The 72,089-nt window shown below is 35.2% G+C and overlaps 5 protein-coding genes across 11 annotated transcripts in view; 2 read left to right on the top strand and 3 right to left on the bottom strand.

The window, feature by feature from the left end:
* Nucleotides 1–13,881, top strand: part of LOC144964485 (poly(U)-binding-splicing factor PUF60-like) — a 23,120-nt gene extending 9,239 nt beyond the window's left edge. For 2 of the 3 annotated variants that reach the window (XM_078898850.1, XM_078898849.1), the window contains exons 3-12: nt 1–73; nt 490–691; nt 3,890–3,948; nt 4,883–5,096; nt 5,860–5,987; nt 7,493–7,667; nt 8,640–8,768; nt 9,248–9,745; nt 10,379–10,568; nt 11,113–13,881. The exon at nt 1–73 is cut by the window's left edge. In XM_078898850.1, the coding sequence (XP_078754976.1) occupies nt 1–73; nt 490–691; nt 3,890–3,948; nt 4,883–5,096; nt 5,860–5,987; nt 7,493–7,667; nt 8,640–8,768; nt 9,248–9,745; nt 10,379–10,568; nt 11,113–11,222 (1,778 nt within the window). In that variant the 3' untranslated portion in view covers nt 11,223–13,881. The remainder of the gene's footprint in view (nt 74–489; nt 692–3,889; nt 3,949–4,882; nt 5,097–5,859; nt 5,988–7,492; nt 7,668–8,639; nt 8,769–9,247; nt 9,746–10,378; nt 10,569–11,112) is intronic. The other variant, XM_078898851.1, reaches the window with a different exon arrangement.
* Nucleotides 13,882–19,229: 5,348 nt separating this feature from the next.
* On the bottom strand, nt 19,230–39,577 carry LOC144964483 (cytoplasmic dynein 2 intermediate chain 2-like). The gene is made up of 12 exons (XM_078898847.1): nt 39,397–39,577; nt 36,354–36,438; nt 33,792–33,933; nt 29,724–29,800; nt 28,562–28,612; nt 27,427–27,610; nt 26,493–26,632; nt 25,302–25,381; nt 24,404–24,585; nt 23,185–23,342; nt 21,882–22,090; nt 19,230–20,722 (listed from the first exon to the last, which is right to left on the bottom strand). Exons 1-12 carry the CDS (start codon nt 39,462–39,464, stop codon nt 20,593–20,595), a joined length of 1,506 nt encoding a protein of 501 aa, XP_078754973.1. The 5' UTR covers nt 39,465–39,577; the 3' UTR covers nt 19,230–20,592.
* Nucleotides 39,578–39,778: 201 nt separating this feature from the next.
* LOC144964484 (protein FAM136A-like) lies at nt 39,779–46,344 on the top strand. Its single transcript, XM_078898848.1, has 3 exons — nt 39,779–39,998; nt 41,610–41,750; nt 43,966–46,344. Exons 1-3 carry the CDS (start codon nt 39,915–39,917, stop codon nt 44,161–44,163), a joined length of 423 nt encoding a protein of 140 aa, XP_078754974.1. The 5' UTR covers nt 39,779–39,914; the 3' UTR covers nt 44,164–46,344.
* Nucleotides 46,345–47,869: 1,525 nt separating this feature from the next.
* LOC144964482 (uncharacterized) lies at nt 47,870–57,529 on the bottom strand. Its single transcript, XM_078898846.1, has 5 exons — nt 57,310–57,529; nt 55,942–56,209; nt 54,900–55,103; nt 53,137–53,375; nt 47,870–52,070 (listed from the first exon to the last, which is right to left on the bottom strand). Exons 1-5 carry the CDS (start codon nt 57,453–57,455, stop codon nt 51,764–51,766), a joined length of 1,164 nt encoding a protein of 387 aa, XP_078754972.1. The 5' UTR covers nt 57,456–57,529; the 3' UTR covers nt 47,870–51,763.
* A 7,743-nt stretch (nt 57,530–65,272) lies between these two features.
* The window catches only part of LOC144964486 (sterol O-acyltransferase 1-like), a 51,198-nt gene continuing 44,381 nt past the window's right edge, over nt 65,273–72,089 (bottom strand). For 3 of the 5 annotated variants that reach the window (XM_078898854.1, XM_078898853.1, XM_078898852.1), the window contains one exon: nt 65,273–65,870. In XM_078898854.1, coding sequence (XP_078754980.1) covers nt 65,811–65,870 — 60 coding nt within the window. In that variant the 3' untranslated portion in view covers nt 65,273–65,810. The remainder of the gene's footprint in view (nt 65,871–72,089) is intronic. The other 2 variants (XM_078898856.1, XM_078898855.1) reach the window with 1 other exon arrangement.

Here is a 72,089-nt window from a genome sequence, read left to right as displayed (position 1 = left end):
TCTACTGTGTCTTCAGCCCTACAACAAAACACAATCGGGGTGTACTACTGCGGATTATAGCTCAGTGGAATTGGTAAACCTTGTTTAATGTGGAATATCTTTTTAAAATTTTTTTTTAAAGATGATGACATATCCTTTTTTTTTTACATTCATGTGTTCTGATCCTATTGACATGCCATTATGCATGCATAAAGTCGCCTCCCTTTGCCTATCTTATTGGAGTTTGATTTTTTTGGGTCTGATTCTGATGAATAGGCAACTGTGCAGTCTTGTAGTGTGAGTGAGCACAGCGACTCCTTTTGAGAGTGATTGGTTTCCAATCGGTGACATTTATTCAGTATTTGGCCGATTTCCAAAAAACTTGTCTGTACTCACTGGACTGTCATTTCACCCGATATCTTTTGCATCATGTTTTACAAAGCATGTCTTCTAGATGGTAAAATTTATTATGATTGGTTTTTCATAAGTTTCTGATTTTCCTACCGATAGGTTCTGGAGATGGTGGGTCAACCAGTTCACCCAGTATGGGGCTGTGTTGGAGGGACCCGGTGCGAAGAGGGATGTCAAACCGTTTACCACACCAAAGTTGAATGCAGTCCAGGCAGAAGACATTCAGAAAGCCAAGAAATATGCCATGGAGCAGAGTATCAAGAGTGTCCTTGTCAGGCAGACCATTGCTCATCAACAACAAGTAGGCACAATACAGCTTTATAGTTAAAATTAACCTTTTTTTGGATATATAGATGATTATTGTATGGCTAGAATAGCTCTATGACAGGAATTAACCTGTAGATATTTGACTAATCAAAACATGGAATTTGTGGCACACCTTCACACCCGCTCGGACAAACATAGTTGGTTGTTTATAATAGACATGTAAATTCTCAGTCAATTCGTCAAATTCAAATATTTTTAAAAAGGAAGGAAAGAAATGAAGAAGAAAGAAAGAATTCATGAATCGTAGTCGAATGACCGTGAAGTAATTAGGAATGTTCCACAGCGCTACGCATAGCTCAAGGGTCGTTTATATTTACGATGGACATATTGCCAAGGCTAAGTAACGCTTCTTAGAATTGCGGTGTCTGAACACACCCCAGTGTATTTTCACACAGCCTTCGTGAAATTATCTTTTCGCTTTCCAAACCTGTCGTGATCCCAATGGTAGCCAATTTTAACTGAGTCGCCGAGCGATAAATTTCACTGTTTCTTCCAAGCCAAAATTGACCACATTTACTAGAAGCTAAAAGTATGAAAAAATTTAATGCGAAAGCCGGAAGTGCGTTATGAAGACACCTGCCTTCAAATCGAAAGTTATATGATTGCTACAAGCACATATCGATTGCCTCACGTTGTAAACCAACTGGTTGACCGTTTCTTCACTGATGTGGGTACCTAATTATAAGAAACAATTGTAAGTAGCCGAATTAATTCCCACGTAAATTATTTTTCTGCCATTGTTTCGCTCAAGTGAGCTTGCTGTTCACTATTCATCTCGATTCTTTAGATTTTTCTGATACGATACGAAGAGTTTCAGTGAGGTTCAGACTCAGTCAATTTTTATAGAGCTGATTTACATAGACCTGCATGTGTGCCGACAATTGTCGGTTTTCCGACAATCACGGTCGTTGCGATCTCCCAGATCACATTTTTTTAATTGCTAAAGTAATCTGATTGCGAGTGATGTCAATTGTCGGAGTGTCTGCGATCCCCAACTCGACAGACGGCGAGCAGTCAAGTGCCGACGAATGGGCATCGGGTTGCCGACAATATTGTCGGCACTCTCAAGCGCTCATTCGGCAATTATCGGGAAACTTCGCTAGTCTCCGATTTGACCGCAACTCTTCACAACTCTTCACTGTCTGAAAAACGAGAAGTGTGTCGATATAATCGAGTTTGCGCAGTTCGTTAACTTTCGTTTTCATACTTTCGGTATTCCATTCAAGTAACTTTTGTTTGTTCAATTGAACGTTGCTACATTTCAATTTTATTCGCTCTATCAATCAACTTTCTGGATTTGTCGTTGTATATTTTACATTATTTTTTTGTTATCATGCCTGAACAATTCTTTGACCGTTCGTCAGATCTGAAGTCAGTTGAGAATGGTGTTCGAAATCTATTCAAATGGGATCTGGAAGAGAAAGGCTGCACCAATAATTTTCTTTCGGAGTACGTGAGAAAGCCGGCACAGCCGGGTGCTGCATTTAAAATCTTTTTTTTGCCAGTGGATTAAAGTCAAATGATTGGGATGGTTATTGCTCTTTAGTAAGATCAATTATTCCAGGTTAAAAACTACTGTGGGGGGTCCGATTACGGTGGCAAAGGAAAATCATTCATGTCATAAAGAGGCATTCTCAAAGTCAAAGTGAGTAACACAAGAGAAAAAAAAAGAAGAAAAAAACAACTCAGTCGTTGCGGCTGTTTTCACTGCTGAGACAGAGACTCGTCCTCTCTCCAAGCTTCACAAGATTTCTTAACTCACTCAACCCTAGCCCTAACTGAAACTGATTCCAGTCTGTAGGTAGACAGGTGCCGATTAGCCATTTGGACAAGTGAAGCGCAACTTTGGGTTAAAATTTGAATAACACAATTTCACATAATCACTGTTGCAATATTTTTCACAGTATATGAACGGCTCTGGTATCATTTTAAAGGGCAGAGATCAAGATTTCTTTTGATGTGATAGAAACCAATGTTGACATATTGTATCAAAAATTATAATTTGATAAAAATAACGTCATTTTAAAACTTTTGAAATCTTTTTCAAAATTGACATAGCAAAAAAATAAAAGTGAAGGCATCTAGATAATTCATTTGTCTATGTCTATATCAAATTTCATAAAGATTGAAGACAGTGCAATATGTTTAATGTTGACCACAAGTGACCAACCCTCTTTTTTTCTATGATAAAATCCCGTTTTAATCAGTAGTCACCTTATCGAGAGGCTGTCCAGTGGGGGAATTCTCAATCAATTTTGAGCTTTTTGTAAGAGTAAATTTAGAGTAGTAAAATCACCATAACTTTGGAACCGTTTATCCTAGATCCAAAAGTAAGGTATCTTGTTAAATGGTTTTTGAAGGCCTATCTGTCTATGTAAAAAAATAATTATAAATGTTTATTTTTGAAAAAATATCAAACTACCACTCTACCTCCATGCTGTCTCTTTTCCCTATACTATAAATTTTTGGTACTTTTTTAACATTTTAAAATAAATATATTCGGTAGGACAATCCAAAAGAAAATGTATATGACTAAGTACTGAGTTACAAAATACAAGATCCGGTAAGGCGATATGTGTGAAAAAGTTCAGACAATTTGGTCAGGACTCACATGCAGGTCTATTTACAGGTCTATTATAAACAATAATGTGAATGAATTCGACCTTTCTCTGATCATTGTTATTGTTTTCATAACGCTAAATGGGTTATCAAACGATTTTTTCGATCATATTATAAACATTTAAGTCTACACATAGATTTCTGTGTTGGTTTTATTGATCAATTGGTAGAACAGTGTATATTTTACTAAAGACACATTCACATACTATTAATAGTAAAAGCTGTGTAGTTTGCTATGTGTCACTGTCATTGTTTACATTATGATGACTGTCCTAGAGGCGTGGTTATCTAAGTGTCTATTTAATGAACTACTGAGAGCTGATTTTTTTATAACATCCGAGTCCAATGGTTTTATCTCTCTTCAACATAAAAGGGAAATTTTTTTTCCCCATCTACAATACGCAATGCTTTCTTGAATTCTCGAAAAACAAATCAATAAACGTTTTTCACCTATGGATAAAATCAATTTTGTACTTGACACATGGTTTCCTATATATTACATAGATCATTTTCAATCGCAAACATGTATATATTGGTATCTTTTCTATTTCAGCAAATGCAACAGTTCCAAAATACAGTACAACGGCAGCAGGCAATGGCTTTAATGTGCAGGTAATTTTTGATTTCTTTTATGATCCAAATTTTTTTAGGGAATATGTATGTCCAACAGCGCTGAAAGAGTTAAGATGAGGTTAGAGATACTTCCTATCACCAAATTTGCACACTATCTGATATGCCGTGTCAGGATTTCTCTGACATCCTGGTTTAACTAGCATTGATTGGGTAGCTGGGTCTAATATTAACTCTTTCGAGTTCACCCTCATTGAAATACGAACAAATATGTTAAATTTTCCATGCATATGAACGAGAGAGAGAGAGAGAGAGAGAGAGAGAGAGAGAGAGAGAGAGAGAGAGAGAGAGAGAGAGAGAGAGATCAATAAGTACATTTACTCCTCGCACACAAGCATGAGAGAGAGAGAGTTAAAATGTGATCTGGCAGAGATTTGTTTATGAGAGACACTTTTCTTTGGGGGGGGGGGGGGGGGGGTAGCAAGCAAGTGTTATTCTAGAATCTGAGATTAACTGGATTGTCGTCATTAAGGCTTTAAAATGGACTATTTGTGTTTGCTGCCAATTTTTCTTATGTTGTTCCCATAGTGGGCAGGAGACGCTTACTGTCTTCTATCCCTCTATAGCTGCTTTCCAATTTGCCCTTTGTCTTTGTCTTGGAATGAGATTACTTGGTTTTGACTTGGCCCTGGCCGGGTGATCTCAAACTATTGCACAATGATAGTATGCTCTTGGAATCTACATCTATTCCCTATTTGTACCATTCCCCTTTTGTCTTACGTTTTCTAGGGTGCTTTAATGGTAATTCTAGAACTTATATACTATCCCATTTTCTTCCTTTTTACTGGCGCTGTTATGACCTAAATGCTTTTGTTTTTGTGTCTTTGTTAATTTTGTTAGTTTTTGCAATTTATATCACTTAACATATCATGAGAATCATGCTATCTTTTTATTTTTATTATGATTTAAATTCCAGGATATATGTAGGCAGCATTAACTTTGAAATCAAAGAGGACACAATCAAACAGGCATTCCTCCCATTTGGTCCTATCAAAAGTGTCAACCTGTCCTGGGACCCTGTCACCAATAAACACAAAGGCTTTGCTTTCATAGAGTATGAAGTGCCAGAGTCTGCACAGCTCGCATTGGAACAAATGAATGGAGTCATGATTGGGGGCAGGAATATCAAGGTATGGTTTTCTTTTCATTTTAAGCATTTTATCAATAATAATAATAATAATACTTTATTGCATCCCAAAAAGGAAATTTTTTGTACAGTCGTGTTATAATTTACACAATAAGATAAAAATACAATGGAAATAGGTTGTATATATAAAAGAGGAGCAGCTCCACAACCAGAGCCGCGCTTTATAATATGAATAATTTCAACACTGTAAAATAATTAAAACTGTCAGTATAAATTGAAAAGATTGCAAAACAAATAAATTAATAAATTATTGTTTACAGTATTTGAAAGTGAAAATGCGAAATAATTGTATAAAATTATTATTACTTGTTGTTATAGAGCCTAATGCTGGACTGCAGAAAATATTTTCAAAGCACATCTTTTACTTAAGCATATTTTATTTTGAATAATCAATTTCAACAATTAAAAAAACAACTTTGAATCTTCTTTCTTTCTTTTCCTTATTCTTTTTCTTTTTTTTTTCTCTTATTCTTTTCTACACTTTTTGAACATTTTATTATCATTGATAGGTCCATAAATCATTTAAATGTACAAGTTCATATTCTATTTGAAAGATGTTCCTTATTACTTGATTTCCTATGAGAAATCTATTTATGAACTCCTCTGACCTTGTCTCCCCTGTTAAATTTTGTTTTGTTGTTTTAAGTGCTTGATAGCAACATCTAAATATTTCTGTGCTGTCTAAGCAATGTCTTTAAAGAAGCCAAAATGTATACGTCTCATAAATACTTCTTTCTCTATGACAGGTTGGTAGACCAAGCAATATGCCACAAGCACAGCCCATCATTGAGCAGCTTGGAACAGAAGCTTTAAATCATAATCGTATCTTTATTACTTCAATCCATCAAGATCTTACAGAAACTGACATTAAAAGGTTAGTTTTTCTCTGTTATCTCTTTAAAAGATCTGTTATTTAAAGACCTGGATATCGCCCCCTACACGCCTACACGCGAGAATATCCAAAGCTAAACAAATTTTAAGGAGTGCATTGTAATGCTTAACAAATTGGACCATTTGTCTAATATTCACCTTTCAATCCTCACTGTTACAGATTTAAAATTTCAGTTCTCTACTAGGAACACAAGATTACTCGATTAGGTCATCATGCACATCAAATCTATGAATCATTGATTGTAAAAGTTCATCTGAACAAGTTGGCGTTTTAAAACTAAAGTAAATGGAATATTCAATATGAATTTATGTTTGTGTTGGAATAGCAGACCTGCCAACTGTCCTGGTAAAACTGGGATCCATCCAGCTTTAAGGGGTCAAATCCTACTGTCCTGAGTTCAAGTCTAAAGTCCCGATATATGTATGGGTACTGTATATAATATACTGAATTTATGTAATCAATGAGAGGCCCTATCATCGTTGATTGTGATGAAAACAAGACTAGAAGCATTTCTCAATCGACTTGGCAGATACACTTTTCTAAAAGTGCTACTTCTGACTCCTTGCAGAATTAACATTGCGTTGTTGATGCGACTTGTAAATATTTACATAGGATTCTTAATGTTTTGATGAGTATAATTTATAAAATAAATTTTGTCATAAAATGTAACTATTTTGGTTGAAAAAAATCCCGGGTTTGTTTGCAAAACCCCAGTTTGTTTTTTTTATTTACCTCACAGATCCCAGATTGGCTGGTGAGGAGGTTGGCAGGTCTGGAATAGCTTTAATTTTGTCTTGTTTTAGATATATATGGGGGTCCCGATAGCTCAGTTACTAGAGCAGTCGCTTCACACGCAATTGCTTGCTACCCTTTGGATAGGATGCTAGTCTATAGCAAAGTACTTTCCACCAAATCTTAACAGACTCAGCTATCCATCACTTCTGGGTGAACAAGAGTGTCAGGAAAAAAAAAAAAGATTCAACTGCACCCGGGTGCTTGAATCTTTTTTTTTTTTTTCCTGACACTCTTGTTCACCCGGGTGCTTGAATCTTTTTTTTTTTTCCTGACACTCTTGTTCACCCGGGTGCTTGAATCTTTTTTTTTTTTTCCTGACACTCTTGTTCACCCGGGTGCAGTTGAATCTTTTTTTTTTCCTGACACTCTTGTTCACCCGGGTGCAGTTGAATCTTTTTTTTTTTTCCTGACACTCTTGTTCACCCAGAAGTGATGGATAGCTGAGTCTGTTAAGATTTGGTGGAAAGTACTTTGCTATAGACTAGCATCCTATCCAAAGGGTAGCAAGCAATTGCTATTGTCCATTTCACGATATAGAAACCGGGATAAACTCAGGCCCCATGGGCCAAATCGCTCTGAAGAACGAATATTTTGTTTTTTTAAGATATGCATATCATACATTGACAAGCAATGAAAAGGTAAGAGTAATCATGTCAAATCCTTGATTTGGTGCTTTAATTTTTACTCCGCAGTGTCTTTGAGGCATTTGGAAAGATCATGACTTGTGAACTGGCAAGAGATCCAAGTAAACCAGAAACACACAGAGGCTTTGGTTTTATAGAATATGAAACCAATCAGGCATCCGTCGACGCTGTCACATCCATGAATCTGTTTGATTTAGGTGGCCAGTACCTTAGAGTTGGAAGGGTGAGCATTTCTAGTGTATATTTTGCATGTGTGTGTGTGAGAGAGAGAGAGATTTGATGCATATTATTTCTCTCTTGTCTTTGTCTTGTGTGTCATTCTATGAGATATTTAGGACAATTGACTGGATAAACTGGGGCCAAGTGGCTGAGAGGTTAAAGCATTGCACTGTGACCAGGAAGGTCACAGGTTCCAGGCCTGCTTCAGGTGCTTTTGTTTTTTTTCCTTGGGCAAGATTATTAACCCCCAATTTGCTCACTTTGGACAACACGGGTGATTCTTGTTGACATCAGACATCCTGTTTGATGGATTATTTATATTCCTTCATGGAATGCCTAGGTGACGGGACATAATGGTGTCGTTGCGAAAGTGCATAATTTTTTATTTTTTTTACTGGATAACCTAGCTCTATAGACTAACTAGGTCTAAAGGACATCGGTGACAGTTATCCAGATAACATTGGAACTATCTATCCCAATTTGGCAATATGGAGCAGTGGGGAAGAGGAGAAAAAAAAAAAAACAAACTTAAAAGGAGACACAGGCCTTCACAATTCAACAATGGTTTTCACTGAGCAAAAATGGTTTACTCGCTTTGTATCAAGTAGTATGAAAGACAGGTTTATTTTTGTGTTAGAACTCCACTCCATTCCTCATTCCAATTGTAAATGTTGCTGCTCGAAGCTCGAAGAAATAAATAATATGAAATGGAATGTAAGCTTCAATTTTATTACAAGAACAGATCAAATGAACGTTTAGGGTTTCCCCTTTGTCAACAAAACAGGATGAATTAAACCTTACAGATGAAAGAGATGTGGTAGTGGTGTTGTTATGATGAATAAATAAAACATTGGTTGGCAGGAAATAGTATACTCTTTTGTAAGGAAGCACAAGTTAAAATAGAATAATAGATATTTCAATATATAATTTTCTGTACTTCTCCAAAATCTAAAATATTTTCCCACTGTTATTCTAGGCCATTACTCCACCTGACGTGGCAGCAACACCCTCCATCCCTCCAGCAGCCATGCCCACAGCATCAGCTGTAGCAGCAGCGGCCATCACAGCCAAACTCACAGCCATGGATGCACAGCAACAAGCTTTGGTAAGTCTTTGTTCGACAATAACAATCAATTATGAGGCAGGGATGGATCTGGAAAATTTTGTTTCACATAATGTCTTCGAACCTACCTACAATTATGAAAGATTTGTAGAATTAAAAAAAATTTTGGCTCCAATTTCTGAACTTCATGAGCATCTCTAAGTCATTATAACTTATTGAAAATAAAGTCGATGACAGTCAACCGTATTTTAAGGATTTTGAATTATTTATTCTTTGTAAGGGTAAATTTTTTAGTTCTATAGCAACTACAATCTTTATCTCCCAAGAATTACGAATTTGTGTTAATTTATATCAGGGATTTTATGTAGCATAATGATATAATAATGCGTTACTATTTTATTTCATTTCTTATCTCTCACGTGACGAATTCTATAATTTCGCTTATAGAACTCTTTTTCATAATGCACAGACCTCATAATCAAAACTGTTATTATAATTTTATTTTTCTTCTTTCTATTCAGGCTCCCCCAGGACTAGCCCTACCAACTCTGGGTGGCAATACAGTTATGAAAACCACGGCCACCTCTATAGCCATCCCACCCACTGTCCCAGCCCATCCATCCATGCCCAAACCTCCCATAGCACCCCCTGTCCCCCTTATGTCCTTGCAAACATCCCCAGTCCTTCCCACGCTCCCTGCAGCCAACCCACCCGCCATCGGGCTCAACGCTCTCCCACCCACACTTGGACTCGGTCAAGGGGCCAACCCAGCACTGGCCGCTGCTATGGTTAATGCCATGGCCATTAAGAAAGATCCTACCACTGGTCAGCTGACCATGACCACGACAGATCCTGGAATTGGAGTGGCGGGCTTGATTGCCCCGCTACCCCCGGCAGAACCAGAAGAAAAACAGAGCACAGACGAATTGCCACAGACGTTGGAACAGCAAGAGAGTATGGAGATCAGTGGCAGCAATGCAAGGCACATGGTTATGCAGAAGTTGATGAGGAAATCAGACGTGAGTTTGTCGTGTGCAAATTGACAAGCAGTAGATCCAGATTTGTTGTTGTAGTTGATGCAGACTCGACACTCTGTATAAAATTGCATTTTGTTCAAAATATGCCGAATATATGAATATGAAATAATGTAATAAGTGATACAGATTTTTAGAGGCAAGACTGATCTTTATGTGATTCTTCCTTATGTTGTGACATTTATTGGTGAAGAGAAAACATTAATAAAATAGGCTCTGTTCTTTTGTAAAGTATTAATAACAAAAGACTCAATTTTCTGCTATTTAGCGGAAATACGCTATCCCTGGGCTGTTCCGAATAATTTTGACCCCCCCGGCCCTATTTAAAACCCCAAAAGAATACATAGTGACAGTTTTAACTATTCAACAGTGTTGAAATTATTCATATTATAAAGCGCAGCTCTGGTTATGGAGCTGCTCCTTTTTTATATATACATCCTATTTCCATCGTATTTTTATCTTATTGTGTAAATTATAACACGTCTGTACAAAAAATGTCCTTTTTGGGATGCAATAAAGTATTATTATTATTATTATTATTATTATTATTATTATTATTATTATTATTATTATTATTATTATTATTATTATTATGATATTTTTCTATTTCCATCACAGTGTCGAGTGATGGTGTTGAGAAACATGGTTGGTCCAGAGGACTTGGATGACGACCTGGAGAGTGAAGTGACAGACGAGTGTGGTAAATTTGGAAGCGTGATTCGAGTCATCATATATCAAGAAAGGCAGAGTGAGGAAGATGATGCCGAAGTCATTGTTAAAATATTTGTGGAATTTTCATCACAAGACGGTAAGTGGATGGTGGCTCGTGTGAGAAAGAATCAAATTAAATTCTATGTCCTCATTGTGTCAAATTGAAGTAGTGAAATTTTTAAAATACACGGTTAAATTCCATCTTTTTTTTTTTCTTTCTAATGTTCATATTCAAACTCACTGAATTTAAAGATGACAATTAGAAATTTCCTAGCCTTATTTATTTATTAATTTTTTAATTATTTTTTTTTTGTAGTTTTTATTTCTGATTTAAAATCTCTCCTTATTTTCTTTTTAAAATTACTTTGGATTAAGTTGCAGCTTTAGTAACAGAAAATTAGACACTGACTCTACCAGTTATGTGAATAAATAGGGTCTCAGTGGTGTTTTTTTAACTTTTTCTTTTAACTTTAGAATAAACTGAAACTAAAGAAAAGATCAGCACCAAAATTATAGATTTTAAAAATTAAAGTTTTAATAAAATGATATAAATTGGTATAACATTTTTGCCTCTCAGTACAAAATCATTTTACAATAACAATTTACCACTCTTTTTTCTCTTTCTTTTTCATTTTTAACAGAAGTTGAAAAAGCCTGCAATTCTCTCAACGCCCGTTTCTTTGGAGGTAGAGTGGTGACAGCAGAGAAATATGACCAGGATATGTACGATGGCAATGACTTGTCTGGATGATTCTGACACAGTCTTTGTTGGTTGTTGTATGTTTTCATTACTGTGTACACACCTTGTCTACTCATTACAAAAACTGTGTATTCAGTAGACATTGCCAAACGATGATGGTCCATTGATGGTAAAAAAAAAAAAAATCCTCTTTTTTTGGTGTCATAAAGCATAACAGCCAACTGGCCAGATAAAATTGGGGCTGTCCCGATTTGGCAATCTGGAGAAAATGTTAAAACGACAAAACTGTTACTGTTCTATGTATGGAAATGACGCTTGCGTGTCCCAGAATTGTGCTTTCTTGACATGCAAATTAAAACGAGGAACAGAGAAAGCTCTAAATTTAAATAATGTTATATAATAGTCCGAACATACTGCTGTTTTGGGACATGACGGTATTGTGTGTTACGGTGTCCCAAAGTCGCTCTTTGAAAAGTTGGCCGCTATGATAAAGCGCTTTTTCATGCTTTTCAAGGTGTATTTTATCATCATGAAATTAGGATATTATAAAGATGTGTGTATGACTTGTGTGCTTTGGTAGGGACAACTGGAGTTAATTCCATGTGTTGATGGTAGTGAAGGAATGTAACCACAGTGAGAGAAAGTAGAAAAGACCCCATTGTGAGTCCAGATCCACATTTTTGTTAGATGTTATGAGTGTCTTCGGTCTGCAATGGCTTGGATTTGCAAAAGGCCCCACGGGCCCATCACTGCAAATGTTCTATTACGATTACAGTCCAATCAAAACAGGGAACAGTCACAGATTACTTTGACGAGCAAATGCTTTCAACACTGTTTTGAACGTTTCCGAGCATTCAACATTCGTTATGTCCGGTGGCAGGACTTTCCAATCATTTATTGTTAGTCTACTACCATCATACCCAAATAGCATCTTTGTAGAATGGCTTGCTTTAATGATGTTGAAGAGATCTTTTTTTTTTTTTTTTTTAAAGAATTCATTTATATATTTTGTGTATTCATTGTAAGATGTGATAAACACAAAATGATGCTAAGGCAAACTTTACTTATTGAAAGAATGATTACTAATTACTCACATATTATTGTCACAGGTTGGTCTTAGTACCCAGGTCTTTATTTGATTATTGGCACTGCAGTTTTTCCACGAGAAAGCTGTGGAATTTATGAAACGTCCATTATCATATAGAGGGAAACCAGAGTGTTTACTCATAGACAGTAAAATAAAGCCTGGAATGCAGTAATTAAAATTTAAAAAATTGATATTAAAATGAATGTCTTTATCTTATTCCCCAAAAATTTATTTTTGGATACCAAATTTCCCTTCCTCTACTAATTTTCAATTTTCATGTATGACATCTACCTGAATGTCAATTTAATGGTAGTCTCGTCGTTTAGTTCCTAAAGTTCCCCATGGATTGAGTGGTAAAGAAATGGCTGTCCACTCTAGTTCAGGTCCTCAGATTTGTGGCAAAAACATCCGTGTATTCCAAGGACTCATTGCAAGGAGGGGAGGGTCTATTTTGTTGCCAAAGTGTAAATGTTTCATGAAGAAGTACATGTCATTTTATATATTTATAAACGTAAATTTTTTTCTTCTTCTGAGATTGCCATTGAATCATTGAATCCATTAGATGTTGTTTTATCAGCTGTGATATGATGGAATAATCATGGTCTCGGCTTTTATTAAATATTATAGATAAATTGATCCAGTATTAGGTTTTAAGTCAAATACTCTCTGCCTGGCATAACAATACATTCATAAACGTGTATCAATTTAACGGTGTTAACATTGGCAGCAATAATGTTATTGGGACTTGTGGATGTCACACATCTACCGCAGTAATCTTAGACTGGCTTTCAGTAAGGAATTCGGGATCTCCAATTTCTTCCTTGGACTGGCTCACTAGCCTATAGTGTCTAATTGATACAAAGCTGCTAGAAGCTGTGGACTGTAAAAAGTAATTAACAAAAATGAATATAACAGCTTCAAAAAAAGTACTAAACACAGTACATCTCGGGCTCAAATATTCTCTGCTTCACTGTCATCAATCTGTTTTTTTAAAAGTAATAAATTCATGTTTTTATTGGGGTTTTTTTGTTGTTGGCTGAAGAATGGTTTTGAGCCTGAAACATTTTGTGTTTGGTATTTTGTTCTTTTTTTCAAGCTGTTGTATTCATTTTCGTTAACTAACTTAGAATAATGCTGTGGATAGATGAATGCTGATTGATTTTAACACAGTATTGACAACCCTGTACATTTTACTTCAGACATCAAATCAATGTTAACCGTCTCTTTGCCACTCTCTGGTTAAGACGCTTGTCTATCGCAAACTCCTTCCTTCTTTGTCATCTAGTCACAAATGATGGCACTTTGATTAGAATGATGATGTTAAAAAATGACATTTATGTACACCCCATTCCTAGTATAAATAATGTTGAAATCTAAACAAAATTTTGTGATTGAATGATTGTTGAACGAGTGTGTGGACGTGTTGAAATTAGATTGATGTTGATGATTGATATTATAGACTTCAGGTCTCAGAACTTTCATTTCATGTAAATATGTACATCTATCACCTTCCATTTTGTACAAATTCATTTGGGTTTTCAATAAATCCAGTTCTGATAGATTTAAGCCTATTTTGTCCGTTGTCCATCTTTTACTGGTTGAAATAAATACTTTTTAAATGTCTTTATGGATGCTTTTTTAAAATTTCAGTTTGTCATTTGTATACATAATTACTTGGCTTTTACTTCTATACCTTCTTGGTAAATTAGATGTGCTAGATTGGGGTGCTCAACTTCGTATGGCAGGGAGGTCTTTGTTATATCTCCTGGGGTTCCTGACCTATCACAGTGGGCAGCTGGGTGGGGTTCCTGACCTCCCAAAGTGGGCAGAGAGGTACATACCGTGTCTTCTATTCCCTTGTACCTGTTTTCCAACATGCTTTCTGTCTTTGTCTTGGAATGAGACCACTTGGTTTTGTCCTGGTCCTGGCCGGAGTCCTAGCTGGGAGGGAAACAGTCAAATGCATAGTTATTGTTTTGGGAGATGATATTTTTTTTCCTTGTAAATCATCTCTCTGTTATGTATTATTATTTTTATTTTGAATGTATAATGTAAGAGTGTATTCCTCTTTGTTGGATTTTGTGCTTGTGTCTGGATGAGACTTGTAGAACTAAGTACATTGGTGGTATGCTCTTGGAATCTACATCTGATCCCTATTTGTTTCCAGTTCCCCTTTGTCTTACTTTTTCTTGGGTGCTTTAATTGTAATTCTAGAACTTTTGACTATCCCATTTTCTTCCTTTTTACTGGCGCTGATATAACCTAAATGTGTTGCAGGCGCTGTAAAAGTAAAACCCTTAAAAACGTGAACAGTGGGCAGGGAGGTACTTGCTGTGTCTTCTATCCCCCTGTATCTGTTTTCCAATTCTCTGTCTTTGTATTGGAATGAGATTACTTAGTTTTTTCCTGACCCTGGCCAGTCCTTGGCTGGTAGGGAAACAGTCGAATGTATGGTTATGGTTTTGGGAGATAACATTTTTTTCCCTTGTAAATCATCTCTGTTATGTAGTTATTTTTTTTTATTCTTAACATATTTGAGTGTATTCCTCTTAGTGGGGACTTGTGCTGGTGTCAGGGTGAGACATTTAGGTGATCTCAAACGAAGTACACTGATAGTGTGCTCTTGGAATCTGCACCTGTTCCCTATTCGTCTTACTTTTTCCTCAAGTCCTTTTAATTGTAAATCTAGAATGTTTTTACTATCCAATTTTCTTCCTTTTTCCTGGCACTGATATGACCTAAATGTGTTGCAAGCGCCGTAAAACCCTTAAAAGCAAACAAAAAAACATCCATAGCATTAGTATATTGGTGATGGGTGGAATTTCCTGCTGGTCGGATGAATGTTTGCCGTCTGCTGTCCCTGGGTAGGTGAATTCTTCAATAGTTCACGGCTTAGCCATCTCTTCTATCCCATTTTATAATTTATCAGTTCTATGCTGCTTTGTGCCCTTGTTCTGGCTGGATGGGGTTCCAGACCTCCTATAGAGGCAGGGAGGTCGTTTACTGTGTCTTCTATACCCCTATACATCTGTTTTCTAATTGCTTTTTGTCCTTCCTTGTCTTGGAATGAGATTACTTGGTCTTGTCCTTACCCTTGCCAGAGTCCTTTGCTGAGGGGGAAACAATCAAATGTGTCCCGTGAGTTTTGGGAGACGATATTTATTTTGTCTTGTTAATCTGTAATGCAGTTTTATACACAATAATTTGTAAACATTTGAGTGTATTCCTCTTAGTGGGGACCTGTGCTTGTGTTAGGATTAGACTATTAGGTGATCTCAGGTTAAGTACACTGATAGTGTGCTCTTGGAATCTACATGTTCCCTATTTAAACCATTCCCCTTTGTCTTACTTTTTCTTGTCAATTGTAAATCTATAATTTATTTTGACTATCTCATTTTCTTACTTTTTAATGATGCTGAAATGATATAAATGTGTCGCAAGTGTCGTAAAACCCTTAAAAACAAAACCCTTGTTCCGGAACGAGACCATTTATGTGGTTTCACTTGGATCCTGTCAAAGTCACATGGCAGGAAATTTGTCAGAGATGATGTTTTTCTCTACTTTGTTAATCATCCCTCCATTAACATCTTTTCAGTGATGCCAAAACTCCGGTTTCACCGGAAAAAACTCCGGTCTGGAGCAAAAAATTCCGGGCTCCGGGCAACTTCTGTCAAATTCCGGTGAGGTCAATTTGTTACAAGGATACCTTCCCCCCCCCCCCCCCCCCCCCCCCCCAATCACACAAATCTTCATCACTTGCCTCTAGTATTACAACCATCATCACTACCACTACTACTGCAACCACCACCACCACCACATCATCATCAGTACTACAACCACCACCACCTCTACATCATCATCACTACCACTACCACAACTACTATCACTATTACAACCACCACCACCACATCATCATCACTACAACTACTACAACCAAATCGTCATCACTACCACTACTACTGCAACCACCACTACCACATCATCATCAATACCACTACTACTACAACCACCAGCATCACATCATCACCACCACTACTACTACAATCACCACTACCACATCATCACGACCTCTAATACTACAACCACCACCACCACATCATCATCACTGCCACTACTACTACAACCACCACCAACACCATTACATCGTCATTACCACTACTACTACAACCACCAACACCACATCATCATTACCACTACTACAACCACCACCACCACATCATCACTACCACTACTACTGCAACCACCACCACTATATCATCATCACTGCAACTACCACTACTACTACAACCACCACCACCACATCATCACTAGCACTACTACTACAACCACCACGCCACATCATCATTACCACTACTACTACTACTGCAACCACCACCACCACATCATCACTAGCACTACTACTACAACCACCACACCATTACATCATCACTACCACTACTATTGCAACCACCACACCACCACATCATCATCACTGCAACTATACTACTACTACTACAACCACCACCACCACATCATCACTACCACTACTACTATAAGTACCACCACCACTTCATCTTCATCACTACCACCACCACTTTACTACAACCACCACCACCACATCATCATCACTACCACTACTACTACAAACCACCATCACCACCGCATCATCATCACTACAACTACTACTACTACTACAACAACCACCACTTCATCATCATCATCACTACCACTACTACTACAACACATCAGCACCACATCATTATCATGAGCACTACTACTACAACCACACCACCACCACATCACTACCACTACAACCACCACATCATCATTACCACTACTACTACTACTACAACCACCACCACCACCACATTATCATCACTACCATTTGTACTACAACCACCATCAACAACACTACCACCACTACTACAACCACCACCACATCACAACTACTAATTCAACCACCACCACCACCATATCATCATCACTACCACTACAACTACAACCACTATCAGATCTTCATCATCACTACTACTATTACTACAACCACCAACACCACATTACCACCAGTAGTACAATCTCTACCATTAGGTTTAGGCCCTTTACTTCATTTGAAATAAGGAAACTTTGGGATTGTATTTGGCATTGTGTTTATGTATCATTATGTAATTCTAATGTTATCTATTTAGAACTATATAATATGTAAACACAATATCAAATACCATTCGAATTTCTTTTTCTTGTGTGCGGAAATTCCTCTTTCGGCATTGAAATTCCTACGAGTGGTGTCTGAAACTCCTGTGAGCCAAATTTAAAGTTGGCGTCTCTGTCTTTTATTTTGGGATTGGTAGGATCTTAGATGTTTCTTGTGTAGCATTTGAATGTGTCCCTTGGGTCAATTAGAAATTAGAGTTGTTTAGGAATTGGTTCACAGGAGTCTTGCGAGCAGCAGCTCTGTTTTCGGGAGGGTCTTGCGAGTATTGAGCCGCTTGATTTGGTTTTCTGCCATGGCACAAACAAGACCTAGAAAATGAATGGATTAGAATAGAAAACGTGGCACGACAACGACAGCAAGCAAAACCAGACCTAGAAAATGAATGGATTAGAATAGAAAATGTGGCACCACAACGACAGCAAGCAAATCCAGACCTAGAAAATGAATGGATTAGAATAGAAAATGTGGCACCACAACGACAGCAAGCAAATCCAGACCTAGAAAATGAATGGATTAGAATAGAAAATGTGGCACGACAACGACAGCAAGCAAAACCAGACCTAGAAAATGAATGGATTAGAATAGAAAATGTGGCACGACAACGACAGCAAGCAAAACCAGACCTAGAAAATGAATGGATTTGAATAGAAAATGTGGCACGACAACGACAGCAAGCAAATCTAGAGGATCTGGATTGACATCAAGCTAAACATTTGAACAGAGAACACGGGTGTCATGTTTAAAAAACTGGTTCCACTCTCAATGGAAATGTAAAACAAGTCTTTCGGAAGACTGGATACATACCTTGTGTGATGAAGGATGTCTTATTTTCTAGTTTAAATATATTGTCCCAGTTGTCATAGATAATCCAACTTTCCTCGTCCCGTAATGTTAAGAATCTGCCTATACATCCTGATACTAAAATAATTATGCGATCACGTGGGTCAATATGTAACTTAACCACGGGCTGGTTACATACATACTTCCAATGAATTTGGAATTGGAAGAATAGAAGATGTGACGTCATGGCTTTACTGCTCTCTTAAACAAAACAAAGACAAACTTTTATATAGCGCAATATTCACTAAACGGGGGGGGGGGGGTTCCTAGCCAACAGCAACACTTTACATGATGCCTGTAAGCCAATAATTACAATTATTTTCCAGACAGACAAAGATGTTAACTGCCAGATACTCATTTTACACCTGAATACGTTTAGAGAATGTGAGGAAAGAGCCTTGACCCAGGACTCAATTATTCACCACTCAGAGCAGGACTCGAAACTAAGACCTTCCAATCCGAAGTTGTGTCATACCACTAGACCACAAAGCCCACATCCAATCAGGTTCCTTTTTACTGGTGCAGAACAACTTAGAGATCACAACAACAACGACAAAATGAGAATAGCCTTTTTTTGTTGTTTCACATTAATGAATTTCTATTTAGATAATCATAATATTATGATTATCAAATTAATTTCTATTTAGATAATCATAATATTGTGCTTTCTCTTGTGATCTTATCATTGTAAAGGAAATGTTCTCACAAAGCACAATTATTCGTTTATTCCATTACAACAAAGTTAAAACAACCCCATAAATTATGCATTCGGTTCTCAGACCTGCAAAAATATGCACTTAGTCTTAGAACCAAAAGCATTTTTTTTCTTATGAAAAATCCACGGAAGCCTCTGACAAGACCAGCCTTTAATTTATTGGACGAAATATTTTTTTTTTAAACCAACAAAAAAAAAACCAAACAAACCTAAAACAAAATAACGTTAAAATTTTAAGTAAACGTTTATTTACAGGATTTAGTATTAAATTAATAACGTTTTTTTTGTCATATAAAATATTAAATGTGACATTGCAATACCAATACTGATATGTTTTCATTCATCGGTTTCTAAAACAAGCTCTCATCCCAAATAAACAAAACAAACAAACCCTTTTTTTTTAATTTAAAAAAAAAAGATGCTGGTTTAAACGAAAAGTATTATATTTTAATTTTTTTTTTTTACATGAATACCCATTCCAGATAAGCTTTTTCAAAATTGTTTTTTTTTTATTTTTTTTTACATTCACAGCCTTCAGATTAAATGGACATTAAAAAAAAATAACAACAATAATCTTGATGATAGTGATAATAATAATAATAATAATAATAATAATAATAATAATAATAATAATGGTTGCTCCCATAAAATTGCAGTCTCAAAATAATCAAAAGTTTTCAAACAGGAAAACTCTAGAGATTCGGGCTTGATCAACGTAAATGTTAGAGTAGGCCACTTTTACCTCAATCTCTTTTCTCTGATTCACCTTTATTTTTCTAAATGTTTATTTTAGAAATACAAAGATAAAAACAGAGTTCCATCTCACTCCATTGCATATTTTAGTAGACTTAGATAAATTTTACTATCTAATATCAGATTATCATTCCTTTAATAGCATTCTCTTTGAATTCATTTCGATTGAGTGAATACTTTTCTTTCAACCTTGTCACCTCCTAGCCGCTTTAAATAAGCTGATTGATTTGATATTCATTACTCACTTCTGTCAAAAACCTTGGCGGCCAAGATATAATATTCCTTCATATCATTTATGTGTTCAAAATTTGTATCTTACTCTCTGGACCTTGTCGATCACTTCATTTGATTGATTTCCACCATCAAGACGTTGCAGCTCCCTTTACAATCTATAACGATGTCAGATTGACCAGTGGTAACACCATCAAGAAACTATAGAACCTGGAATTGTAACTCTCAGCTTGGAAGTGGCAATCCACAAATCCAAATATAACCCAAGATCCTTTTACCATTTGAAAGACTCATCATCTCATCACGATCACACAAGTTACGTAAAAATCCTCATCTATTCATTTGTAATTGAGATCATCATTCATTTTTTAAACTCATTCCATTAAAATTCAGCATTCTATACACATCATCTAAAAACAATTTGTCATTGTTCTTTTAAAGTATCTGATAAATTTTATGGGCCCTTGTACATCATAAGTTATAAATGTAGTCGAACTAGGTCTTGAGCACTCATCAGACCACGACAATCCCGTTCCTCCAACCACTTCAACATTACGAAATTGAAATAAACAATATAACTATCTTCACCAAAACTGAATGTTTATCAGTCGGTTCCTGTGCTGACGATGTTTTCCAGAGCCTCCGTTTCTCCACTTGCAATGGACGTCAGGGCCTCTCCAAGGCTGAATACACTGATGTGACCCTTGCCATCTCCTGTGGCCAAAATGCGTTTTCTGGAAAAGAAATCGTCTCCTTAGGGTCATGTACTGTCAAAATCTCATCACAATCATATAAGTTATGTATAATCATCATATACTCAGTTGTAACTGTGATAATCATTCATTTATATGGAAAACCCATTTAATGCTTGTCATTTTAAAAAGTAATTAGTAAATTCTTAGGGGCCTTGTATATATTTCATAAACGTGGTCGTGTTAGCTCTCAAGCACTCATTATCAAACCATGACACATACTTTAAGAAATCAAAGAGCAGGTACCGGTATAAGATAGAGAACTGAACAAGTGCATATGACCTTGAGGTCGACTGATTATTTGGGATGGTTTTTAAAATATTTTCTTTCTTGCTTTGTCTGGCACTTTTCATACACACTTGTTCAATTCTTTATGTGACACATACTTTGGTTGTTTCAAAACATATCTTAATCTTAGATTTTGTAAAACAATTCCACTGATACTTAAACCCCTCATGTCAGCCATCTGAGGTAGGAAAATTAAAACAATGCCACCCGTTATAGGAGTTTACAGGTCAAAAATAGTAACTTGCTGGATGCACGACAAATATCACAAACTCTGGCCCAAAAGGTGTGTCTTTGGGTAAGACACAGTACCTCCACTTCGAGGGTGTTAATATCAGAAGATTAACTAACACTTCAAAATCCTTAACATTATGTAGTCTGGCATCAACTTTCACTTTTAATGAGTTTTAATGACTTAGAGATGCTCATTAAGTTCTGAAATAGGAGACAAAATTTCGTAATTTTATTAATTTTTTGTAGTAGTAGACAGGTCTGCATATTTTTGTGCAGCTATGTGATCTAGTGGAATGACACTCGCTTTCAGATCGGAAGGTCCTGTCGCTCGGCGCATTGTTGAGTCCTTGGAAAAGGCTCTTTACTCACATTCTCTCACCGTACTCAGGTATAAAATGAGTACCTGGCCGTTAACAGTGTTGTCTCTGTCCCAAAAAATTGTAATATCACCTAACAGATGTCATGTCTCGTCCTACATGTTATGTGTTGCTGTTGGCTAGGGACGCCTTGTAAAGCGCTTTGAGCATGTTTAGTGGATATTGCGTGATAAAAAAGCTCAATTTAAAATTTTAAATATTTTATTCCATACATCCTGACACTGAGAACTATTTTATTGACTCACTGTTGTGGGTTAAACTGCAAGCTGTAGACGGCCGTCTTGTCAGGACTGGCCTCTAGTTTGTGTAACGGTACCAGCTGGCCATTGCGTAAATCATAAATGAGCAGATGGCCATTCTCTGATACGGCCCCGAGGACGGATGGCCTGGATGGGGACCATTTGGCCGAGTAGATGTAGCCATCGCTGGGCTCAATGGTCAGAACTGGCTGATCCTAATATTTGAAGAGAATGAAATGGATAAAGCAATAAAATACAACATAATTTGAATAAAAGATAATGCTTTTGAATAGATGCAAGAATTACCAAGTATCATTGTGAATTAAAAATTTTAATAAAATCATGCCCTTCCGCCACGACATCATAAGATATCGTCGCCTAGGCACCACGAAGGAATATAGATAATTCATTAAACAATATGTCTGATGTCAACAGGAATCACTCATGTTGTCTAAGTGAGCAAATTGGGGGTTAATAATATTGCTCAAGGAAAAAAAAAACGAAAGTGCCTGAATCGGGGCTCGAACCACGGACATATCCGGGTCACGGTGCAATGCCTTGACCACTCGGCCACTTCACTCCCTTTTTCACCCTATAATTTTGAATTGCTTGAGCTAAAGTGACAGGATCAAAATAAAGTGTAAACCCCCAATTATTCATAACTCAATATTCAATTCAAGTTATCCATTGCAAATGAGACAATTCTAACTCCTTCTGTGCAATCTCATTTGGCATTCAACTTGACATCTTTACAGGGATAATTCAACAAACATTCAAAAAATATAATTTCATGAACTGATATTAGGCTGCTAGAAGCTGTGGAGTGGACTGTAAAAAATAATAAACAAAAATGAATGCAACAGCTTCAGAAAAGAACAAAATACCAAACACGGAACGTTTTGGGCTCAAAATCCTTCTTCAGCCAACAACAAAAAACATTAGAGACATAAATACATTACTAAATTCCAGATAGATCACAGAGATATTTTGTAGGTCCTCTCTGTAGAAAAATCTTGGAAAGTAAACCTTTGGTTGTTGGCTGAAGAAGGGTTTTGAGCCCGAAACATTACATATTTGGTATTTTGTTGTCTCTGAAGCTGTTATAATCATTATTGTTTATTACTTTCATCAACTGTTTAGTTTACTGAGTATGGGCTTGAACTGAGACATTTTTTCTTTTGTATGCAGTTTTATTTTAAGCACTTCACTTTTACCACACTATACTACTAGTACTATTACATTATTATTACATCAACACTACATCAATGTTAGCCTTAATTTAGGAATTAGAAATGTATAACCTACATACTTGCAACATGTTATAGATACGTAGACACTGATCCATCCCTGCACTTAAAAAAGCATGACGGTGAAATCTAGAACATTCAACAGAATGGACAGGGCCGTGATGAGGCTGATATGTGAAGGTCACAGGGGAACATAAAGGAACAGACGACTCAATATGACCTGTGGAGGCAAAAAACAAAAAAACTAAATTTTAAAAACCTTGTTAGCTCCCATTATTGTCTTCACTTTTGTTGTTATGATTATCATCAGCAAAAGTGACTGGAGTAGCTAGGATTGTTAGATCTAATGGAAGCACTTTGCCATCCAAAGGTTAGCAAGCATTTGTTAGTGTCGAGTATTCTCTAGTAAATTTAACAGACCCAGCTACTTAGTCACTGTTGCTGAGAGGAAAGAAGGATGAGAAAAGTAACTAACCCAAGCCAGGGATGTCCTTTGCTAAAATAAAAAAATCCTGAAAATATTTCTCATAAACAACAAATATGAAAATATTCCATGCAAAGCTTCTCTTCATCAAATGGTATCACCCTTATATCACAGAAAAGGACCCAAATCCATCTAGCTTACCCTTAACTATAACTTTTTAAACAATTAATGCTTTCCAATCAACCCACCAGCACCAAACAAGGCTAGCCCTAAAATTTCAATTTTCAAGCTAAAGGTCATCCATGTCTTTTCTGACTGAAAACTAGTTTGTTTGGTTGTAGTTAAGTTCTGCCAATGAGCTTCAGTCTTAGTGACTGATATTATCTTTAAAATATAAATAAATAAATAAATAATTTTCTTTTAGTAGAGAAGCTATATGGTCTTGTGATATGACACTTGCTTTTGGATCGGAAGGTCCTGGGTTCGAGCCTCGCTCTGTGCATAGTTGAGTCTTTGGAAAAGGCTCTTTACTCACATTCTTTCACTATACTCAGGTGTTAAATAAATACCTGATCGTTAACAGCGATATCTTTGTTGGAAAAAAATTGTAACAGGCGTCATGTCTGGTTCTACATGTTAAGTGTTGCTGTTGGCCAGAGACCCCTTGTAAAGCACATTGAACACGTTTAGTGGACTTTATAAAAGTTGACGTTTTTTATTTTTAATGTTAAATATGGAGTTAGTAACCACGTTTATTTAATTTTTTTTTCTTAACAAAAGCAAACATTTCTATTTCCTATACTCATTTATCATAACTAGAATTTTCCTCATTAAATCTGGGGTCCATTTGTACTTACTGCCTGCAGGATTTCCTTTAGCGTGAATGTTGCACTTGAACAGGCAGCCACTCTCGGATCCCAGGATAAATAGGTCTGGATCTTCATGACTGAATGATATACTCGTTACCCCGACCTCTTTGTCACTTCTTACGCCCCGGACTTTCATTGATCTCGGTAAACTCTGAGACATTAATACAAACCTGGCAAAAAAAAAAAAGAAAAGAAATAAAAGAAATAAATAAAAGAAAAAACATCAAAAAGAAAAAAAAGAAAAAAAAAAAGTAATCTGAAGCAAATATTATTTCTGTTTAAAAAACTATAAAAACTAAAATGGTTTGTAATGAGAAGATACATATTCGGTAAACAACCTTTATTAAAGAAAGTAATTAAAATAATTTTAATACTTCGATACCTAACTATTCTTTTATTTCATTTGTTTGAAGATAGTAAAAACAAATTTTGTAAGGGGTATATTTTACAAAGACAGACAAAAGAGGCTGATAATTTTTTTAAAAACCAACAAATACACCAACAAAAAAAATAATTAAAAATTACAGTCTTAGCCAAAACCCATTCTCCTGGCTCAGAAAGAAATGATTATTTTGACTGTTTTTTTTTTAACCTCAAGTTTTCTGTCTGCTACGTCTGATAATGCGCCACACAACTTTTCAAATGATATTTTAATGCATGAAATACCTGATATGCGTAGATCTAAGTCTAAGCTATAATACCTTATATAAAAATCTTAAAGTTCTAAAACATTATTCTTTGATAAGTTTAACATTATAAAAAGGATTCACTTTTTTTTAAATGGCGCAATACTCAAAACTATTGATTGCATTTTTTTCCATTTTAAATAATGTGTATATTATTTGGTGTGACATTAGTATCATAAAATTGACGAATGTTTACGTACCCAGCAGACAGTTTCAATTTCCCCTTCTTTGTGTCCAATTTCCATATCAGGACTTTGCCATCGCTACTTACACTAACAATCTGATTTAAATGACATGAAAGGAACAAATAATAATAAACATTTTTTTTCTTTTTTCGATGACTACTATGTTACTAGTGTGCATCTGTGTGAGTGTGTCTATGTCAATATTGTATTGTTATAAATGTGTAACCAAATGACAAATTGCCACTTTTTTGGGGACAATAAAGATATATTATTATTATTATTATTATTATTATTATTATTATTATTATTATTATTATTATTATTATTATTATTATTATTATTATTATTATTATTATTATTATCATTATTATAAGCACACCTACGAACATAATGAATCTATTCACACATTGTTGTAATTTAAAGCAGATCAATTCAAATATAAAAGTCAAAGGGATCCAGTGGACGTTGGTCTATTCATGTTGCTTTGTTGTCTGGTATTTTGACACTTGCATCAAATCTGTATGTCACTGGTTCGAGTTCAGTTTAGAGTTCTTGGAAAAGACTCTTCACTCACATTATCTCACTATACTCAGGTGAAGAATGACAGATATGATGTCATCTCTGAAACATTAAGTGATGTTGATATGGTGCTTTGAGCATAGTTTAATGGATATTGTGCTATACATGTGCTCAATCTTTAAAAAAAAAAAGAAGATAATTAATGGGTTTTTTTTTAAATTAAAAAAAATAACAAACAAGTAACCCCCCCCCCCCCCCCCAAAAAAAAAAAAAAAAAGATTTGCATAAATGAAAATGATAATAAAAATCTTAATAATGATATTAAATATCTCCAAGAATGCGGTTTTATATTTAACAAACTGTGGGGGGATGGGGGGGGGGGGGGGGGGGGAGGAGGAGGAGAAATGCGATGCAGTATTTTATTGTCCAGCAATGTACACACCATCCAAGTCAATGGGTTATCTTCGAAAAAAACCCCAAACAATTGGGATTTCTAAAAATAGAATTTTTTTTCTGGTCTTTTTATCCAACAGCAAAGAGAAAAAAATTGTCAGTGCATGAATATTTCATCTGTTTATATTTTTTTACAAGTGAAATAAGTATATTTATGTAACCCTTTGTCTTACGAAGTGGTATGGGATAAATAGAAATATTTCCGCTGCAGTAGTCTGATCACATAAAACTTACATTGTATTCTCGTTTCTTTGACGTCTGACTTTTTAACCAATGGACTTTACTGACAGGTTCTCTGTGGGCATCATCACCGATGCCAGAGGTCGCCAAGACAAGGTCGTCTTCTTTGCTTAAATCCCATAAAATTACCTCACCTGAGGATACACAATTTTACTCTTAGCATTGCAAAATAAATAATTTAAAACATTTGTAACATATAGTTCAATTATGATTTCAAACTCTTGATTAAAAAAAAAAATAAAAAAAAAATAAAATAAAATAATAATAATAATAATAATAATAATAATAATAATAATAATAATAATAATAATAATAATAATAATAATAATAATAATAATAATAATAATAATGATAATAATAATAATAATAATAATAATAATAATAATAATAATAATAATAATAATAATAATAACAATAATACCGTTGATATTTGCTGGGAAATAAAAGTTATTGCGAACAGGTACTCATCTTTCTCAATTATTATAGATACCACTGTATTTTGGAAAATAACAGAGATCTGTCGGTGATCTCAAATGAGCCGTGAAATAGGGTGACCAGATGGCGATTCCCAAAGTCAAATGACTTATTATTAAGTGCTTTTAGCAAGGTAATATATGAAGAAAATGTACGGCAATATGAATATATAGTCAATAATTTAAAGAATAATATACAAACGGAAAAACAAAATAAAATCTAAATTAAAATCTTTTACAATTTTTTACATTTATAATTCTAAATGCCTAATCACCATACTTTTTGTAGTTCAAGGCTTACAAACCTCTCTTAGATTACATTGAGAAAGCACAACATGACTATTGGTTCTTTTCTCAACTGGTAACCAATGCAATTCATTTAGTAAAGGTAGGTAATCAAATTTGCTTTACCCAAATTTCAAGCTCAGCCTTCAATTGCTGTAAAAATAATTTACCATTGAAATTTCCACCAGCAATCCAAGCTGGGTTTACAGGATGGAACTCCAAACACATGATACAACACGGCGAATCAATAACTGTGTCAGGCTTGTCCTCCTTCACTGTCCTTCTGTCGAGATTCCATGTACACAACACAGCTCTGTGTGTACACCAGTCCTCATGGTCAAACCTCCCATACGTTACAAGGTTAAGGGAAATGATTGTATCATTCTTATACATTAACCCTCTCCTTACCAACTATAGGAAAATCGTCGAATTCGTTTCAATACAACCAACATTTTTTCTTACTCAAATTTCTTTTAAACAGCATAAAATTTTAAGAAAATGAACAGTGTGTTGTAGAGCATGTTTTTCTAAAGAAATTATGTATCACAAGAATTATACTGCTATTATGTCTAGGTGATAAAAAATCTATTTTGTGTTAGTTGGGTGTGAAGTTTTGGGGAAAAGAACCCCATGAATCATACATCTTGGAATTTTATCAATTGCACCTATTGTTACTATTAAAAGATAAATGAGTAAAATTAAAGGGGGGGGGGGGGGGGGGGGGAGAAGAAGAAGAAAAAAAGACTGAAAAGAAAGGCAGACATTGATATAGGAATAGGAGTACAAAAATTATATAATGATAAACAGCATCATATTATATGACTAGTGATGCCACTTGGTATATTTTTAAAAGTCTCAAAAATTGTGTGAATGCTATAGTACAGCATAGTAGGTATTTGTCATTTCATTTGAGAGTAAATAATAAACAAAGTCATAAAAGTGGACAGATTTTAAACTAAATGGATAAAATAAAAAGCAGAAATTTACTTTTAAAAGTTTTGGCTTGTGTCAGACCATCACAACTGGAGAAGCCGGAGAATTTGGTCAATTGCAAAAAGGGCAGATTTCAGGCTAAAGCTGGAAGAGTGGCACGTTGAGAATGAATGAGCTGATATGTGTGATACATAGTGCAAATAGTGTGTTGAGTGGACTCACAATATAAAATACAAACCCACTTCCTGAAATTAATTTAAACTGGAAGTGAAAATAATAAAAGCTCAGAATCTATCTATGAGTTAAATATAAAGTATTCGAATTATTTAAAATTACTGTCACCAATACTAATATTAGCCTGAAAGGATATGTAGCAGCTAAAGTTGAACCCGTGGCATTCCATGACAGGCCAGTAATTTGAAGCTGTGGACAGATAAAGAAATAAGGAAATACATTGTAAGTCTGGATATTTAACTTTTAATAAAACTATGCACTTAAACTATTCATTTTATAAACTTTACTATAACTGGATTATTACTATGCGCCCAGAGCCCTCCAGATGAAGGGAATCTACACCATTATTATTATTATTATTATTATTATTATTATTATTATTATTATTATTATTATTATTATTATTATTATTATTATTATTATTATTATTATCAATATTATTATTATTATTATTATTATTATCAATATTATTATTATTATTATTATTATTATTATTATTATTATTATTATTATTATTATTATTATTATTATTATTATTATTATTATTATTATTATGGGAACAATTATAAGTGGGTTAAATGGAATTGTGAAAACGATAAGAAACAATATGTGAAATTTATATATGTATATATGCCTCTGTCTGCTAACTAACTGTGTACCTTGAGCAAGTCACTTTGCTATAGTTCATGGGAGAACTTTTCTTACAGTGCAAAAGAATGGTGCTAATCACTAGTTTCACTCATGAAAAAAAAAACCCAACAAATAAATGACAAACATTGCCCAGAAATGAAATTTAAAAAAACAAACTTGAGCTTTTATAAAGGAAAACATCCACTAAATGTGCTCAAAGCACTTTACAAGGGGTCCGTACCAACAGTAACACTTAACATATAGGACTAGACATGACACCTGTTACTGTTAAGTGATATTATCATTTTTATTTAATACAGAGACAACGCTGTAAACAGCCAGGTACTAATTTTATCATCATCATCATCATTGCCTTTTTCACCCTGGGTCAGGGTATAGGCCACAGACAAACGGTTTCCATCCTCTATCCTGAGCTAACTTTTTTATCTCATTCCAGGTCTTACCACTTCTCTGTATATCAGCTTCTTTAATTCTTCTCCATGTTCCTCGTGGCCTTCCCCTTGATCTTCTGCCCACTAATTTTATACCTGAGTTTAATGAGCTCAGCTATGCGCTGCTTGGGACTCAAACCCAGGACCTTCTGATCAGAAGGCAAGTGTTATACTACTAGATCATATAGCCGCACAATTAGATAATGATAACACACTACCTGTTCAGTGAGATCTGGATAGCACAACTTATGGACGCAGGAAACATTTTCTGATGTTTCCCTCTGATCCCTGGAATCTGAAAAGTGGCAAAACGGTTCAGAATTACGAGTAACCTCAGGAAGCTTGATATTGATATCAGTAAAATGACAGCAGACTTGGACAATTATCAATTAGCACATTATTCTTTAAAGAGACTCCGTTGAGATTTATTGTTTTTTATCATCATCTGAGACTCCTTGTTGGTATCTGTGGCTAATCAGGTTCATGCATGGGGCCATAGGTATGTGAATTCTAATGGGGCTATTGGTATGTTCCCCGTGTGGTGTCCGGGGTCCCTCAACTGAGAGGGTCAAGAATAGCCCAACGCCAAGCCAGCGTGTCGTAAAAGGCGACTAATGGTGTGTGATTCCCCCATCTTTGAGTCACCTGGTCCTCCAGGTTGGGGGTTGGCAAAGGGTTAACACCCCTTTCCGTTAAACTCAAACCGTTACAGAAACACAGACAGACAAACCAAATCCTTTTTTTAGCTTGGGCGACCGAAGAGTTTCTGGAATTACAGAATTTATGAAGGACAACAGACAAAGCCGAAAGGACTCTGCTGACCCGATGACGTCTTCGCCAAACAAGCAGCTTCGAATTGCGTCGTGGAACGTTCGCACCATGTATGAAGCAGGAAAAAGCTCTCAAGTTGTGACTGAGATGAGAAGATACAGGCTGCATATACTTGGAGTAAGCGAAACCCACTGGATACAATCCGGACAGAAACACCTCAAGTCTGGGGAGAAGATTTTATATTCAGGGAGAGGGGACGGGATTCATACACAGGGAGTAGGAATAATTCTAAGCAAGTTTGCCCAGAAGTCACTGAGAGGATGGGAACAATGCGGAGAAAGGATCATCATGGCGTCCTTTACAACACGGAGTAAGAAGATCAGCATGAACATTGTACAGATCTATGCCCCAACAAATGATGCAACAGATGAGGACAAAGATACATTTTATGGTCTGCTACAACAAGTCATTGACAAGTTGCCAAGGAAAGACATCAACATATTGATGGGAGATGCTAATGCAAAAGTGGGACAGGATAACGTAGGCTATGAAGGTATCATGGGACGTCATGGCATGGGAGAAATGAATGATAATGGTGAGAGATTTGCAAATTTCTGTGCATTCAACAGTTTGGTGATTGGAGGATCAGTGTTCCCCCATAAGAGGATCCACAAAGCAACTTGGGTCTCACCAGATGGTGTGACAGAGAATCAGATTGATCATTTTTGTATCTCTCGTAGATTCAGACGTTCATTGGAAGATGTGACAGTACGGAGAGGGGCAGATGTTGGATCAGACCACCACCTGCTATTGGCAAAGCTTAAGCTCCGACTCAGAAAACACGGGCCAGATCACATACAAGAAGAAAATTCGAGGTGAATGCACTTGATGGGGAAAAGAATGAGGAATTCAAACTACAATTGAGTAATAGATTCCAACCTCTTACTGAGCTCGAGGAGGACATAGATGTAGAGTCACATTGGGCAAAGATCAAGGAAGTTTACATAACAACTTGCCACGAGGTATTGGGGGTAAAGAAATCGGAACATAAAGAATGGATAAGTCCAACCACCTTGGACCTTATTGAAAAGAGGAGAACAAGAAAGGAACAAGTGAATGCAAGCCGAACAAGGGCTTCAAGACTGGATGCACAAGAGCAGTATCGAGCCATAGCTAAGGAAGTCAAAAGATCTGTGAAGAAAGACAAGGAAGCATTCATGAACAGACTTGCAGAGAAAGCAGAAGCAGCAGCGACTGGAGGACACATGAGGATCCTTTATCAAACTACCAAGACACTTGCTGGAAAATATGGGAAACCAGAGGTACCAGTCAAAGACAAAGATGGGAAAACTATTTTTGGAAAAGAGGCTCAATCTGAACGATGGAGGGAACATTTCAACTGCCTTCTGAACAGACCACCACCAGACAACCAGCCAGAAATTTTGCCTGCAAGGAATGAGCTACCAATTAGCTGTGATCCACCATCGATAGCAGAGATTGTGGGTGCCATTAACAAGATGAAAAGGGGGAAAGCTGCTGGACCAGACCAGATTCCACCGGAGGCTCTAAAAGTTGATGCGGAAAGAAATGCTGAGGCCCTGCACCCACTATTTGAGAGAATCTGGAATGACGGGATATTCCCAAAGGATTGGAAGGAAGGACATCTTATCAAGCTTCCAAAGAAAGGGGACTTCAGTAATTGTAATAATTATCGAGGCATCACTCTTCTTTCTATCCCAGGAAAGGTTTTCAACCGTATTATTTTAGAGAGAATTAAGAATGCAACAGATGCTAAACTGCGGGACGAACAGGCAGGTTTTCGGAAAAACCGTTCAACCACCGACCAGATTGCCTCTCTGCGAGTCATAGTGGAACAGTCTATAGAATGGAACTCTCCTCTTATTGTCAACTTTCTGGATTACGAGAAGGCTTTCGACAGTATTGACAGAGCAACATTGTGGAAAATTCTGGCACATTATGGACTCCCTGAAAAGATAGTAAACCTCATTAAGGAAATGTATGAAGGATCAAGTTGCAGGGTTGTACATGAAGATCAGCTGACTGACAGCTTTGAAATTAAGACTGGTGTCAAGCAGGGATGCTTGCTCTCTCCATTCCTGTTCATCCTTGCCATTGATTGGCTAATGAAGGAAACCTCCAAAGGGAGAAGAAATGGGATACAGTGGACCCCCTGGACACAGTTGGATGATCTGGATTTTGCAGATGATCTGGCTCTTTTGTCCCACACCCAGGACCAGATGCAAACAAAAACCACAATTATAAACAGCCTCTCGGAATCAATTGGTCTAAGAATACACCCTGCAAAGTCAAAGGTCTTGAGGATAGGTACGCGTCAAAGGGAGCAGATCAAAGTAAAAGATCAGGAACTCGAAGATATAGACACTTTCTGCTATCTCGGAAGTATAATTGACAAGGATGGAGGCACGGAAGCAGAGGTGAAAGCACGAATAGGAAAGGCACAGGCTGCATTCACATCTTTGAACAGAGTTTGGAGAACTAAAGATATCTCCCTTCAACTAAAGCTAAGACTTTTCAACTCAAACGTGAAGTCTGTCCTACTGTATGGATGTGAAACTTGGAACGCATCACAGGCATGTATAAGGAGGGTACAGATTTTTGTAAACAGGTGCATGCGTAAGCTACTCAGAATAAAATGGATGGATAGAATAAAAAATGAAGAAGTATGGAAAAGAACACAGCAGAAACCAGTAGGAGAGGATATAGGAAGAAGACGATGGAGGTGGATTGGACACACGCTTAGAAAGAATGACTCAACTATAACAAAGAAAGTATTGGACTGGAACCCTCAGGGCAGAAGATCAAGGGGAAGGCCACGAGGAACATGGAGAAGAATTAAAGAAGCTGATATACAGAGAAGTGGTAAGACCTGGAATGAGATAAAAAAGTTGGCTCAGGATAGAGAAGGATGGAAACTGTTTGTCTGTGGCCTATACCCTGACCCAGGGTGAAAAAGGCAATGATGATATTGGTATGTGAATTCTGATGGGGCTATTGGTATGTGAATTCTGATGGGGCTATTGGTATGTGAATTCTGATGGGGCTATTGGTATGTGAATTCTGATGGGGCTATTGGTATGTGAATTCTGATGGGGCCATCGGTATGTAAATTCTTATGGGGCCATAGGTATGTAAATTCTTATCAATTTTTAAATCTGTATATTGACAAATGACCTATGAAGTGTGAATCTCTAGAATTATTTTTAATTTAAAATTACTCCCTGTGCAACGGCACCATTTGATTTCCTCACCCAGGCATTCCATGAAGGAATATAGATAATCCATCAAACAAAATATCGTCCATTACAACAATGTTAAATCAAGCCCATAATTGTATTTGATTATCAGACCTGCTAATATATACATCTAGACTTATCCTAATGAAATACAGTTCCAAATTTTTAATCAGCTCTGATTGACATTAAGATCTAAAATGAAAGAATGTAAACTTTATCCATTAAATTTTTACTTGTTACCTTCAAACGCCCTGCTCTTAATATTATTAGTAAGGCATTTCATGACAAGAGGCTCCACTCTCAGCAGGAATTCCGCAAGATCTTGATTGTCTTCATCGTCGAGCTGGACAGATCCATAATTACCACCAAGATCAGCCTGGACCTGACATAAAAACAACAGAATCTTTAAATATCAGAATATCCATCTACAGATGGTGATATGAATGGTTTATATAAGTATATATATATATATATATATATATATATATATATATATATTATATATATATATATATATATATATATATATATATATTACATATATACCACTCCTTTTATGTTTAAGTCGAGCACTTTTATTTCGTGGATTTTAATTCTATACATATAATATATTATATATATATATATATATATATATATATATATATATATATATATATATATAATAATAATAATAATAATAATAATAATAATAATAATAATAATAATAATAATAATAATAATAATAAATATATCTTTATTGTCCCCAAAAAAGTGGCAATTTGTCATTTGGTTACACATTTATAACAATACAATATTGACATAGACACACTCACACAGATGCACACTAGTAACATAGTAGTTTTCGTAAAAAAAAAAAAAAAAAAAAAAAAAAAAAATATATATATATATATATATATATATATATATATATATATATATATATATATATATATATATATATATATATATATATATATATATATATATATATATATATAATATATTATTTTTTAAAATATTTACCACAATGTTTGAGACAGTCTACATTAATGTTTCAGGCTTAATTTGCCATCGTCAGGACTGAGTTGTTTTGTTGACTGTTGTTGTTTCTTGAAGTGTTTCCGGTTTAAAGTTAATAAACAAGAATTTCCGCCGATGTGGACACGTTCCGTACATCTCACTTTTCGTGTTGAGTGTGGCTTCATGACGGTGTTTGATTAGAGTATATTTCTCTTCCAGGCATAAGCTACATTGTTTTGATATTGGTGTGTATCCTGTTGCTTTAGATAAAATTTTCCATGAAATGTTGTGGTCTAGTTTGTTGTCTTTTAATTTCCAAATATGTTCGCTGAGTTTTGTGGATGTTTTTTTTGTTAATGTTTCTAAATGTTGAGGTGTGGAGGTTGTATCTTGTTTTGAAATTATTTTCTGTTAGTCCTACATATTTTTCTTGCTTGTTTGTTTTAGTGTCTGTGACTGTGGCTTGGTAAATTAAACTTGATTCTAAGCATTGTTTGTTTAGCGGGCAATGTTCTTTATTTCTGCAGTTGCATTTTCTGGTGGGTGGGTTTTGCTCTTGTCGGTGGTTTATTAATATTTTTTTGTTGTGGCTTGAAATTATTTGTTCTATGTTGTCAGCACAAACATAGGACAGCAGTTCCTGAAGTTAATTGATACACACTTTCCAAAAAAACACAAGCTACATAAAATTATCAACAGGAATACCATAAAAATAAGCTACTCGTGTATGCGCAACATAGAACAAACAATGCTTAGAATCAAGTTTAATTTACCAAGCCACAGTCACAGAAACTAAAACAAACAAGCAAGAAAAATATGTAGGACTAACAGAAAATAATTTCAAAACAAGATACAACCTCCACACCTCAACATTTAGAAACACTAACAAAAAAACATCCACAAAACTCAGCGAACATATTTGGAAATTAAAAGACAACAAACTAGACCACAACATTTCATGGAAAATTTTATCTAAAGCAACAGGATACACACCAATATCAAAACAATGTAGCTTATGCCTGGAAGAGAAATATACTATAATCAAACACCGTCATGAAGCCACACTCAACACGAAAAGTGAGATGTACGGAACGTGTCCACATCGGCGGAAATTCTTGTTAATTAACTTTAAACCGGAAACACTTCAAGAAACAACAACAGTCAACAAAACAACTCAGTCCTGACGATGGCAAATTAAGCCTGAAACATTAATGTAGACTGTCTCAAACATTGTGGTAAATATTTTAAAAAATAATAATTCGCTCCATTACTACACGTCGAGCACTTTTCGTACCATATTTGTATCAAACACGATTCAATATATATATATATATATATATATATATATATATATATATATATATATATATATATATATATATATATATATATATATATGATGGAGACCAAAGAACTATAACTGAGTAATTGCTGTAATCTCAATAGTTTTTGAAAATAAAAAAACAAAACAAAACTAGAGAGTATTTTTATAGGGCAATATCCACTAAACATGCTCAAAGAGTTTTACAAGAGATCCCAAGCCAATTGCAGCACTTAAAATATAGGATGAGACATGATGCTTTAAAGGTGATATTACAATTTTTTTTCAGACAGTGACAACACTGTTAATACCAGGTACTCATTTTACACCTGAGTATAAAGCCTTTTCCAAAGCCTTTTTCAACTGTGCGCCACTCAGAGCAGGATTTGAACCCAGGACCTTCTGATCTGAAGGTGAGCGTCATACCACTAGACCACATAGCCGCATATAGAAGGAGACAGGGAAGAATGTAATATTACCTCTTGATCAAAAGTTTCATAAGATTGGATCTCAACACTGTCCGTATGGACTTCCCTTGTTTGACACTCTTGGTCAGCCACAGATCTGGAAAGAAAAATTGATAAGTATTATTCAATGGTCTACTGTACATTTTCTGTTCCAAGAAAGGTCTTAAAAATTATAAAATCATCTCAACATTTCAAAATAAGATATGTCAGTCTTCATCTTTAGTCTTTAGTAAGTTATGTATCCTTGGGGAGTTCCGAAATTACTCCCAACTGGTCTTGGAGTATCTCAGCCACCACACAGTTTATCAAAATAATCCCTCTTTTAATACTGGGGATGTAGGAGCTTTCGGAAGGCCTCCCCATACAAATACAAATAATTTCAAAGGAAAAGCAATAATTAGTATGATAGAAAGTTTTTAAGAATTGTTACTTAACCTGTCAGAATAAATTTCTTAAAAATTATTTTACCAACATTGTTGTTATAAAGGGAGTCACGATGGCTCAGTTGGTAGAGCACTCGCTTCACACACAAAGGGACCAAGATCGATCCTGGGTAAAGTTGAGATTTTTTTCCATTTCATGCTATAGAAACCGGGATAAACTCCAACTCCATGGGCCCAATGGCTCTGAAGGACTATATTTTGATAGAATCATAGACCTAATTATTACTAAGTCTTTGGCTGAAAAGGTAGAACTTGATGGAAGGATTGAATAAAACCAAACCCAAACTATGAAGTCTAATGCAGATAAAACAAATGGAGCAAGATAAATACAAAGGGCACTATGAACTTTCTTTTAAAAACAGAGCTACGGTTGGGTGGACAAGGGGGGGGGGGGGTCAGAAAAAATCTCAACTTCGCTGGGAATCAATCTCAGTCCCATTGCATGATTCGCTCTACCAACTGAATCTTGATCCCATCTTTTAAGCCATCGTATCCATAGGTTATTTAAATAACCTAAGAATGGCCAAATGTGACTTAAAAAGCAACACAGATTTCATGCGCACCGCAGAGGATCGTGATTCGTGGGGACAACTGACCGGCAACGTGCTCAAGAGTGCAAGCCACGATGGATGATGATGGATGGACATGGATCGTGATTCTTGCAGACAACTGACCGGCAACGTGCTCAAGAGTGCAAGCCACGATGGATGATGATGGATGGACATGGATAGACATGGATCATGATTCGTGGAGACAACTGACCGGCATCGTGCTCAAGAGTGCAAGCCACGATGGATGATCCATAGACATGGAATGCAAGATAAGTTGGAAGCCTTAACTAAAACTAAAACATATAAAAAGAAGAAATCAGCCACAAATAAATTGCAATAATAAAAAAACCCCAAAAAACCATCATATATTTAATTTATGTCAGGCGGTCGGTGTCGCTCTGTTAGAGCGATATCTAATATTTATCTCTAGGTCACGCTAGGTATCGCTAAGAAATTTTCTCCCTGATTGCATTGATTTTCTTAAGTTTACTGTGATGCGCCTGCATATGGAATTTCTACCCTAAATAATAATAAAACATGGTAAACGTATACTGACACACATACACACACATGGATAATGATAATGACAAATTAATGAAAGAAATAAAAAGGAAATATTAATAATAATAATAATAATAATAATAATAATAATAATAATAATAATAATAATAATAATGATAATAATAATAATAATAACAACAACAACAACAACAACAACAACAACAACAACAACAACAACAACAACAACAACAACAACAACAACAACAACAACAACAACAACAACAACAACAATAATAATAATAATAATAATAATAATAATAATAATAATAATAATAATAATAATAATAATAATAATAAGAAGAAGAAGAAGAAGAAGAAGAAGAAGAAGAGAGGCTTTCCTTTTTATATTCATGAATATACTGGAGCGATATCTAGTAATAAACAAATACAGCTTCCAAAATGAACAAAATACCAAACACAGAAAGTTTCTGGCTCAAGAAGGGTTTGGTTTTTTTTTACAGTAAAGTTCACAGCTTCTAGCAGCTTACCATCACTTTGGTTTTTTTATCAATATCTCGTGTTACGTTAAGTCTCGCTCTATGTGAGTGATAGCTAATGTTATGTTAAGTGTCACTCTATTAGAGTCAGAGTGATAGCTAGTCGCCGAAACCAGCTCAATAACAATAACTTCAATGCCAACACATATAAACAATAAATATTGACAATTATATTTTTTATGTCTAATAATATTTAGGCCACCTCTATTCGCAGTAGTACTGCAAATAGTGATTTCCTCCATTCGCAGTAGTAATGATTTAGTTGTGGTAGTGAGGATGACAATAAGGATTATGATGATGATATTATGGTGGCGACGGTTGCTGTAGTTTTGATAACAATGTGGAGGCTGCTGTTGTAGTAATGATGATGTGGTGGTGGCTGTAGTAGTAGAGGTAGTTTATTGAATGTAACTTCTATTATTTGCAGTCGCACTGAGAAATGAGTCATGAGCAACGGCGAGAGTGTGTATGTGTGTGTGTGTGTGTGTGTGAGAGAGAGAGAGAGAGAGAGAGAGAGAGAGCAAGAGAGAGAGATAGAGAGAGAGAGAGAGAGAGAGAGGGAGAGAGAGAGAGAGAGAGAGAGAGAGAGAGAGAGAGAGAGAGAAAGAGAGAGTCCTGGAACCTTTATAAAATATCTTTAACTAACTGTCAATAAAACAATAAACGGGTTTGGAACTATTCTCATTAAAGTAATCAGACAGATAAGCTGATAGATTTCAAGATGTGAACGAATGACCAAGTCGGAGAGGTGGGGGACGGGCATAGTTTGGTTGGGATAACAAAAACAAAACAATTCACGATCTTGTCAAGTTTCAGACTTGAAGGAAAAATTGAAACGTTCAAAATCTCAATTCTCAGTCAATTCTCGACAACACGCCATTTTGAACAGAAAATAAAGTGTTGTGTTCAAAGACTAATTTTCAGAAACGGGAGTGCACTTCCATCTACTACGAATGGTGATTTCAGTAATTAATATTTAATTGATTTGGGAATATTCACAAACCTTTCTTTCTTCCATGTCGATTTAAACTCTACTGGTTCAAGTGACTCGTCCGTAAACAAATCAGACATTTTAATCGTTCAATTGATGAGTATTAATGAGAATTCTCGATTCGAACATCTGAGTGCAGGAATGAAATCTACTTTTCCTTTCCGTTGCCTCCAAACATTTTAGTATCCCACTGGGCCGCATAAACGACAATTTCCGGTGGAAAACCCCTTCAGTTGTTTTTATTGATAATAAATAAAATAGATGATTTGATTTATACGTAAAATGGATTTAAATGTTAGGGATATTAAATATCGCACCAATTTTTTTCATTAAAAAATATATATATATATATTATAACCATTCACTGTTAAGATTTATCGTGTCATGGTTTGACGTTATTCAAGTTCGGCAACTCTTGTCACCTAAACAAACCCCATGTGAAAAATTACAAACTGAAACGTCCTTCGGCCTTTGAGAGCATTTGATATAAGGTCACTACTTTATCTCACAGCACAAATCAATCTTATAAAATGGATGGTGCCACAAGCAGAGTTCAAACTGCCATCGGCAAGATGGTGGAAACTCTTGATAAAGGACACATTAGAACGATGCAGGTGAGGAAGAAAAATAGGATGAAACTAGACTTTGGACTTAAGACTTCTAGCTAGATTGATAAATCAAATCTTGACTGACTGGTCTAGTGGCAGTGGTAGACCGTAGCCAAGAAGTGGAGACGTGGAATTGTATTGCTGTTGACAGAAAGTGGACTCCTTGGCCACGAATAGATTCGTTTATTTTTTACTGTTTATTGCCTGCCACTTCATAAACTCCATGTCCATGTACAAACCGAGTTAAAACAGTAACAGACATAGACATAGAGAAGAGAGCTGCGCCGGTGGTACCAATACTTTCGATAGGTGTTCTTGCCTTGTACTTGTACTTTGAATTACTCTCTCCCTATCAAGTATCCCTGACTTTTGATAAAAGAAAATGAAATAAAAATCTAAATTGCAATCTAACTCCAAATATGAATCAGAAACAAAATAACAACTGTATCTACTCAGACTCAGACCGTTGTTTGCCTTCACTTACACTTACACTTCACATGCCGCTATTCTTGCCTCTCTCTCTCTCTCTGGAGGAGACGATCTCACACACCTTGTCTTCAGTACGCTCTAGCGAGTCAAAAAGTGATGAACCATTATGGTGCTGCTGGGCAAAGTGCCGAGGAGTGAACAGTGTCATCTTTGCTTCCTTTCCTGTGACAACTGGTTCTGCTTCTTCATCGTCATCCAACTCAGGCTGCTGTGTTGGCTACAAATCGTATGTATGGGATATCATTGGCTGAAAATCTTTTCATTGGCTATGAGGACAAATTTCATTGGTATAACAGCTAGTAGTTTCATCGGACCAGGAATTTCAATGTCACTATTCAGGATTTTGCTCAAATTTATGTCGCCATAGAGAGTTTTTTATTGCTAACAATAATATGGAAAAAATCGGGACGTGGCCGCCATGTTGATATTTAGGGAAAGTCACTATAACGATTATCGTTGTTGTGATAAAGAGGTTGCACTGTATGAGTTCTCATACCAAGGGACGCCAAAGCTACAAATGGTAACAAAATGGTGATTTTGATTTAAACTTAGGCAATTTGGGTTGTTTCAATGAAATTCGGCTATATCAGGGCTCAGTTTTTTAACCATCACTGCTATATATATTGAGGTCTCACTGTAACAATATGCTGTCTGAATTAAGACTTGAGTCTCATCACCTCCCATGATGGGATGGGGACGTCATGTTATTTGCATGTCCGATAACCAAAATTGTTTTTGGTTCATTTTTATAATGGAAATACTCTCAAACCAACGCAAAATATGGTCCATTACAACAATGTTAAATCAAGCCCATGAGTGCGTTTGATTATAAGATCTGTGTTCACGTTGGATGGAGCGTTCCAACTTTTGCTATCTTTATATCCTTTCCATACCTAATTTGCCCTTTCCATGCTGTTTTCCTTCCTTGTCCTGGAATGATTAGGTTGCCCTGATTGGATGGTGTTTCATATTGAGAAAGAAACTGAAGTCAAATTTATGTTTATTCTTTGTTCTTTTTTATTTGTTGGAGGAGAGGGTGGATTTTTTTCCTCGTAAAGTATCTCCTTTTTAAAAATAAATTTCTGTCGTTAATAATCCATGCACTATGATTGTTATGTTTTCTTTCAGCTGGACATGTACAAATGCAGCACCAAATGCTGCGAGAACAGCAAAGCGAATTTGGATGAGGTACAATCTTGTGTGGAGAAATGTTCCCATGACCTAAACAGAGCCCAAGCATATCTACAGAATGAAATAGAGGCTTTCCAGGTAAATATTTCGGGTTCTGGTTTGAGACATGCACATTATTGAAAAACATCTCTCTCTCTCTCTCTCTCTCTCTCTCTCACACACACACACACACCAGACATCACTGAAAGGGCATGTATTTCAAACTGTAACAACCAACTAGCTGTCCCTTTCCTACCTATTTTCCAACGTTCAATAAAGGAACAGAAAATCCCAATTATATGGAAAACATCGACTATAATTCCAGTACCCAAAAAGAATCCACCAACTCAGCTGAATGATTATAGACCTGTTGCTTTAACATCAATTATTATGAAATGTCTGGAAAAAATTCTGAAAAGAGAGCTGTTGCAATTTATATATGACCAACACATACTTGATCCATATCAGTTTGCCTACCAACAAAATCTTAGTGTGGAAGACGCACTCCTCACAGTGATGCATTCAATATCAAATCACTTGGATGTTTCACCCGCCAACTACTGCCGAATCCTATACGTCGATTTTTCGTCTGCCTTTAATGCCATGAAAACCAACATATTAATCAGTAAACTGCATGCTCTAAACCTTCCCCATTACCTCATCAACTGGTATAACAACTTTCTCATCGATCGCCCCCAACATGTCAGAGTAGGCTCAAATATATCATCAGTAAAAACTCTTTCAAACGGATGCCCACAAGGGTGTGTAAGCTCACCTCTACTTTACATCCTCTATACAAACGATTGTGTGGCTAGCTTTGATAACTGCCAACTCATCAAGTATGCTGATGACACCGCAATACTCGGCCTGCTCAATGATTCCGTCTCCGAATTTAAATACACTGAGCAAGTTAGTAAATTCAGCAAATGGTGTGCCGATAACTGTCTAGAGCTCAATGTAACAAAAACAAAGGAACAACTGTTTGATCACAGAAAAATAGGAAAAAGAGCAAGACAAATAACAAAAATTAACAATCAGGCGGTTGAAACTGTTGAAACGTTTAAATACCTTGGTGTAATTATAGATAACAGTCTAAAATTTGAATCGCACACCAACAATGTCATCAAAAAATGTAACCAGCGCTTGTATATACTCAGAAAATTAAGGTCTTTCAATGTGAACAGAAATACCATGATACAAATCTATAAGTCATTAATATTGAGTATTGTTTCGTTTGGCATCACAACGTGGTATGGAAGCTGTGGAACAAAAGAAAAATCCAAACTACATAGAACCCTCAGAGAGGCTTCAAAAATAATTAACACCGACCTTAGAAGCCTTGACACAACTTATATTAATGCAGTTGAGAAGAAATCATTTAACATTATCAACGAAAAGAGGCATCCGCTGAGCGGAAAATTCCAACTTCTGCGCTCCGGAAGACGGTATCTAGAAGCAAAATGTAGGACAAATCGACATAAGACAACCTTCATTCCAACCGCCATAAAATTAATTAACAAATCTTCTGTGGAAAAATGAGACAACCAATGAAAATAACGAGAAGCAGTGTCGTGAATCATCATCATCGACATTGCCGCCGTCGTTATCATCATCATCATCATCATCATCATCATCATCATCATCATCATCACAATCATTGCCATCTTCTTCTTAATATAAGACACTATATTAATAATATGGTTATCTGCTATCCCAGCAAATATATCGTATCGTTCTATCTGTCTGTCTGTGTGTCTGTGTGTATGTATGTATGTATGTATGTATATATGTATGTATGTATGTATATATGTATGTATGTATGTATGTATGTATGTATGTATGTATGTATGTATGTATGTATTATGTGCGTGTATGTTCGTGTATGGCTGTGTCTGTATTTGTAAATGTGTTGATGTTCATACCATGAACCAAACTGAGCATTGTTTACCTCACATGAATTGCCTTTAATTTGGACAATAAAGATTATTATTATTATTATTATTAAGGAGTTGATACTTACTTCTTTAAGTTTTACTTGGAGAGTAAATATTATTATAGGAAGGGTGGGGGAGGGGGGTGTAAAATAAATTTTATAATTTATAATTGACTTTTTATGCAAGTGCAAACATAATTTTCATCGATAGATGATGAATGCAGACTCATTGAAACTCTAGTTGCCTCACTCCTTCTTTATTTTTCTTCCCCTCTCTCGTTCTCTCTCTTTTTCTCCCTCCCTCTCCCTTCTGTTGTGTCATTTAATGTTCGGTTGATTTTTCAGTTTTTAAATTCAATAGACGTTTATATTTATTTTCAGAATCGGTTACAACGTTGTGCCATGAGCTGTCAAGATAAAGTGAAAGATAAAATGCCTACATCTCCTTCAGATGATGATTATAAGAAAGGGAGGTCAATACTGGAGGGCTGTGTTGTCGAATGTGCAGATTCACACGTAGAATTGATTCCAGGCATGACAAAGAGAATGTTAGAAACGTTAAAATCTAGAAAATATTGATGTTTGTAAATTTTTAGGTTTGTATTTTTTGGTTGATCTCGCCATTTATCAGATTCAAATTCAATTCAAATATCCTAGCCTTGATATATATATATATACAAAGGGTGGATCTAATCTCACGGAATGTAGAATTTTTAATTTGTTTTTGTTTTTTTTTTTGTTTTAAAAAAAAATTTTGTTGAGCGGTTTTTGAGAGAAAGAGTTACTTTGATAAGTTGAGTTCCGGAAGACTTGATGAAAAGAATGTTGGTATGCAATAAAAGAAAGTGGAGTGTGTGGGGGGGGAGGCATGTTCTGATAGATGGAAAGACGACACTGGTCCCTAAAATGTTTTCTAGTTGTTAATGCAACTTTTAATTCAATTTTATGATTGTCATGATTTTAATCATAGATTAATACCTGGAACAACTACAAACGACGTCTAACTTCTAAGGCATGGCACAAGACTGAAGGGCTAGAGCTCAGGTGGTCACTGATTCTGATATGTAATCATAGTTTTACCATTCCATGTCAGTGAATGCAGTCCTTTATTTACGGGATTAGGCCACTAGTCGTGCTCATTGTTCTGTGGGACTTATGATTCATTTTTAAAAAAGAAAATATTTGAGCTATTGCAGTGCAGAGCCGGTATTTTGACATTGGATTGGGCATATGGACATGACTTCAAAGTCTTGTGTTTTTGGGGGGGGGGGGGGGGTATTTATATATTTATTTATTTACTTTTATTTTTGGTACTGTATTGGGAAATAATCTTGATCAACATGTATTTTATCAGAAGACGTTTATACTGGAAATTGGATACAATAAGGACATTGTGACTCGCAAAGAGTCCCCGTTGTAGTCAAGACGGAATTGGAAGGGAAGCAATACTGAGGGAAATATTTTTTTTAAAGACACAGTAATTATCAAGTAACCTCCCTAAGTGACTGTGACTTCCAGTCATCTAACTCCCACCCGAAATCACCATACCTCACCCCCTCTTCCACTTACTTCTGGACACAAGACGGGTTGGAACAATGCAACGGTTAATTCTACCTTCCTCCGTTCATCTGCATTCCACCCATTCCAGATTCCAACTCCACCATCCACTAAGTGCACTTCAAAACTCAAGTAGCGCACAGTCCTAACCACAGGCTTCCCACCATCTCACTTCTCATCGGGCATAGTTACCTAATCAGTCACGAGACATACATCCTTCATTCTACACATAACATACTAGGCCTAAGTGTATCAACATGTTGATCGGTCAGTTACCCGCCTCTCATGAGCCTTTTATTGTATTTTGTCATGGATACATCAAGTACACAGAGAAACATCAATAGTACACACAATAATTGCCATTTGCCCACTCCCACCTCATCTCCTTTCCATAAGTTATGCGTGTCATGTGTGCCTTCCTCTCTTCTTGTTGAGTAGGTATGTAGTTTTTCTCAACTGGGTAGTAAACTTGCCATTCACACACCCATTGTAGCCATGTTCCAAGAAATAATTCCCTGTATTAGCCATGCATGATTTATAGGCGTAGAATGGGGATTTAAAAATTTCCTGTTGTAGCTGAGCTCCTGTTGCAACCGAGGTTGTTGTACACAAACTGAACTGTATATTGACATCCATATCAGCTAAAATTGATCTAGAAACAAATAATACAATTTATAATTAGCTGAAACAAAACAGCGTATGTCCCCCTGTCAGATAAAATAACAGCCAATGAAAATGTGAGTTTATTGTCCAATGACATCCCATGAATTTTCATTGATCAGAACATTGAGGTCAGCGGTGAAGTCTAATCTCGGATGGTACCAGGACTCAACTCAGAACTGCTGAATATTGCTTGGAGAGTTAAATTTAAATGCCACAAACGTGAATATTAATAGTTCTTTTTCTCTCTGAGAAATAATGCAACATTAAAGATGAATAAACAGTCCTGTCTGTTTTGATATCATTCGTAGACCTTCAATCTCCTAAATTTTGTTAGAAGTTACAAATGTATAAAGTGTGTGGATGTTAAATGGTAGTGAGTTGTGTCAATGTAATTCAAGTGTGTGGATGAGTTCATAGTACTGGTGGGTAATTTTACTTTTTGATGTATATAATAATAATATTGAATGCTGTGTGAGAACAAGTAAATGAGAGATAAGCAATTTGTTTGTGATAATAAATGCATTTATCATAGTTCATCTATTTTTATGTGTAATTTTTCTTTTTTAAAAATATTATCGACTGTGAATAGTCTAGTTTTGCACATACTCGTGTTGTACTGCCGTGTCTTCCTATTTCAAATCTCTTATCTGTCATTGTTATATTTGCTCTTGGCTTATATGATATAAAATAAACTCCAATTACAGTACAACCTCTCTATAAGGACATCGCCCGGGACTGGAAAATTGTGTGGTTATCCAGGGTTGTTGTTATTCCCAGGTTTTCAAAAAGGGGGTGTGAAGAGACCCGTGATAATAACGGTTCGATGCACGGACCAGTGCCGATGAAAAGACACATTAGATTTTGTATTTATCTAGTTGACAAAGATTTTAGCTGTTAAGCTTTTACTTTATGTGGTGTATTGTCATTTTTAAAGTCATAAACTACAGTGCTCGAACCCCATTTTCCCTCTGTCGTTTGTCCAGGCTTGGGATTGGCATGAGTGCATTGTATGGTCTACAACAATGAGGAAAAAAATGAGTAAGTCAATGAAAAAAGAAAAAAAAATCTCAGAATACCTGGGTTCAAGCCTTGCTCAGCGCATAGTTGAGTCCTTGGAAAAGGCTCTTTACTCACATTCTCTCACTGTACTCCGGTGCAAAATGAGTACCTGGCTGCTAACCTGGCTTTGTCTGAAATAATTGCAATATCGCCTAACAGGTGTCGTGTTTTGTTTTACATGTTACAAGTTGCTGTTGCATGGTACTAATGGTTAGTGCGGGGCGGTCCTTGGCAAGCTTAAGGACCACGGTCCTACGGTCCCTGGGAAATGAAAACCGCAAGGACCGGTCCTTTTCAACATTGAACATTCCTGAGAGACATGTTGGAAGTTCGAACCGTTTTGACCTTTGGGACCGTGGGATCGTTCATTCTTGAACCGTTAAAGACTCGGGACTGCTACACGATGAAAACCGTGGTCTACAGGAGTAAAACACACGGAGTAGTCACACTCATTTCAAATTGTAACCTAATTAGAGAAGAGGGGTGATGCCTTCTTTATTTGCTCACCGTACTTCATTGTTACTTCGATAATTTCGCGTGAATAAAATTTGAAATTTATCCCCATTCACGGAGATAATGGAATCGCCCAAGGCGTTGATCGAGTTGTTCGTGGCGTTGATACACACACGCAACTCCTACCCCCCCCCCCCCCCCCCCCCCCACCCCCATCCCCCCACACGCACACACACAATAGAGGGCAGCGAGCATTGAAGGGTAAGAGAGAGACGTGAAGTTATAATAAGAGGGGGTGGATGCAGTAATAAGTGGGGTCGATAGTGACTTTTCGCCAGATCTAACAAACCCAGCTACCCATTCACTGCTGAGTAGACAGGGATTCAGAAAAAAACTCGACTGCACCCGGGATCGATCTCTGGCCCTTTGCGTATAAAGAGAGTGCTCTATCAACTGAGCTATAGGGGTCCCCAAATATTCTATTGGTCTTTTTTAAAATACAGACGTTATAACTGGTTTTTTTGGAAGGAAGAAACTAATGAAACTCATATTATTTGATTAGTTAAAACACCAAACGAAATTTTAATATTATTGTATTATTTTAAATGACAACAATGCGATAGAAAGGAGTGGTGACAAGAGATGGACAAAAGAAAACAAAAAATCGGACTTGCTACTTGCTAGGTTCGACACACACACACACACACACACAAACACATCTTTAGTAGTCACATGCATTTCAAACAATAACCCATTAGAGAAGAGGGGTCATGCCTTCATCTTAGATCATTGTCATTGCGATCATTATGGTGTAGTAAATTTTGAAATTTACCCCGTATAATGGAATCGTCCAAGGCGTGCGCCTCCTGTTCCCCCCATCTCACACACGAAAGGGCGGTTTGCGGAGTGGAGGGAGGTGGTCGTCTGCCTCTATGGTTGTCTGTGTCGTTTAGTGTATGGCAAAGGGGGGTGGGTGCGATTAATTAAGTGGGATGGGTGGTGATTGGTGGAAGATAGGCAAAGAACCGAGGCAACGAATCGCTGGGGAAGTAGTATGGCGCGAGACCGTTGAAAGGTGATAAGAAGTGAGGACCGCCGCCGGTCTTCCACTTTGGGACCGGTCTCCGGTTCACAGCTAAAAGACCGTGGGACCGGTCCTCAGCGCGGCACTACTAATGGTACAGTACAACCAGGGACCCCTTGTAAAGTGCTTTGAGCACATTGAGTGGATATTGCACTATATTTAAAAAAAACCCAAACTCGAGAATAGAAATATGATGTTAAACAAAATCCCTTACACTATCAATCATATTATTAGAAATGGGTGTTATAATCCATTAAGTAGAATAAATAAAAAACTTAGCAGTGAGATTTAAATTCAAAAGTATTGAAAAGAACTCTAGTGTAACATATAATAGTATACTTATATAGCGCCCATTAATCCACTGACAAGTGCTCTATGGCGCTTAACAATCACTCAGACTATATAGACTAGCATACACACTAACACCCGTACACACATACACCTGTATACTCAAATCCACATACAGAAACTTCTCCGCATCCACATATGCAAACTCTTTACATACACATTACTAATACTAATAAGCCATAAAGAGCTTCACACATATCATCAATTGTTGCACAGAAGAGAGTTGTTTATCCAGGTTTGGGACCGGCATGTATGCAATTGCAAACATGGCCACAATTAAAAACAATTTTCTCATTTTCTATTTTAAAAAATATATTTACACAAGGTGACTTTCATGTCAATGTTTTGTGAAAAAGTCATCGATCGCAGTCTGGCTCTGTCTGAGTCTGGAGAAAACGATCTCACAGACCATCAGGTCATTGTACAGTCTATCAAGAACATTAATTGATCGAAAAGCATTCATTCTCGTATTCTCGTTGGCTGATGTTGAGTAAGTATGGAATATCATTGGTCAAAGAGTAAGGGTTTTCATTGGCTATGTGTTGTCATTGGCTATGAGGACAAATTTCATTGGTTGAAAGGCTAGCAGTTTCATCAAAACAGGAATTCCAATGTCGCTAATCAGGGTTTTTGCTCAAATGTATGTCGCTAAAGAGTTTTAAAAATTACTAGCAATATATAAGGAAGACATCAGGACCTGGTTGCCGTGTGCCTATTGAGGGAATTTCGCTATAACGATTGTCGTAATAGAGAGGTTGTCCTGTACCATGTTCGAATACCTGTTGCACTATATGGCCTTGAGCAATCACCCCGCCCTAGCTCAGTTTGCAGCGGATGCTTGGGTTATTCCATTCTTCCCTTTTTGGGTTATTCTATTCCTCTTTTGGAATAGACCCTAAACTCGAGTAAAGAGAATTTTATTTTTATTTTATTTCTATTTATCCTTTACTTGTATAAGAAAATTGTAAAAATATACCCAAACTTTTGCACAATTCAAACATGAACAGAATTGTTTATTATCAATTACATGGAGAAAAGCAATTTCACTAGTATTGGTATGTACAAAATCATCTTTATAATTTATACACAAAAAAATAGCCGATCAGCATTTACTTGGTAAAGTCTCATAAATGAATTTTTTACATTACCAAAAATGACTATTTACAATGAATGTTACATAAATCAGAGCTGCCAACCTCATTTAAAGAAAAAAAAATGTAAGAATACTTGCCAAAAAGTATAAGATTTGGGGGGAAATGTACAATTCACAAATATATAAACCTGCAGTCAGCACTCTCATTAGATAATTTTGGAAATATTCACAAGTTTATCGGCAAAGAATTTCAAAAGTTTAATTTTATTTATAATCTTGGCTTTTTCAAATGTTATAAAACAAACCATAAATGCTATTCAATTCGTTAAGATGCTAGTGGTGGAAATCATGTAGAATCTACAAAAACCTTCTTTAAGCATAAGAGGAGCAGGATAAAACACAAACACTGGGAATTCAATCTAATGTCAAAAAGTGTATAGATTAACAGGAAAAAGGATATAATCGTACATAGGTAATAAAAAGCCTACAAAAATTCTATTTCTTTTTTTTTTTTTGCTTACAATTGGCAACTCTGCATAAATCATGCAAATGTGTTTCTTTTTAAGAATGATCTAGAGACCATTAAAAAAAATAATAGTCTTCGATATAAGCGACATTCCTGGCTTTAAAATCAACCAGTTAAAAATTGGGCACTACATTGAATATTATAGAGTATCAAACTAGAGGGAATGTATGAGCAAATTGTACACAGCATACCAGAACCTTATCTTTTTACAGCTGTAGAATTATTGCACCGAGATATCAACACAGGGATGCTTCAAAATACATATACTGTCATTTCAAAACAACACATCAATGTATAAACAGTGATGTGAACATGAATAAAAAATATGTATTTATATATAATGAGCACCATTTACTTAAAACTGTACACAAATCTGAATCACCCTGCATCAATATAATATGATAGACGTCACTTAACAACAAATGGTTGTTGTTTTTAGAAGGCCAGAGAGATAACTAGTCCTTCTGAGCCATAAGCAGACCTGCCTCCTACTGCTATTAAAAATTTGTAGAATTACGAAATTTCGGCTCAAACTTCTGAACTTCATGACTTCATGAGCATCTCTAAGTCATTGAAACTCACTGAAAATTAAAGTTCATGTTAGAATACATAATTTTGAGGATTGTGAAGTGTTATTTAATCATTGTGAGGACAAATGGTTGATCTATAAAGTTAACCATAGTGAGAACTATTCCTATCTCCTAAAAACTACAAATTTCTAAATTGTCATCTTGGCAGGTCTGTCTCAGGCCCATGAGGCTTAAGTTTCTCCTGTTTTCTGTGGCACTAAACTGGACAATAAAGTACTTTCTGTCAGCTCAACTGACCCAGCTACCATATTGCTACTGGACGGGCAAAGGGATGATAACTTTTTAAAACATTTGCACACCGGACTGTTACCGACCGATTCCTTTGCCTGTGAGTTCAAGTCCATTACCATCTAAGTTCACCCCTAATGGATCGTCGCCTTGTCGTTGGTGGGGGTGCTTGAGGCACATCTCGGGCAAAGGTGTAATTCTGATTGACTGTCACTAGACGATCCTGGATGTCGACCTGTATGCGGGTTCCATGAACGGCCCGCCTGGATATTTGACTGAATGGTGATCCGAACTCGTGCAATAATGGCTTCAGCCATCCCGAACTCCACACACTATGCTATTTATACCATCTTAGCTATCAAGGCCCCTCAAGAGGTGATCAATCCTCATCAAATTCTTTGCAATAGAATATCAACACTTTGAAGTTACAACTACTTTTAAGAGATGATTACAGCTGCCTTTAACTGTTCCACCAGGAATAATCAGTGAGTATTTTACTGAATCACATACAAACAATTCCTCTTCCATCTTTAGTGGATTTAAAAAAAAAAAAATAAATAATCATTTAAGATTGAGCATCACTTGTCGTTTTCAACACTTTGAGAATTTCCAGTGGTTGCCTGTAATCCCTGCAACAAAATGGTGATACTGTTCAATTGTTCCATCATCTCCTTCTTCAAACCATCAATGTGACCTATGACCTCCCTCTTCACGGCGTGTATCTCCTCCCTCATTTCCTTCTTGGCCTCTTCCAACCTCTGGTCAAGGACACCCAGCATCATGTGACTTCCGTTGATTCCCGAGACCTGGATCTGGCCATTGATTGGTTTCACATCAGGTGATGGCTGATCTAAATTAACATCCGTGTCTGCTGCTGATGACTCTCTAGTGAAAAAAAAAGATAATAAAATAATAATTAGAATAATAAATGACATTTGTATAACGTCTTAGCCTGATTTAATAGGCTCTGGACAAAAAGTCAAGTTATTGATTTAGATTTAGATTTGAAAGTTGATAATGAGTCAGCGTTTCTGGTATTCTGGGGAAGAGCATTCCAAGAATGGGGTCAGAAAATTTAAACATCTGTTCATCAATTTTGCGGGCGTATTTAATATTTAGATAGGATTGTTCTATTAATTGTTATTAGATCTTAGATTACTATTTTGAAAATAGTAATGCACAAGGTCATGGAAATATCCAAGGGTATGAATATTTTGTGTTTAATAATCAGAGGTACAGATTTTGTAAATGGTGTGTTTTTTGAACAGCTTTCTATGGAGACCAAACAGATGAATTTTTTTATTTGGGTCTATTTTTCAAAATTAGCGCAGTAGCATAAATAAAAATAAAATAAATAAAGATTTGTTTTTAAATCAATTGGGGGTCCCCATAGCTCATTTGGTAGAGCACTCGCTTCACACACAATGAGACCAAGATTGATCCCAGGTGCAGTGGAGATTTATTTCTGGCCCCCCTGTCCACCCAGCAGTGAATGGGTAGCAAAGTTTGTTAGATTGGGTAGAACGTGCTTTGCGACAAACTAGCATCCTATCCAAAGGATAGCAAGCAGCTATTGTCCATTTCACACTATAGAAACTGGGACAAACTCTGGCTCCATGGGCCCAATAGCTCTGAAGGACTACTTTTTAAAATCAATGAATGTACAGTATTACAATCACGGGATGAGAAAGAGTAAATTTCAACGTCTGGAGTTCAAAGACCCATTTACATGAATATGTAGTAAACAATATAGACAGTGATTGTTAGTGATTCAAGGAAATAGAGGGGGGGGGGGGAGAGAGAGAGAGATAGAGATAGAGAGAGAGAGAGAGAGAGAGAGAGAGAGAGAGAGAGAGAGAGAGAGAGAGAGAGAGAGAGAGAGAGAGAGAGAGAGAAAACAAATATTATTCAGTTTATATTTTTTAAAAATAAGCTTGCTAGACTCCCATACATGTTTGGCTTCCGTGGAATTCTGTTTGCCGTGACTTTCCCACAAATGGCCTGGAGTATGTTATAAATATTGCCATGATCATCATCAGGCCCTTCCTCCACGTCCTCCTCCAAGCTCTTCATCGTATCATCTCCAAGCACCGATCTCATGATGGAAGAAATTCCATTCTGGCCTGCTGGTGACTGCATGGACATTAGGCTATTTGGATTGAAAAGGCCTCCAAGACTGCTCATCTTATTCTGTTTGAGGGGAAATTAATTACGGTTTCATTATATATTAAAGCAAAAGAAAAATAACAAACGATAAATAGAACTTTTATTGATGCTATGTGCTTAGGTAATTTACTCACAACATTCCACCAGCCGGATATAATGTACCAACACAGAAAAACTGTGAGTAACCTCGGCTGTTTATAGTCTGATTGATACAATTTTGTGAGAAATACTCATAAAAATGGCAGGCTAAAAACAATAACAAAGAGGTGAGTGACGTCAACTTCATCCCTTCTATACAGAGCAATATCCATTGCATGTGCTCAAAACACTTTACAAGTGGTCTCACTCCAACAGCATCACTGAACATATGGATTGAGACATTCTGCCTTTACAATGATATTATTCTTTCTTATCCACAGAGGTAACAGTGTTACCAGTCATGTGCGCATTTTTACACTTGAGTACATTGAGAAAATGTTAGTATAGAGTCTAAACCAAGGACTCAACTTTCTGCTGCCCACACCAAGATTCAAACCGTCAATGAATAAAATAAGTTACAAGCATCAAACAACATCACTGAACATGAAAAAAACAAAAAACAAAAAACAAATTGAGCTTTTATATAGGGCAATATACACTAAACGTGATCAAAGTGCTGTACAAAGGGTCCCTGACCAATAGCAACATGTAACATGTAGAACAAGACATGACGCCTGTTAGGCAATATTACAATTTTTTTCTGACAGAGCCAACACTGTTTATGGTCAGGTATTCATTTTACACCCGAATTGTTATAAATAAGAGGACTACTCTACTTTATCTTATTTAATTTATATCAAAAGTTTTCAAGATTCTGAAAAGGAAAAGTGATCCATAAAAAGGAAATGGTGATGATTGTAACAAAAAATACAAGTCTTTGAAAAGGTACGAAATAAAAATAAAATGAAAAGACACAAGAGAAATCTCATTAAATCCCTTAACAGATTACCAGATGCCAATTATAGAACATTTTAACTTTTATCATTAAGGTCAAATGTCACAAGAGACATGCTAATACTAATACATATTTTAAAGAAATATAATCTGAAATAACCAGTCAAAAATTCAAATGCAAACGTGCGCCTACTTGAAAATTTAAAAAATTCACGTCATAAGCCTTAAAATGATGTAGTCTGGCATCAAACTTTCATTTTCAATAAGTTTTAATGACTTAAAGATGCTCATGAAGTTCTAAAATTGAAGCCAAAACATTCTACGTTCGTAAAAGTAGGCAGCTCTGAAATACACCAATAAGGTCATTTTAATTGAAAAGAATGAGATGCACATTCCTCCCACCAAATCCAAGCATCAGTAACACACTGTATAGTCAACTGGAACAACTACAAAAGAAGTCAAACTTCTACGTCATGGCACAAGACCGAAGGGCTAGAGCTCAGGTGATCACTGGTTTGGATAAGTAAGTAAGTAATTGAAAAGAATGAAAAAAATGAAATGATTCGTACAAGTCCTTGTATTACGGCCAGGCTTGCATTCAGATTTTAAACAAACCTTTTCAAAAGTCTCCATGGTAGCGAGAAAGTCCAGAGCCTTGTCGGAGACTGAGTCTCCCATGTCCTCGATGTCCCTCTTCAGCTTGGCCATGTCAAAACTTTGGTTGGTATTCAATGATGCACTACCGTCTAAGTTGTGTTGGCGTATGTTGATTGTTATAGAGTGAACGAGAACATTTTTCTTTGCCCCTAATGACAACAGCTGAGATTAAAGTGGGGAGGGGGGAGAAAAAAAAATATTTGAAATAGCTAAAAACAAAAACAATTATCTTTGACGGTATTTAAAAATTGCCTTTTTCCATGAAAAAAAAAAAAAAAAAAAAAAAAAAAAAAAAAAAAAAAAAACTAAATAAAATGAAAAAAATATAAATTTCTAAATTGCAGAATACATAACAACTGATCAAAATATGATACTCTAGAACAAATTTTCCAAAATAATAATTTTTTAAAACCCTGGAAATTAAGAAACTTACTAGTGTAAATACTGAACAAGTGTGTATGAAACCGTGCTGGACAAAGCAAGAAAGAAATATACAAGAAAAAAAAAACATCCCAAAAGATCAGTCTGCCTCGACTGGGAATCGAACTTCAGACCTTCTGATTACTGGTCAGATGTGTAAATACAAGATATCATATATACTATGAGGTGTTTAGCTATCAAAATGTAACTTTGGTCCAAAGGGACAGGAAACCAGTTTTATATATTTATTGACAGATATAAAACTAGCGTCTATGTCAATATTGTATTGTTATAAATGTGTAACCAAATGACAAATTGCCACTTTTTTTAGGACAATAAAGATATATTATTATTATGAAAGGGGAATTTTTAAAATTATCCCAACTGTAAAGCTTTGGAACAATATCAAGTATGTAACAAAATATATTTCTTCCATATACAGATTCAAAATAATGCTTGATAAAGAAATAATCAATTCCCGATTTATTTATGATTACATTTAAATACACACGGTATTGAAAGGTCAATTGGCCTAAATAAAACCATTACATGATATAATATATGATATGATAAAATGTACCTTTATCGATAGTGAAGAGTAAGACTTTTCAAAACTGCAAGAACAAACAAAACTGTCTGCGTTTGATTCATGGATGAGTTTCTTTCCTCTGACTGTTTTAATATAACCCTCACGGTCATTGCTGATTTCCAATGTTCGTGATTCGCTGTCTATGGATATACCGTCTATCTGAGAAAACTCTGGATTGTTGCATGTTATTGTTGTCACAAATCCCTCGTCATTCTCACCCTTGTGAAACCCAAGTGAACATGTGTCATGGCCGTTGACTCTGTAATCAAGGGGAAGGAGGGAAGGAAAAAAATGAATTTAAAAAAAATAATATTGAATAACATATTTTATATTTTATTTACTTTATCTCAAAATGTCAATAAAGTGATTACCAAGATACACAAATTAGCAGGTCTGATAACTGAATGCAGTTGTGGGCCACATTGTTGAAATGGACGTATTTTGCGTCGGGTTGAGAGTATTTCCATTATAACAATGAGACCATAATAATTTGGGTTATCAGGCCTGCAAATAAATACTTGTCGCCCAAGGCCAAAATAACACAGAATTAATAATAGGGAAAATGTATTTAATACAACAACAGGAAATAGCACAGCTTTATGTCCCCACAACCATCCTGCTTTATTCCTGGAGACAAAGTTGTCACACTGGGTGTTCTTGTCAAATAATAGAAATGGAAGGGGGATTGGACAATTATATGATCTATATGAAGAGGAGTGTAATTAAATTCGATTGACAGGTCTCAAATAATGACACTTTGAAATGGCCAAACTTAGAATCAAATTGATTAAATGGTGAGTAGCAAAACAAACAAAAATTGAATTACATGAGAGACTGCCTTAATTAATGTTGATTAATCTAATGTTGATTCAATTTCAAATATTTCCTTCACTTCACTATGCTATTTCATAAAATAAATTACTCTCTCTCTGTTTTGAGACAGGCAACAATCCTTCTAGTCCAAAGTAAAAACATAATTTCTTCTGAACTCTTCTTTTATTTCTCTATCAGTTCCACCCTCTGATTATACTGCCCACATTGTCGTACTCCCTTCTGCACATTGGAGTTTGAGTCCGAAGAGCCACAGGGAACTATTAAGACTCGAGTCCGGATTGCCACTTCGTTTTCTAAATCAATTGACTGCCGTTTGATGAATAAGGGCAAGGGGATCGATATACAGTTACCATATTCAAGCATGGGTCTAATGATTGACTTATATAATTGAAGAAAAAAGTATTATTTTTTTATTTAATTTGTACAGACTCATTCTGAAATTAGACTTAGACTTAGACTTAGAAGCTTACTCACTCACGTAAGTGAAGTATAAGTGTTTAGTAAGTGTAAGGACAACCAACCAACCTGTTTTCAAACGAAATGTTGTCAAAATCAGAGGATTCAACGTCAATACAGCTATATTTGATCACATTTGCAGCTTTCTCTAGAGACACATTTTCATCTGTATCAGATTTCCAATTAAAATTAACTTTACAATAAGTGTAAGCCATCTCTAATCTCTTCTACGTCTTAGTAAGCGAGGAAACTTTGTTTATTTTACCTTGGAGAAAGGAAACCAAAATTAGAGAAGCCTATTGTACTTTCTAAGTGCAAAAGAGCTTCAAACAGTGGACACCGCCCCCGTCTGCAGAGTTGATCAGCTTGTCAGTGCTATCAGTGATGATGATGATGATCATGATGATGATAAAACGTAATAGAAATAATGATAATAATCACATTCCAATATTTTCCTTCTACAGAGAGGACCTATCAAATTTCTCTGTTGTCGATCTGGAATTTAATAATGCACAATGTTTTTATTTTTTGTTGTTTTTTTTTTTTTTGCTGAAAAAGAGTTTTGAGCCCGAAACGTTCTGTGTTTGTTATTTTTTATAAGCTGTTACATTAATTTTTATTTAATAATAACAATCAGCAACAACAACAACAACAAATAATAATAATAATAATAATAATGATAATAATAATAATAATAATAATAATAATAATAATAATAATAATAATAATAATAATAATAATAATTATTATTATTATTATTTGTTGTTGTTGTTGCTATCATCATCATCACCACCGTAAAAAAGCTCTCTTTTGTTATATAAAAGTGGTACCTAAAGGGTTTTCTCTCTTTAGTCTTTGTCTTAACAACCTGTATCGTCCATGATCTCTCCCCTACCTACTCTACAAGAGATTGGTGGGGCCCATTGGTCATAGTAATAATTGTAATCCTTCAGATCCTTATCATGGGGTGTTAGTCAGCCGCTGTGTACTTTCCACTAGATCTTAAGACCCAGCTTCCTGGTCATCGATGGCGGTACAGAGGGGTCAATTATTTGTTGTTTTTTTTTCAAAAGGGATTTTACTGGGCTAATTGTCAATTTCAGCACCTGTAGGAAGGATATGATAGAGGCAAATTGTAGATACGAGGTTAAAAGCACAGAAGGAAAAGGATGACAAAGGATGCCGAGTCAACTGTATTATATGGACCAGATGATCCATCGATTACCTTAAAGTCTAATCCAGGCACAAGCAAAGGATCGCATTATGAAGGCTATATAGTCTAGTGGTATGACACTCGATGTCGGATCGGAAGGTCCTGGGTTCGAGCCTCACCCGGCGCATAGTTGAGTCCCTGGAGAGGCTCTTTACGCACATGCTCTCACCGTACTCAGGTGTAAAATGAGTACCTGGCTGTTAACAGCATTGTCTCTGTCTGAAAAAATTGTAATATCGCCTAGCAGGCGTCATGTCACGTTCCACATGTTAAATGTTGCTGTTCGCCAGGGGTCGCTTGATGTTTGTTTTTAAGGGTTGTACGGCGCTTGCAACACATTTAGGTCATATCAGCGCCAGGAAAAAGGAAGAAAATGGGATAGTAAAAAGTTCTAGAATTACAATGAAAGCACCCAAGAAAAGGTAAGGGAAAGGGGAATTGGTTCACTAGGAAAGAGTTGTAGGTTCCAAGAGCACACTATCAAAGTACTTTGTCACCTAAAAGTCTCACCCAGACACAAGCATAGGTCCCCACTAAGAGAAATACACTCAAAGGTTTACACATCACACATAATATGAAAACAAAACATAATACAGTGCATAACAGACAAAAAAAATCACCTCCACAAACTCGTAACTATACATTTGACTGTTTCCCTACCAGTTAGGGTCTTCGGCTAGGGCCAGGACAAAACCAAGTCATCTCATTCCAAGACAAAGACAGAAAACATGTTGGAAAACAGAATATTGGTGGATAGAAGACACAGTAAGTGCCTCCCTGCCCACTATGGGAGGTAAGGAACCCTACCCAAAGGCATCAATAAACAAGGTACAATATTACTTCAAACTACTATAAAAAACTGTTCGAAAACCTCAAGAAAAACAAATAGAAACAAATGTTCAATCATATTTTTATTGTTTAATTAATTCTTGAGACTTTATTTTTCTTCTATAAAATGACGAGACATGTGTATCTATATACAAATAATTTATGATTTTATATTTACATTGAAATGCTACAAAAATGGCACATGAATGGGGACTCCCCACGTTCGTATTCTATTTATAGCCATACATGCCTAAAGCTAGTTCTTTTAAAACGAAATCAAAAAGATGTAAAGAAAAACAAACAACGCACAACCCCCCCCCCCCCAAAAAAAAAAAAAAAAAAAAAATCCCATCATAACCATAATTTCAATTTTTAAAAACGTTAATGGTAGAAACTTAATGAGTCAGTGATATTAACTTAGTATAGTTTTTTAAAAATCAAATCAAGTTTTTAAAAAATTAAAAACAATTACGAGTACTTTAATAGAAATGGGTCGATTTAATCTAATCACCCCCGAATTTAAAAATAATATAGGAAAGTGATTGTCACATCATTTCAGTATTTAAATCTCCGTTTTATCGGGATTACAAATTCGAATTAATTATTTCGAAAATAGGACATTAAGAAAAATACATTAGTATGGATAAAGGGACCACAATATTATCTTTCTGAGAAGTTTTTACGAAAAGTACAATGTATAACTTATTCCGTGATACGTCAAAAGGGGGTTCAAATCGTAAGTATCATATCAATATGACCCGATCGAAAACAAGACATTTTATGGACAGGAACAATATTAGTTATTAGTATGACTATTTTGAATAAATTAATAAATAACTAAATAAATTAATTACTTGTCAAAATGCCAATACAGATAATAATAATAATAATAATAATAATAATAATAATAATAATAATAATAATAATAATAATAATAATAATAATAATAATAATAATAATCACCATCATCATATAATAATATTAATAATCATCATCATCATTCTCATCATCATTGCGATAAATTGTTCAATCAATGTAAAATGTACACTTGAAAAGAATAAAGACTAATTCACGTCTTCAAAAATGCAGAAAAAAATATGCAAAAACAGAATAAAATCAAAACAAAACAAAAAAATAAGCAACCCAAAATCCTCCAAAAAAAAACCCCCAATAAACAAAAAAAAAATAAAAAATCAAAGACAAAAAAAACCCAAACAAAACAAAACAAAGAAAGATATTTCAAATTTTATAAATGTGAAAGACTTTCAGAATAAGTGAGTGGTTTTTCATCAAATTCTCTAAACAAAAAATAGACAAAACAAAAAACTCCTTGCTTACATGACTCATGTAAAAAGAATATGTAAATTTAGATAAATCTCAAAAACAAAGTCAGACAGAAGGTTTTTTAAAAGAAAAACATTGACGAGTATCAATGTAAAATCATAGTTCCAGAGATCCAGCATTTTTCTTTCTTTTCTCTTTTTCCTTAGCGTAAAACTAACTTCTATTACATACTTTTCAGCACTGCACTACGACTGATATCTTAGCTTTTTAAGTAAGTCTGGCTTTGAAAACATATGTTAAGAAAAATGTCTCACTTCGTTGAATCAAGAGAGTTTTTACTTTCTCGTTGTTTGAAAAAAATTTTTATTTATTATTTTATTTTATTTTAAATTTATTCATCCCTAAGGAATAACCCAGGCGTCAGCCGCAGAGCAGCGCCGCAAAGTGAGCTAGGGTGAGGTGACTTGCTCAAGGCCACACAACGCAGCTGCGGGTGATTGAACTCTGTACCTTTCGGGTATGGAGCAAAGACCGTACCGCTGAGCCACGCTGTCCTCAAATTACTCCAATAAATAAATGTCATCAGAAACAATTTCAAATCAGGCTAATTTCTCTGAGACTTACGTATGATTATTATCGTTATTGTTGCTGTTATGATTATTGTTGTTATTATTATTTCATTATACTATGAACTTTGTACATTTATGACTTATTCAATCATGAACAATTTCCAATACCTTCACTGGTCCATAACAATTTTTTCCACTTTACATTGCCTTGTTGATATATTTTTTTCCTATTCAAAGATGTGTAAAGACTGTCTGAAAAGAATACAACACGAACTATCTGAGATTTAGTGATTATAACCTATTGTAAAAGGCATTTAAAGGACGGGTCCTATATTCAGCCTTTATAATATTTCATCTCATTCTAAAAACTACATAAACCAATATTTGAGTAACATGAATTTAAAGTAAAGAAGCTCTCTTCGTTTCTCTGAGTCTGGCAGAACGATGAAATAATTATCTTTAAATCAGCAGAATGGATGATTAACAAAACATCGCAGTAATGTCATTTCATTTCATGCAGGTAACAGTCGAATTAGCACATAAACAGTTTGCTGTTGAAAATCAACAAAAGATATAAAAAAATAAAGCTAGAAAGTCTTGATGGGCTGAAATACTCCTGAGATGAAAATTCGATGGGAAGGAATCAAAACCAAACAAACAAACAAACAAAAAACAGTAAATTTTTCTTAAAAATCTAAAATAACATCAAATCATTAATGCCAGCATTATTTTACATTTATACTAGATGATTTATCAACCATATCCCCACAAAAATATTCAGTCGGCTCGACAATTCTGAATAAATTTTTGCATGAAGGCAGTGAAATACGTATCTCTCTCGCATTTTCATAAAAATCTGAAAAGGCAGGCATGCAACCGTGCCAGACACAACTTTTCCAAACTTGATTCTACCGGCTCCCAAGTTTCTTCATATTTCCACATGTTCACAAAAGTATTCCCTCATCATTCAAAATGAAAGCAAATCCAAATAACATATTACAAATCAAATTGCCTTCTTTCTGTTTTTGAATCCAGTAGCAATGACCAGTTTTTCGAGTCAGGGGAAACATACTTGTTATACTTTAAAGACCATCTCTTATGGGACTTCAGACAATTTCAAGTACCAAGGTTTATCGTCTTGGAATGTTTCTCTCTCCCTGGAATTTCTGCTAATTACGAGTACAAGAATAGATGGCACTAATTGTGCTTCTCTCTTTGGTTTTGAAAATTTAAGAGTACTCTCTCTCTTTCTCTCTCTCTATCTTTCTCTTTATTTCTTTCTCTCTCTCTCTTTTACTTTCTCTCTCTCTCTCTCTCTTTTACTTTCTCTCTCTCTCTCTCTCTCTTTTCTCTCTCTCTCTCTCTCTTTCTTTCTCTCTCTCCCTCTGTCTCTCTTTTTCTCTCTCAAACTTTTTATTTTTAAAGAAAATAAGTATATGATATCTAATATTAAAGCAAGACATCTTGACCATTGCGGATCAAACATAGTCAGCCAGTTTTACAACAACAAAAAAATAAATAAATAAATAAAAATACAAAAAAAACCCCATTACAGTTCATGATAAATAAAACAATTTAAAACAGTGATATCAAAAATATGATTCCTACTCATTCCATGAACTAAAAGGCCCACATTTACAGATGAAAACCCAAAGAACGAAAGAGTTGCCTTCAAGATAACAAGTTACCAACAATGCACAGGTTGAAAGCGATGCGAACCATTAAAAAATGTAGATTTTGTGACCTAATATCCAATCTGGTAGCATGTCCATGTGAAAAAGACACTAAGAAATCAAGTTTAATTCTTGAGTATAGTTGTTGATCAGATAAAAATGAAGATAAACATCAATGAAGCAAATGTCTTGTGATTCAATGTGTTCAATGTACTTCCCTGTATCATTAATTGCCCTAGCAGGCTACGTAAAACCAAATTTCTTTGTTGAATGATAAAAGACACCTCTTCCGTCCTTGTAACTCAGTCTAGGCAAGTTTTGAGAAACAAATAAACGGGTTACAAAATTATTTAAAAGCACAGAGTTACTAGATATTACCAGAGACAAAATTTGTACACACATGAAAATGTGTGTGTGTGTTTACGAGGTAACTGTGCCGAGGGTTGGGCAACTAATAAAAAAAAAAAATTGGAGTCACTATGTTAGAGAGCAGTGGAGGCTTCCTGAAGCCTGGGATCGTGGAAATACTAACAAAAGAGTGAAAATGGTGAGGCTTCGGATGAGAGCAATACAGACACTGGACGTTTCAAGTACAAACCCTTCGCCAGAACAAACAATAAACAAATTAACGTGGAAACAAATAAAATAAAATGCAATTTAATTTGTATTGACGATACAAGTTATATTGCATTTTATTGTATTTGTTTTCCACGTTAATTTGTTTATTGTTGTGCTGATGAAGGGCTTGTACCCGAAACGTCCATTGTCTGTATTGTTCTCATCTGAAGCCTCTCCATTTTCACTATTTCATTAGGGTTACTATGTTTTACCTTTGGACAGGAGACCCATTAGGTAGACGACTTGTCCACTATTACAGAAAATTCTTAGAATAACGAAATTCTGACTCCAATTTCAGAATCATCAGCATCTCTAATCCATTAAAACTTATCGAAAATGAAAGTTGGTGCCAGACTATATAATTTTTTCAAGGATTTTCAAGTGCAATTCAATCCTTGTGAGGGTAAATTGTTGATTTTAAAGTTCAGTTAACAATAGCGACTACATTATTCATCCCCTAAAAATTACGAATTTTTAACATTTTCAAGTTGGCAGGTCTGGTTTTGGTGTCCTTTCTGTTCAACACTAAAAACTTCGGTACTGCCAACCTTTACCCATGTAAATGTGTACAATGGAGAGTCAAAATGAGTAAGATTTTGAACAAATGCGTACAAACCTGAAAATATCATAATTGATGTTTATATTTATGAATAAACTTACTCTTGAAAGATGATATAAATAGTATCGACTTCCAGAATTAATGTATAAATCAGATGACCCAGCCTGAACTCCCTACACGAACTTCCAGGTCATGTAATAAGTCAAAGTGTTTTAATACACTAAAAGAGTGTATGACTTTAAAAAACTGTTTAAACTATAAAAATCAAACAATGCAGAAGATCTTCAGCCGAAAGCAAACTATGAATGAAATTGCGTAAGAATGCTCATTTTTATAGTAAGGTTGGCACCACTGTAACACTCATTATTCTTATAGCCAGATATTTTCCACCCTTTGGTAGTTATTAACTTTGAATTGGATTAAAATGCTTTTACTCCTGATATCAAATAGTAATAATAATAATAATAATAATAATAATAATAATAATAATAATAATAATAATAATAATAATAATAATAACAATAATAATACTAATAATAATAATGATAATAATAATAATAATAAAATTACGTTTGTATAACCTAGCATCGATATCCATTGTGAAAATGATGCAGGGCTGTTCAATTCAGTTGACATCACAAGAACACAACTGCACAAATTTGTTCAATAATCTCATGCATGTTATAGGTAGTCAATATGATTTAATGCAAGGCAGAATTACAATAATGGATCGTCTTTAAATAAATCCCTTTAAGAGAAATTTCATGAACACCTAAAATGAGACTTAAACCTCTCTCTCTCCCCCCCCCCTTTCCCCCAGATCCTCACCCCATGTAAAGCTTTGTATAAAAATTGGTACAAACAACTTGTGCAATGGTTTTTTATTAAATGGCATACAATAAGAAAATGAACAGACATGAAAATTAAAGCTACTATTCTTCTTTATAAAAAAAAAAAACCCAAAAACTGTTTAAAAAAAAAACAAACAAAAAACAGTTGTCTCTTATACGAATCAGGTTTGGCAACCCGACAACTATTTGTTTCCTTTGGTTAAAAGTTGATTTTAAAAAAAGACGGCTTAACCAATACCACTTCACTTGGTAAACTGGTCATATCTAATTTTAAATGATTCAATTCACATCTTTCAATAGAAAGAAAAAGAAAAAAAAGGAAAACGTCGGTATCAAAATGTATTTAACTTGAGGTTTTAAAAGCCCATAAACATGTCTAAATGATTGAAATGTAATGAATTGTAATAATTTACACAAAAGTTGAATGCATAAAAGGATTTTCTTTTTCTCCATAAGTCAAGCCTATAATATATTATATTATTTGAGATCAAAGACATTTATTTTATTTTTTTAATAACAACAAACCAACGAGCCAAATGTTCACCATCAACAATATTAAATGCTCTATCAACCAACCTGTTAACAGTTAACAGCACTGGTTAAAATCAGGTGCTGAATTTAGTTTTTCCTCTATTCATGAATGGAACACGTCATTTTGTGATTCTAACACTAAAGTGACATCACTGCTAAATTAAATCAAGGTGTTTTGAAGAAAACACTTGTGACATCCGATTTACAACAAAGAAAGATCTCACATGTAAAAATCAAACCAAAACAAAAAATAATACCATAAAACAAAAAAGAAAAAAAATCCAACCCCCCCCCCCCCCAAAAAAAAAAAACAAACGAACAAACAAACAAACAAAAAATGCCCCTGTTTAAACAAAAACAAACCCATGCCACATTTAGATTGTCTCCATCGGGAATTCGTTTAGAATTAGACAGCTGCCCAAATTGGTGTCGGTACAAAAGATATTAGGAGGAAGGGACGTCACAAGTCCAGGATCTTGGAATCAAATAGTCCAGAAAATTCTCCTGCAAAAAAAAAAAAAAAAACCAAAAAACAAACACTTTAAAACATGTACATAAAAAAAAAAAATGAGGTAAATTAAATTTAAATTGTTTTTTTTTTTTTATCGTCCCCGAAAACTGATTTGGCTTTGAGAATTTAACAGTTCTAGTTTTCTGGGGTGTTCATGTAAATAGCCAAACACTAATAAGGAAAACTGAGGCCAGATCTGAAGGGCCCTAATGGCAAAGTCATCTCTCATATCTCCTCTACGACCACCCCAGTCAGGAGAATGACTGCTGCCTTAAGGAAAAAGACTGTATCTTTACTTGGAATTGAGCTTTATATAGCGCAATATCCACTGAAATGTGCTCAAAGCACTTTACAAGGGGTCCCTGGTCAACAGCAACATTTAACATGTAGGACGGGACATGATGCCTGTTAGGCGATATTACAATTTTTCGGACATGGACAACGCTGTTAACGGCCAGGTACTCATTTTACACCTGAGTACGGTGAGAGAATGTGAGTAAAGAGCCTTTTCCAAGGACTCAACTATGCGCCGAGCGTGAGACTCGAACCCAGGACCTTCCGATCCGAAAGCGAGTGTCATACCACTAGACCACATAGCCGCACAATATAATAATAATAATGGAATAAGAGGCCACATTCGGTCTTTTTCCTTAAGGCGGCAGATGAGATGATGTGAGGTAAGGAGGTGAGTTGTTCTGGGTGAACTGTTCTTGTTTTTGTTTTTAAGTGTTTTACGGCGCTTGCAACACATTTAGCTCATATCAGCGCCAGTACAAAGGAAGAAAATGGGATAGTAAAAAGTTTTGGAATTAAAATTAAAGCACCCAAGAAAAAGTAAGACAAAGGGGAACTGGGAACAAATAGGGATCAGATGTAGATTCAAAGAGCATACCACCAATATACTTAGTTTGAGATCACCTATAAGTCTCAACCGGACAAAAGCACAAGATCCAACAAAGAGGAAAACACTCAAATGCTTAAATTATACATTCAAAATAACAAATATAATAATACATAACAAAGAGATGATTTACAAGGAAAAAAATATCATCTCCCAAAACAATACCGGTAACTATGCATTTGACTGTTTCCCTCCCAGCCAGGAATCCGGCCAGGTCCAGGACAAACCCAAGTAATCTCATTCCAAGACAAAGACAGAAAGCAAGTTGGAAAACAGATATAGGGGGACAGAAGACACAGCAAGTACCTCCCTGCCCGTTATGGGAGCTGGGTGAACTATAACACCCGTCACCCTCTGGTTTTGCATGTGATTGTTATCAGCGCAGACATCTGTAACACACCATGAATACAGCTCAACAGCATTGCAAGATATAAGCAGTCATTACAACAATTAGCATTATGGGTCAAAAAGCACAAAACTCTTGATTCATTTTAAAAGCCTAAGGTTTTTAATGATATGGTGATATACTTGTTTTATGTATGTGAACTTATAACTACAAAAATCTATTCTTTAAAACAAATAGGGTTGAGGGTTAAAATTATCCTGGACACCTTGTGTTGAATTTTTGCTGAAGTGCGCAGAATTACTGGCAAATAAATCTAAAAATTATAAAATTAATTTTTACAGATTGATATACAAGTAACTTGCAAAACTTTTTAGAAAATTAAGGGCAATTCTATCATCTGTTGATTCAAATGATTATATAGAAAATATGACACGGCATAATGATCGGTCATTCATTTGATCTTGGGAATCATCATTTAGCCGCCCTGATGGCAGATTTATTTTAAGATATCATTCTCATACTTAAAGTTATCATTCTCATACTTAAAGTTATCATTCTCACAATTTAAGATATCATTCTCACAATTTAAGATATCATTCTCATACTTAAAGTTATCACTCTCACAATTTAAGATATCATTCTCACAATTTAAGATATCATTCTCACAATTTAAGATATCATTCTCACAATTTAAGATATCATTCTCACAATTTAAGATATCATTCTCACACTTTTAAGATATCATTCTCATACTTAAAGTTATCATTCTCACACTTTTAAGATATCATTCTCATACTTAAAGTTATCATTCTCACAATTTAAGATATCATTCTCATACTTAAAGTTATCATTCTCACAATTTAAGATATCATTCTCACAATTTAAGATATCATTCTCACAATTTAAGAAATCATTCTCACAATTTAAGATATCATTCTCACAATTTAAGATATCATTCTCACAATTTAAGATATCATTCTCACAATTTAAGATATCATTCTCATACTTAAAGTTATCATTCTCACAATTTAAGATATCATTCTCATACTTAAAGTTATCATTCTCACAATTTAAGATATCATTCTCATACTTAAAGTTATCATTCTCACAATTTAAGATATCATTCTCATACTTAAAGTTATCATTCTCACAATTTAAGATATCATTCTCATACTTAAAGTTATCATTCTCACAATTTAAGATATCATTCTCATACTTAAAGTTATCATTCTCATACTTAAAGTTATCATTCTCACAATTTAAGATATCATTCTCACAATTTAAGATATCATTCTCATACTTAAAGTTATCATTCTCACACTTTTAAGATATCATTCTCATACTTAAAGTTATCATTCTCACACTTTTAAGATATCATTCTCATACTTAAAGTTATCATTCTCACACTTTTAAGATATCATTCTCATACTTAAAGTTATCATTCTCACACTTTTAAGATATCATTCTCATACTTAAAGTTATCATTCTCACACTTTTAAGATATCATTCTCATACTTAAAGTTATCATTCTCACACTTTTAAGATATCATTCTCATACTTAAAGTTATCATTCTCACACTTTTAAGATATCATTCTCATACTTAAAGTTATCATTCTCACACTTTTAAGATATCATTCTCATACTTAAAGTTATCATTCTCACACTTTTAAGATATCATTCTCATACTTAAAGTTATCATTCTCACACTTTTAAGATATCATTCTCATACTTAAAGTTATCATTCTCACACTTTTAAGATATCATTCTCATACTTAAAGTTATCATTCTCACACTTTTAAGATATCATTCTCATACTTAAAGTTATCATTCTCACACTTTTAAGATATCATTCTCATACTTAAAGTTATCATTCTCACACTTTTAAGATATCATTCTCATACTTAAAGTTATCATTCTCACACTTTTAAGATATCATTCTCATAAATTAAGATTTCATACTCACACTTTAGACATTATTCTCACACTTTTAAGATATCATTCTCGTACTTTAAGATATCATTCTCATATGTTAAGGTAAAAGATAAAGTTGAATAAAGTGCAATAAAGTAAATTTAATTTTATGCATTGGTTTTGACCATATTGATTCTTTCAACTGAACACTGACTACAATATCAAAATTCAACACCACTTAATCAAGTCCCTTCTTCTTTTCAAACTTTCAAATTGATTTTGCTACAATTCCAGCAAAATAATATTACCGATACCAGACATGCCAAATTGAAAACTTCAAATTTAGTTATTTTTATGTCAATTTTTAGTAATTTGACAAGGAAATTCGTAATTTCTGAAATTGTGTATGACCAATCACAATATTATTATTATTATTATTATCATTATTATAGTAGTAGTAGTAGTATAGTAGTAGTAGTAGTTCTTCTTCTTCTTCTTCTTCTTCTTCTTCTTCTTCTTCTTCTTCTTCTTCTTCTTCTTATTATTATTATTATTATTATTATTATTATTATTATTATTATTATTATTAAGTATTACTAAGAATTAAAAATTCGTAATTTTCCATAAAATTTAGTATTTGGCCATGAAATTTGTCTAAAATTTGTAAAATTACGAAAAATTCGTAAGATACGACTAAATTGATCCAATGCATACAAGATTCACATGAATTGAATGCTGAAATTGGAAATAAAATCATCATTAAAAGTCTTAACATATAACAAAAAATCCATTCTAATAAAAAAAATTCTGAAGCGAATAGGGAATAAAATTGTGATGTCAAAATTCTGGTTCCAATCTCATTGGAAGTGTAAACCCAGTCTTCCAGATGACTGGAATACATACCTCGTGCAACTGATCTTCTGGTTTCTATGTAATAGCATCTTGTTTTCTAGTCTAGAGAAATACTTGTCATCAGTAAAGGTCATCCATCCTTATTCTTTGAGGTCCTATAATCCTAAGAATTTGCCAATTCTATACATCCTGCTACTAAAATAGTTGTGCCACCTTATGATTCAATATATAACCTATTCATTGTTCACTATTCACTCCATGAATGAGGACTCCACACGAGGACTGGTTACACACTACCAATGAGTTTTGAACTGGAAGAGTAAAGGGTGTGACGTCACGACTTCTCTGCTCTATAGGAGTCAGGATAAGGATTATTGTCTAGCAAGCATTTAGGAGAGAGAGGTTGGAGTAATCAAAAAGGTCATCACAGCAAACTTTAGCAGGCTGAAAGGGGTTTGATAAACTCTCATCGCAATGGGAGAGAACAAGTAACAGGCAGTCTGCTTCGACTGCTGGGGTGGGATTGGGGGAAAAAAGGACGAATCCAAAAAAAGGGAGTTGAGCAATCTGGCTGGTGACAATATAACAGCCCTGACTATATTTCTGCATGAGGCAGAAATATTTTAAACCATACATAAACAAATGGTAGAAAAATATACTTTATCCAAAGGGTATTTTGTAAGCAAAAAAAAAAAAAAGAAAAGAAATAACAGTTGGCAGGTTTTCATTGCATGGAGAAAAAAAAAGTGAGTCAATGTAAGCTAAAGCAACAAAGAAAAATCAAACAAAACAAATTGACAATTAAGTATAAGACAAAACTATGTAACCGTGAACACCATTCACACATCTTATTCTTGCATTATAAGCAGTTGCTATTGTCTGTTTCACACTATAGAAAACGGGATTAACTCCAGCTCTGAAGGACTACTAATACTACTACAGCACTGCCCCCAAAAATGTCTGATGTCGAAAAAGGACTTGTCCTAGGAATTGGCCCTGGATACCAATGTAAAAAAAAAAAAGACTTGTTCCAGGAACTGCACCCGACACCAAGCTCGAAAAATGGATCAGTTCTAGGAACCAGAGCCAGTCCTTGTAGATCTAGAAGGACAGGAGACTATGTTGGATAACTGGCAGTAGAGTTTTAGCTATTTGACATGTTTATTATTGTGCTGGATTATGAAATGGCGCTTAGAGTCTGGTGTCTCGGAGTTATAGCGCTATACAAGTTTTCAGCATTATTTTTATGATTATTATTATGAAATATCATTTAATTCAGTTCAGTAACTTTTATATTCTTTACTCATATCATCATGGATGGATAACATACATATTTAACATCTCTTCCCCCCCCCCTCTCTCTCTCTCTCTCTCTCTCTCTCTCTCTCTCTCTCTCTCTCTCTCTCTCTCTCTCTCTCTCATCAAACATTCTGGGCATTTTTGAACCGGTGAACTAATTTTATTTATTCAATTACACAAAATAAAAAACATTCGCTTTAAAACGAACAAAATAAATTATTTCTGTACTCTCATTTCTTCTTCTCAAGGCAAAGGCCTTCCATTAATACCAAAAAACAAGCGTTAAAAATGTCATAATTTTGCAGGACGGAGCAAAATATTTTCAATATATTGTAGCGGCAATAATAATCCAAGGAAAGGAAAGGAATAACGATCCGTACTAGAAGAACTACTTACAAAGATTGGCTGAGGAGTATCAAGAACAAAATGACAAAAAAAAAAACAAAAAACAAATCAAGGAAAAAAGCAAAATAAAACAAAGCAAACAATTTTGAAAACCCAAATCCCCCCCCCCCCCCCCAAAAAAAAAATAAAATAAAAAAAAATAGAAAAAATAAAAACCCAACATCTCTCTCCCTCTTCCCGAAATAGAAAAGAAAAAACCCACCCAACTCAATCAACTAATTTAAAAAAAAACAAAAACAAAAGTGATTTTGTGAAAAAAAGAAATTAATCCAAGTCATTTTCTTCAGAGCCCCAACACTTCTTTTGAAAAACAATGTCAGTATTGGATATGACACACACACACACACACCAATTTTTCAGAGCCAAAATTGGCAGATCCAGACTTTTTCTTGAGATTTTCTTGACCCTTTAGATTGTGATGAAACGAGCAAGCTGATGTTGACACTGTGCAGAACTTGTATTTATTCAGTTTTAATTGGCACACAAACACACCAATT

This window comes from Berghia stephanieae, chromosome 2 (genome assembly GCF_034508935.2).
Source record: "Berghia stephanieae isolate SIO BIC M18660-M18661 chromosome 2, UCSD_Bste_1.3, whole genome shotgun sequence".
NCBI classification, from domain to species: Eukaryota; Metazoa; Mollusca; class Gastropoda; order Nudibranchia; family Aeolidiidae; genus Berghia; species Berghia stephanieae.
The sequence above is the reverse complement of the archived record's forward strand: the minus strand, read 5'-3'. Positions and strand labels throughout refer to the sequence as shown.

Coding starts and splice junctions, on each gene's coding strand:
- LOC144964483 (XM_078898847.1), bottom strand. CDS start 39,464: ATGTCTGATTTGTTTACGGACGAGTCACTTGAACCAGTAGAGTTTAAA. Junction 28,613..29,723: donor ATCCAGATCTCACTGAACAG/GTAGTGTGTTAT, acceptor ATCTGTCCACAG/CTTCAAATTACTGGCCTGTC. Junction 23,343..24,403: donor TAAAGGAAATCCTGCAGGCA/GTAAGTACAAAT, acceptor TTGCCTCCACAG/GTCATATTGAGTCGTCTGTT.
- LOC144964484 (XM_078898848.1), top strand. CDS start 39,915: ATGGATGGTGCCACAAGCAGAGTTCAAACTGCCATCGGCAAGATGGTG. Junction 39,999..41,609: donor GACACATTAGAACGATGCAG/GTGAGGAAGAAA, acceptor GTTTTCTTTCAG/CTGGACATGTACAAATGCAG. Junction 41,751..43,965: donor ATGAAATAGAGGCTTTCCAG/GTAAATATTTCG, acceptor ATTTATTTTCAG/AATCGGTTACAACGTTGTGC.
- LOC144964482 (XM_078898846.1), bottom strand. CDS start 57,455: ATGGCTTACACTTATTGTAAAGTTAATTTTAATTGGAAATCTGATACA. Junction 56,210..57,309: donor AACATTTCGTTTGAAAACAG/GTTGGTTGGTTG, acceptor CCTTGATTACAG/AGTCAACGGCCATGACACAT. Junction 55,104..55,941: donor ACTCTTCACTATCGATAAAG/GTACATTTTATC, acceptor CTTTAATCTCAG/CTGTTGTCATTAGGGGCAAA.